Source organism: Cornus florida, unplaced genomic scaffold (genome assembly GCF_030987335.1).
Source record: "Cornus florida cultivar Cherokee Brave unplaced genomic scaffold, ASM3098733v1 CherokeeBrave_3.0.0_Hap2_Chr09, whole genome shotgun sequence".
Taxonomy (NCBI): Eukaryota; Viridiplantae; Streptophyta; class Magnoliopsida; order Cornales; family Cornaceae; genus Cornus; species Cornus florida.
In genome coordinates, this window is record NW_026775579.1 from 40,031,638 (window position 1) to 40,103,726 (window position 72,089).

The window sequence follows — 72,089 nt, forward strand, 5'->3', positions numbered from 1 at the left end:
TAAACTAAGAAATTGAAATGCATAAAACAATAAATTGTAATTAAATTAAAGGAAGTGAGATACAAGTAGAAAATACTAGGAAGATGAATCCACACTACACCCTAAGTACATGCTAGACTAAGGCTAAATTGGGGAGGTACAATGTATAAAATGGTCATGGAATATATAGCAACACTATGTTACCATACACTCTTGGAAAAGTTCATTGAATCATTAAACAAGAATAATCCCTCAAAAATTCATACATTTGAGCTACCTAAACTAAAGTGTAGCCCTCAACATATTCACTCAAGCAAGAACTATCAAGTTTATAACCAAATGATAAAGCACATGAGGTAGGAAACTAGCATAACCCATTAAAGGAAATTCCTAAGCAATGGACTATCCATTTTTCTAACAACATGCCTTGAAAACAAATCATAGTTTGATTCCCATTGTCACTATGAGAATGCAAGCAATAAGATTAATACAAAGATCATTAAGACAAGCAAAAGAAACTCACATTAATCATTTAAAAGTGTTAAAGTTCATTACATGAGATGATATGCTCTAACTATGAAAATGCCAAAAGTATACATCATAATCCCCAACATAGCCTAATCTAAAACATGAACAACAAGGGGAGGCTTCATCACCTCCCTAGGTGTGGTTTAGTTACCAATGACTACAAGGAATGAAGAAGAAGAAGAAGCCTCCATCTCCATTTTCGAGCTCCTACTGTAGCACTCAAGAACACCACCCTCTTTGCTCTCTTCTCTCTCCTATAATCTTGTAAAAAAATTATGTTTTTATAGATATGTGTGGCCTTTGGTTGCCTTATCTCCTCCCACAAAGCCCTCTCTCTCCTCCAAAAAAACATTCCCAACCACTTCATAAAAGAGGGAGATTCAAATTGAGGAAACCAATGAAGCAAGTGGCTGAAAATGAGGAGTCCCAAGCTGCATTCTAGTCAATTTTCGAGCACTCGAAGGGTGGCCTCAAGCACTCAAAATTAGTGTAATGTGCAACATGCTCTTCTTGCTCAGCACTGACCCACTGTGGAAGAATGACCATAACTTTGTGTTCCGAACTTCGAATGCCAAACCGTCTGAATATTTAGAAAGCTGATTTAGAGATTTAGAAACTTCATGTTTTGGTGGAGATCTAATTCTCAAGTCTAGTTGGTCGAAAATGGGGAGAAAGGCTGAACTTCAATGCTGCCAGGCATTTCTGCGCACCTCTGGTAACAAGGTCATATCTCTCTGCTCCAAGCTTTGAATGATGAACTGTTTAAAGATTTGGGAAGCTGATTCAGGGCTTTACAAACTTCATGTTTTGATGGGAGTCCAGTTCTCGAGTTTCCTAGGTCAAAAATGGCAAGGAAATCCAGGTTCTACTGCTGCCAAGCTTCAGCCTTGAGCACTTTGCATTCAAAATTTCAACAAAACATCATTCTTCCTTCTTTTAAGCCAATGAACCTAAAAATAAACAAAAATGCACAAATGAAGATAATCTACATAATAAAATTAAATAATGGACTTAACTAATGCAATTTAGGGCGCTTGAATATGCAATATTCGGCGCTTATCACACCCCCAAACTTACATTTTGCTAGTCCCTTAGCAAAACCAGAATGAAAAACTTGATAGAATGAAAAACATGGGAATGCTAAAACAAAAATATCAACCATGGCAAAAATAAATATATACAAAGCTCAAATACAACTTGAAACAGACAAAGAGCTGGAGACGGGGTCATTGGGAAAACTACCATGCATATATGAAGCATTGATACAAAAATTGACAAAAACCATTTCAACATGCATGCATCAACATCATCGTCCATATAAATAACTCAATTGTCATCTCTTAAATGGAAATCAACTCTACTTCAGTGAAAGTGAATTGGATTCTCAACATGCGGCTTTTACATCCTTTTCCAATTCCAAGGCACAAGTTTTCAAATCATTGAATTCCCCTTTAAATGAAGTCCCTAAGGCATGATTTTATTTACAAGACAACTTTTGTTACCTGCTGACAATTTATTAAAGCTCAAAAATGAAACATAGAATGGTTGTGCAGTGCTGAAATCCATTAAGTTTTCTAACCAACCTATGTAGCAAGCGTTAGGCCAACAACTCCCAAACCAGATGGCTTTAGGGTGCTAAGTGTAGAAACACTCCATAGGGCTTAATAGCTCAAGTTGGAAAGGCTACGAACTCCAACAAACCATGTTTATTACAAATTTTTTTTGAATGACCGTGCAATGTTTAAGTCCTTTAAGTTTTCTAACCAACCCATATAGCAAGCGTTAGGCCAACAACTCCCAAACTAGACGGCTTTAGGGTGATAAGTGTAGAGACACTCCATAGGGCTTAATAGCTCGAGTTGGAAAGGCTACGAACTTCAACTGGTCATTATTTTCTATCTTTCTCAATTTTTTTTATTTTTTTTTATTTTTTTTTTTATTTTTTTTTTATTTTTTTTTTTTGTAAGAATCATGCCAAAGATATTCATCCATTAGGTTCATCAAATCAGATTAACTAGGCCAAGATCAAGGTCAATCAAGTTGCATGCCTCACTGTTAAGTTTCCAATGTGCATCTGTGCATTGTGAAGCTTATAAAAGTGTAAAGTCCAGTAAGAATCTAATTGAGACATTTATACAGATTAATTTGAATCCACATGATCATTTCAACTCAAATTTTTCTTTATTTTCAAAAATTTCAATTACTTCTATACACAAAGTTTTAAACATATGCTTCATCTCCAACAAGTTCCAAGTTACACTATCATTGCTTTACAAAAATATGATACCAAAACTATGCCAAGAATGCAATAATGCACCCCCAAACTTGAACGACACAGTGTCCTCAATGTGGGACATGGATTAAAGTTAAAGACAAAAATGACAAAGAGTAAAAAGGAACAAAAATACCCAGGGGGAGGAAAAGGCATGGTGAGACAAAACCCCCAAACTTGAAATGGACTGCGCCACCTGGATAGTATGACGAAGTACAAAAAGAAACAACCACAAAAGGCATTAATAGCACAAGCACCTATACAGAAAAATACTGAACAAAAAAATAACAGAAAATAGAGAATTTGCATTCAAAAGGGAGTTTACATGATTACAAAAGAGCTGTACATAGATTATGTCTACTAGAGTAACCTATACATAGCAAATTCTAAAAGTTCAAAAGTAAAACAAAAGATACAAGAGAAATATTTACATATGAACAAAAAGATAAGGTCCAACACTCGCAACAAGCTACGGGCCAGAGGGTAAACGGGCGAGGATGGAATGGATGAGAGATTGAGTCTTACGTCGTTCGGCGGAAGCCAAACGACGTTCCTCAGCTGCGACACGGCGGTCTTCAGCAGCAAGACGACGATCTTCTTCAGCACGGGAAGAAGTTTCACACATAGTCCGAGTGTACGCGGACAAAGATTTCTCAAAACGATCCATCCGCTCATGAATACCGGCAATGCTAGCCCAGATGAAAGCCTGGTCCGGCTGAGAGTCGACCGGAGGCTCTAACCTTGCAGCGGCTGTTGCTATAGAAGCATCCTCAGAAGGAGGAGGAGGTGGAGCTTGGATGAACAGGGGGGCAACAGGCTGAGGGGTACTAGAATGGCTAAGAACATTGATCCACCGGCGCTTGGTAAAATTTTTAATCTTTTCGCCTTTTGGTTCATGGGGAGGAACAATGAAACCCTTGTGCTTTAGGAGCCGAGTGATGAAAAACGGCAAAGGCAATTTCCGATTTTCAACTCGCGGAACCCGTGCATTATGAGCGTAATACCAAAACTTCATAAATGTTGTCCAAATGAGCTCCGGGATGGAGAACCATTGGCCTTGGTCCATAGCATATAAGGCTTGCAAAAGGAGGCCCCTACGCTCGGTGCTATGCACTAAAGGGCAGACATTGTGCTTGAAAATAGTGTCAATGAACCAGAGGCATTCCGGAAGATTAGTTTTGCGGATAAAAGACCGGGGCCTATTAGGATCGTCGACATTGCCAATGGCGGCGACTACCTGCTCGACAGTCATATCATCGACCAGCTCATACAACGTATGGCCAGTAGGGTCCAAAAGGTCATCGGGGCACTCAATGGGGCAACCAGAAACCTGAATGATGTCAGTCATAGTGAAAGCATAGGTGGTGCCATCAATGGATGTAGTGAGAGAAATGGGCGGCTCTTCAGGGCATTGGAGATCTGGTAGAAGAGGCGCACTACACGGGGGTAGGCAATCCTAGCAAGGGGCGCGCAAATGTGCTGCAGACGCCGGTTAGTCAATTCGGCTACAGCCCACGAAGTGGTGGGTAGAATGTCAAAGGCATCCGTGAGCGGAAAAGAAAGCTCGTAGTTGAGTTGTTTGCGATCCCAAGGATCACGTGGTCGCTCACGATTGACAGCACGGGCACCCGCAGAGGGTCTAGGAGGGTGAGAAGGACTTGCACGAGACATTTAGAGAGGTGGACTTGGTTGAGGAATTTCAGCGAACACCTGGCGTGCACCACAAAAAGGAGAAGGTGAAAATGAGTGGGGTGGATGATGAAACCCAAAAATTTTTGGCCTTGCAATTGCAATAACTACTCCCAAACAATCACAAATCTCCATTACATGCAAGCCCATCCTCCATTTATACCAAAAATGTGAAAGAGAAAGAGAAGGAAGAAACTTACCCAACAATGGAGAACCAAGGGCCCTTGGTGCGTGGGATAAGTGGTGGTGATAGGTAGAAGGTGGGTGTTGGTGAGGATGGCCGAGAGGGTGAAGGTGAGGTCTTGATGCAGGTCATGGAATGTTGCATGCTGGTGGTTTAGAATTTGGTTGTGAGTGGGAGAGAGAGAAAAATTGGTGTGGTGTGTGAGAAGTTCGAGCAGGAGGGTGGTGAAGTTAGAGAAAGAGGTGAAGAGTGGTTGAGAGAGAGAGGTGAGGTGGTTGGCAATGTGGGTTGAGTTGATAGTGGAGGAGAGGGAGTTAAGGTGGGTAGTGTTGCAGCCGAGAAGGGGTGATGAGAGTGAGGTGTTGGTGTGGCTTCGAGGTTTAAAAGAGAGAGAGTGAGAGCTTGGTTCGAGCACTCGAAGTCCCACTTCAAGTGCTCGAAATGTTGGCAGAGAGTTGGGGGCCGAGGGTGAGAGGGGCTTGAGCACTCGGTGGTGAGTGAGAGAGCTTGAATGATGGGCTAGGGTGTGGTGAAATGGTTGATGCTGCAAGGGAGGGGTTTGGTGTTGAGCATGCTCGAGCAGAGAGTGAGGGATGAGTTTGGTTTTTCGAGCACTCGAAATTTGGCTTCGAGTGCTTCAAAAACAAGCAGAGCCTCGGAATTATTTTTTGTAGAAGTTTCGAGCACTCTGGATTGGCCTCCAAGTGCTCGAATGTGAGACAGTGTGCTTGGGATGTTTGGGATGGAGGTTCGAGCACTCGAAATTGGAATTCAAGTGCTCGAAATGGAGACAGTAGCTGCACATAAAGGGCTGAATTTTTGGAGCAATCCAAATGGAATTTAGAGTGCTCTAAATGAAGGCAGTGAGCTTGGGATTGATGGTTCACATTTAGAGCACTCTCGGAATGATGGTGGAGAAGTTTAGAGCAATCCAAATGGAAGCAAGAGCGCTCCAAACTTGGGCAGTGAGCATGCAAAATTGGTGTGGTAATTTGGAGCAATCCAAATGGAAGCTAGAGTGCTCCAAAAATGGGCAGTAGCTCATGGAATTTTGGTTAGATCATTCGAGCACTAGAATCTTGGCCCAGTGAGCATTTTGAATGGATGCAATTGCTGAAACAAATGTGTCAAACTTTGCAACATCTTGCTAATGCATGAATCAAATTGGAGAAATTTTCAAAATGCAACACATTTCCAATGCATGGATGAATGTAGGAAAATTTTTAAACCTTTGCAACATCACACAATGCATGAATTAAATTTCAGAAAAAATTTTAAACCTTGGAACATCTCTTCAATGCATGGATGGGATTTGGTCTCTTCAAATGCATGGATGAATGTAGGAAATTTTTTTTTAAACCTTGCACTTCATCTCCAATGTATGGAAAATTTTGGGGAACCATGATCCAACAATGCATTGAAACTGAGAGGTTGTGCACATGAGTTGCATGCTAAAGATCCTATGAAATTGCTAGAAAGCGATGGAAATTTCCAGGAATGAAAATTAGAGCTGAGAAGGTCTAAGAGGCCGGTCTAAAATTGCGGAATACAACTGAAGACCATTTCAGAAAAATCAAATTTTTGGCTTTTCTAAACCATTTCCTAGAAAATTTCAAGGCACGAGCAATTTGAGAAGGTAGGGAAGCTTGGAACATCGAAAGAATTTCTTCCCTTGCTTTGCTAAATTTAATGTCGATAGCTAGACGAACCAGGATCGGGATCCAATAGAGAGATGGATCCTTAACGCTCCGTACGCAACTTGCCTCCTTCATATGGTCTCAAACTTGGATCAATGAATGGTGAGGTATATTGATCCTTCCGAAGAGAAACAAGTCTGGCCTTAGAGGATTTGAGCATCGCTTTTAATCTCACTTTTTTTATTTTCAGATTTAAGCAAAGGTGTTGCTTATTCGAGGTTATGGAGGCTCGTTGAATGTCATTGTCTTGACTAACAATGGGAGGATCATGACCTTTCATATTTGCAATCTCCAAGTCATATACCTCATTGTACTCAAATAATTTGTTCACAGGTTGAGTATCATGGACAATGATTCTAGATTGGGCCGGAATGATTGGAAGAATTTCCAGCAACTTGTCAACATTCTCCTTACCTTTGTCCGGTGGTTCACCCTCAAAATGTTGAGGTAACTCCGGTGAAGAAATGGAAGGAGTTGGACATTCCCAAGATAGAGATGGGTTTAGTGCTACCCATAAAGGAGAGGAAAATGGTGATGGAATATCAAGTAAGGAGTTGACTTTCCGAATGGATTTTTCCTCATCAAAATCCTCAAAATCAGAGTGGACCAAGCAAGCTTGTAGGGGATCCTCCATTGAAGGAGGTGGAATTGGATTTTCAATGAGTTCATCAGCAATAGTGATTGCAAAACACTCACTCTCATCCAGAGAAAGAGGAACAGCATTGAAAATATTGAGCTTAACATTCATATTCCCAAAAGAGATATCCATCAATCCGGTTCTACAGTTAATAGAAGCATTAGCTGTAGCTAGAAAAGGACGTCCGAGAATTATGGGAATGTGTTTTCTTGGATCGTGGACTGGTTCCGTATCAAGAACCACGAAGTCTACCGGGAAGTAGAACCTATCCACCTTTATGATAACATCTTCAATGATTCCCCGTGGTTGCTTAATAGATCTATCAGCAAGTTGCAATACTACCGGAGTTGGTTTAAGATCTCCCAAACCAAGTTGTAGGTAAACCGAATATGGAATCAAATTCACACTAGCTCCTAAGTTAAGGAGGGCCCTCTCGATTTTGTTGTCACCAATGACACAAGAGATTGTGAGGGCACCCGGATCCTTATACTTCGGAGGAGTGCTGTGCTAAATGATCGCACTAACATTTTCGGTTAACCTCACTTTCTTTGGTAAATGACTTCTGGAAGTGCGCTTTTGAGTGCACAAATCCTTAAGGAATTTTGCATAGGGAGGAATTTGTTTGATAGCATCCAAGAGAGGAAGATTGATCTTTACTTGCCTAAAGACCTCCCACATGTCTTGAATTTTGCAATTCTTATTCCCAAAATGTGTCAACTCTTGAAGACGTTGAGGGAACGGAGCTTTTGGCTCATAAGTAGTTTCCACATTTGGGGTGACATGCGTGGTATTTCCGTGAATGGTATTTGGACAAGAAGAACTTGGATTTGGATTGGAAGAGCTTGAATTTGGATTTTTCAAAGGAGGATTTTGTTCACTTTTGTCTCCATCGACCTTGTTGTCAACCACTTTACCACTCCGAAGGGTGGTGATAGCTTGAACATGCTCAAGACTCGGCCCACTCGGAAGAGGGGTTTCATCAATTGCATGTATCCCTCTAGGATTTTCAAATGGTTGAGCAGGAAGCTTACCCTTGTCTTTTTGAAGAAGTTGGTTCACTTGGTTAGCTATTTGGCCCATTTGATTTTTGAGCCTAGCTATGGATTGAGTATAGGAGTGAACCATTTGGAGAGTAGGTTGCAAGGATGTCAAGAGATGCTTGTTGGAATCCATGATTTGCTTGTTTAATGATTCCATCATTTGCACATTTAATGATTCCATCATTTGCTTGTTTGCAGCCACTATCTCATCAATTGGATTCACAGGAGGTTGAGTGGAGACATTTGGATTGTATGGAGGTTGGTAGCTTGAAGAGGCTTGGAAAAGCCTACCTTGATATTGAGGAGAGGGCTGATTTTGAGGCCCTTGATTTTAAAGTTGGGAATTTTGTGGGGCTTGTTGCCTCCACGAAAAATTCGGATGGTCCCTCCAACCTGGATTATATGTATTGGAATACGGGTTATGCCCGGGCCTTGAGAACATGGCATTAGCTTGCTCTTGGTTGGGATTGGGAAATTGCTCCGGTGTGGGGCAATCTTCCGAGAGATGGAATGGATTAGTACATGAAGCACAAACCGAACTTGCCGAATTTTGAGACAATGAAGGGGGAAGATGTGGTGCCATCAATTGGTAGAATTTATGAGCAATGGCATCCACTTGAGATGATTCCTCCCTTATTGATTTTTGTTGACAAGGATTGGTGTTCTTTGGAGTGGTTGAGGTCGGAGCCCTATGAGAATTATGTTGAAGTGAATTTTCACTCAAATTCTCAAGTAAGGTCCAAGCCTCATCCGCATTCTTGGACATGAACATCCCACCACAAGAAGAGTCAACCATGAATCTATGGGTGTCGGTCAAGCCGGCATAGAAAGCTTGCATTAATTGCCATTTTGGGATCAAATGATGAGGACACTTCCGAAAAAGATCTTGTAACCTTTCCCAAGTCTCGTGGAGTTGTTCTCCATCAACTTGAGAAAAGCTTAGAATGGAACGCCTCATTTGGTTGGTTTTACTCACCGGATAATACTTCTTAAAAAATTCTTGTTGCAATTGAGCCCAAGAAGTAATAGAGTTGGGAGCGAGGGAGTTCAACCAATATTTTGCCCTATCCTTTAGGGAGAATGGGAAAAGATGTAAGTGGAGTGCATTTTCAGGAAATCCTCTCAACCGGATGGTCAAACAGATTTCAAGGAACTCATCGAGATGCTTATATGGATCTTCATTATCAAAACCATGAAAAGATGGAAGCATTTGGATGGTACTAGATTTGATCTCATATTGAGCTGCATCGATGTTTGGCATCACTATGCAAGATGGAGAAGCATAGGTGGTAGGGATGAAATGATCTCTAAGAGTCATTGGCTCGATATTAGGAATTTCAGCCCTTTCATTCCCCGGATTTCCTATATTATCCCCCATTGTATTAAATTCAGTTTCAAGATCCCGTGTAAGAGTAGGTTCCCTAGGGTTCCGTCTAAGAGTTCTTTCAAGAGAGTTAATATCAATGGGAGAATCGATTGTGGGTAAGGAAAGTGACCTACGACCGAACATCAACAAAAAAGCATATACTCAACAAAGCAATTCATCAACCACAACTCCACATACGATGTTCCCTTTCTCCTCAATTATCAAGACAGAAAATAAATGGCCACGACAAGGACCGATGCTTGAACAAGAAATTAAAACAATAATATAGCCTCAACAAGGGCTAGCAAATAAATTAACTACTTCTAAGCTTAACACATGCACAAAATATAACAATGTGAAACTAAAAGGTCAAGAAGATTACCTAGGGTCCTCTAGACTTACACTTTGCTAGCGTTCCCACGGCGAGAGTCGAGTCCCTAGAATCTTACAACATAAAAATGGTTAAACCACACGAGAAATGTGCACAAAACACAATATTAACAATCACACTAAGTTTAACCCTAAAACTTTGGTTACTAAACCGTATGCAAGTCCCCGGCAACGGCGCCAAAAATTGATCGGTTGAGTCGATTACAATTAACCTTCGCAATAGCACGAATCATTGTAAAATAGGGCTATTGGTCGGGTAAGTCGAACCACTGGGACTGCGCTAGTCTAATATAACCTAAATGTCTAGAATCATTCTAGAATGATGAGGGAAGTTTATAAAAGGTTTATGTGTTTGTCACTAAACTAAGAAATTGAAATGCATAAAACAATAAATTGCAATTAAATTAAAGGAAGTGAGATACAAGTAGAAAATACTAGGAAGATGAATCCACACTACACCCTAAGTACATGCTAGACTAAGGCTAAATTGGGGAGGTACAATGTATAAAATGGTCATGGAATATATAGCAACACTATGTTACCATACACTCTTAGAAAAGTTCATTGAATCATTAAACAAGAATAATCCCTCAAAAATTCATACATTTAAGCTACCTAAACTAAAGTGTAGCCCTCAACATATTCACTCAAGCAAGAACTATCAAGTTTATAACCAAATGATAAAGCACATGAGGTAGGAAACTAGCATAACCCATTAAAGGAAATTCCTAAGCAATGGATTATCCATTTTTCTAACAACATGCCTTGAAAACAAATCATAGTTTGATTCCCATTGTCACTATGAGAATGCAAGCAATAAGGTTAATACAAAGATCATTAAGACAAGCAAAAGAAACTCACATTAATCATTTAAAAGTGTTAGAGTTCATTATATGAGATGCTATGCTCTAACTATGAAAATGCCAAAAGTATACATCATAATCCCCAACATAGCCTAATCTAAAACATGAACAACAAGGGGAGGCTTCATCACCTCCCTAGGTGTGGTTTAGTTACCCATGACTACAAGGAATGAAGAAGAAGAAGAAGCCTCCATCTCCATTTTCGAGCTCCTACTGTAGCACTCAAGAACACCACACTCTTTGCTCTCTTCTCTCTCCTCTAATCTTGTAAAAAAATTATGTTTTTATAGATATGTGTGGCCTTTGGTTGCCTTATCTCCTCCAACAAAGCCCTCTCTCTCCTCCAAAAAAACATTCCCAACCACTTCATAAAAGAGGGAGATTCAAATTGAGGAAACCAATGAAGCAAGTGGCTGGAAATGAGGAGTCCCGAGCTTCATTCTGGTCAATTTTCAAGCACTCGAAGGGTGGCCTTGAGCACTCGAAATTAGTGTAATGTGCAACATGCTCTTCTTGCTCAGCACTGACCCACTGTGGAAGAATGACCATAACTTTGCGTTCCGAACTCCGAATTCCAAACCGTCTAAATATTTGGAAAGCTGATTCAGAGCTTTAGAAACTTCATGTTTTGGTGGAGATCCAATTCTCAATTCTACTTGGTCGAAAATGGGGAGAAAGGCTGTATTTCAATGCTGCCAGGCAGTTCTGCGCACCTCTGGTAACTAGGCCATATCTCTCTGCTCCAAGCTCCGAATGATGAACTGTTTGAAGATTTGGAAAGATGATTCAGGGCTTTACAAACTTCATGTTTTGATGGGAGTCCAGTTCTCGAGTTTCCTAGGTCAAAAATGGCAAGGAAATCCAGGTTCTACTGCTACCAAGCTTCAGCCTTGAGCACTTTGCATTCAAAATTTCAACAAAACATCATTCTTGCTTCTTTTAAGCCAATGAACCTGAAAATAAACAAAAATGCACAAATGAAGATAATCTACATAATAAAATCAAATAATGGACTTAACTAATGCAATTTAGGGCGCTTGAATATGCAATATTCGGCGCTTATCAACCACCGATAATTGATTTGATACTGCATCCATTTTTTGATTCATCCCATCCATGCGAGCATTAACTTTTTGACTCATCCCATCAATACGAGCTCCCAAATGGGCTTCCTGGTTTTCCATTCCCTGCCTAATGGATTCAAGTATTTGCATAAATGGAGCATTCGATGGGAAAGAAGCTCCTGCTGTATGAGATTCGGCTTGACCAGTTGGCTGGACTTCCTCGTCTTCTTTATCATTTGAATTCGTATTCTTTGTGTTCCTCTTGGGAGGCATCGTTGTTGTAAATAAATTAATCATCTAGTGGGTCCCACCGGGCGTGCCAAAAATGTTGACGCTAAAATCGACTCCTAAGATCTGATCTTAAATTGAGATGGAGCGGGCGTGCCAGAACCACTTGTGTGATTCAAGTATGAATTGTCAACTTTAGTCCCTTTGAGCAAGTTGACTTTCAGACGATTGCGAGGAAAAAAGGAACAGAAAAATTCCTCTTTGGGTTCAAAATTGGCTTAGTTAAAAGGACTTTTCCAGTGAACAATTTATAATAACGTATCAAGAGAATAGAAAGGGGAAGAAATAGATATAGAAAGTGATAGGGAGAAGAGATAGGGAGAAAGAGATATGGGGAGAGAAATAGAACGAGACTGAAATAGAGATATAGATAAAGATAGCAAGGATGCTATTTGAGGAAAGTGCTTGAGAAAGCAAACAAAATAATAAATTGATTCTGAGGGTACTGGACCTCTTTCACAGCAGGCCTTTTTCTTATTTATAGAAAAACATAAATTATCTTCCTAAATACAAGCATTCAAAATACATCAAACTCTATCACATAATTAACTACTAAATCCAAATCAAATTCATCGATAACCTAATTATTAAACAAAAACCAACTAAGTTACTGATAAACTACACTTAGCTAACCTTAACCAAAAGATAAAAACTACAAATTGCAATCCTTATCCATTTTAAAACTCAACCCAATCCTTGCACGCTAGTTATGCTCCATATGAACCTACATAACCGTTTCCTTTACAAACCCATTTTACAGTTGGCGCATTCACCAAACCAATTCCATATCATGCAATCAACAGCAATTTCGGTCTCAACCTAACTTCATTGTTTAGCCCAACAACGCATGCCTCCAGCCCAATATCTTTTACGGCCCAAATACCTTTATGGCCTAAATACCAAAATGGGTGTCAACAACATTACCACTTCTCCATTTTAGCGCGCTCTCTCTCTCTCTGTCTCTCTCTTTCTTATGTGCAGTGTGCACATGCTGAAATCATAAGTTCTTCCCCTAATTTTAATATAGCGAATATGATAACTCTGTGTGATGTAGTTACAATGAAGTTGTTCAATTCCCTTAACATTTTATTGATTCACACTGCAGTTCATGGAAGACTGCTACAGACCAGTGATGACTTTGTCTGGCCTGTTGATTCCACTTTTCTTGGTCGCTTCATCATTGACGTTGAGTTTCTGGATTTGAAGATCTACCACTGAATGTGAGCTACTTTAAATATTGTTAGGTGTTTTAAGATTTAGGATGCAAGATTATAAATTATTTTTGCATCTACACGAAATAAGATATGAAATGTTGGTTGGTATTTACCGAGAAAAAAAAAATTTGTTGGTTGGTGTTTCATTTTTTTAAAGCACATTATTCTTCAATGCACTAGAAACACATGATCAACTTGGGAAAAAAAATAAAAAACAATAATAATAAATAAAAGATAAAGTACAATCACACTCCTTGAGGTTTGGCAAAAGGACACTTACATGAAATTTACCTATTTTTTTTGGACAAAGACACCCCCTGAAGATTCAAAAATGGACAAAGACACTTATCTACATGAGAAATTGACCAAATTACCCTTTAACCGTTTAGGAGACTTTTTTAACTTTACAATTTAATAAATTGGACCAATTTACCCTCATGAACAATTTATGCATAAAAAAAAAAAAAAAAAAACTTTATATTGTTCACTTTTTTATTTTATTTTTTTGTTATTTACTTTATAAATGTCCCAACTTCCTAAAAATGTAAACATCTAAAATGATTTTTTGATCCAATACATAAATTTCAAATAAATTATATTTTGTTATTACTTTTTTTCTTTTTCTTTTTTATTTTTAAATTAAGATACTTAATTCTTTCATCTAAAAAAATTAAACCAATCTCTTTTCCTTAAAAATAAAAAATATGGTATTAGTATAACCTTATGCATCTTAAATTATATATCAAATATTATGCATTTCCCAACATAAAAAGGAAAAAATAATAATAAAACAAAGGGAAAAAAAATAATAAAGGCATGCATAAAGTTAAGATGCATAAAGTTATACTAGTACCTATTTTCTTTTATATTGGGAAATGCATAATATTAGATATATAATTGGTTAATTTCACTAACATCCCTTGAAATTTGGCCAAACATCAGTCTAAAACATCTTTCGAAAATAACTATCAATTAGGTCGAATTTCGTTTTTTAGTTACTCTCTCCGTTAAAAACGTGAGAAAAGACATGTTTGCCCTAAATTTTTAATCACATTTAATACAAAATACACAAGCACACTATTTTTCTCTCCTTTATTTCTATCTATGTCGGACGTTCTCTCTCCTCAAGGACGCTTCTGTCTATCTCTCTCTCTTTTGTCTTCTTCCATCAATTCTTAAAACCGGCTTTGGCTCATCATTCGCCAGATTCAGTCCATTTACATCAAGAAGGCATGAATTTTCTGGTGATGAGATGGGTAAAAGTTATTGAACTTTGTAGTGTTATGTATTGAACGCCTTCTCTGACCATGTTCGGACCTCCATTTCCAACCCTTATTGAAATATCTATCGTGGTTTTATACATTTTGAAAACTGTGTCTCGCCGGCATATGTAATACAGCTTGGCCTACCATGTATTCCTAGTTGCAGGACTAGCAAAACTATTTAGAGCCATCATTATTGTTGTCATTATCTGCTAATGTCTAATGTTGGTGAACTTTTTAGCTCCCACATAATACATATAGCACGTGTGCAAAATCTACACTATAAAAGCTCAGAACTGATTCTCCATCGTTGGGTGTCAATTGCTAGTTCATATGAATGGATGCACATCAATTGATTGGAAACAATTCAACTGAGAAACCATTTGTTGCCCTTTTTTGGGGTTTGCAGATCTCTGGTTCATAGGCGACTAGTCTGCGAGCGATTGGCGACTTGTAATTAGGGCTTTAACCACCATCCTCCCTGGTAATCCACCACCACCATCAACCACCATCCTCTCCGGCGATCCACCAAAGGTTTAGCTCAGAAAATTTTGATTGCTGGAATCGAAATCTAAATGTTTTTTTATTCAAACCCTCCATACATCTATCCAAATCAAGAGCAAGATGATGAGAATCTGAGGCTACCGACACTAGAGAGCACCATAGCAACACATCATACAAATCCAACAAAAACCCATTCGAAACCTCTATTATTTTCGGCTAACAACATATAACTACATCACCAACAGTTTCGGCATTACAAAACAAACCCACATCATTTTAGCAAGCTATATGACATTGAAAACAAGTCGTAAACAGGACAGTGTCTCGCCAGCATCGTGCAATTTTCTGGCAGTTATTCTCGTCGGATTTTCGCTGCCACGTCGTCGTCGTCAGAAGCGGAAACCCCACACCATCCTCAGATTTTCGTCGGCAAAGCCCCGTGCCTTCATCGTCGCCGGAATCTTCATCAATCTTCATCGTCGCCGAAATCTTCATCAGTCGTAGTCGTCATCGTTAACTCTGGCTGCCGATCATCGTCGTTCTCTCTAGTCGTCGTTGGAGTTCTGGCCTTCCCTGGGTGGGACGTGTCACTGTTTGGCCCCAAATAATAAGGTGAAATAAAAATAAAAAAAAAAAATTAAGGTCAGCAACCAATAGGATGTAGACACGTGGGTGAATTGAAATAATATGTGACGGTATAAATGGGTAAATATGTCATTTGAATCATTAAAGAAATAATTAAATGAGTCAAACAAAAATCAAAGGGTAAGAATGTCTTTTTACATATAAAAAGTGGTCTGACACACCTGTCAACTAACTTTTGCGTGTGAGTGAAAAACGGAGTAAACGTTTGTAATGTGACTGATAGTAATTTTTTAAAAATATTTTAGACTGATATTTGATCAAACTTCAGGGGGTGTCGATGAAATTATCCCATATATAATTTAAAATGCATAAAATTATACTAGTACCATATTTTTTATTTTTAAAGAAAAGAGATTGGTTTAATTTTTTTAGATGAAAGAATTATTTAAAAATAAAAAAGAAAAAGAAAAGAAGTAATAACAAAATATAATTTATTTGAAATATATGTATTAAATCAAAAAATCATTTTAGACGTCTACATTTTTAAGAAGTTTGGATATTTAAACAAAAAAAAAAAAATGAACAATATAAAGTTTTTTTTTTACGTTTTTTTTATGCATAAATTATTCATAAGGGTAGATTGGTCCAATTTATTAAATTGTAAAGTTAAAAAGTCTCCTAATCTTTCAAAGGGTAATTTGGTCAATTTTTCATGTAAAGGGGTGTCTTTGTCCAAAAAATGGGTAAATTTCCTCTGAATGTCCATTTGCCAAACCTCAAGGGGTATGGCTGTACTTTATCCTAAAAAAAAAACACATGACCGAGAAAACCCTCATCATTGACAAATATCTTTCTTTTGTTTTATTTTTTCTTCAGCCAAATATCATCTAGCAATGAAATAGGATTTAGATTAGCACAATGAAAACACCACATTTTTTTTCTTTTTTGGTTAAATTGCAGATAGTAGCTAAAAAACTCAGTTATGATTCACAGGGTGGGGAAGCCAATTCTATATGGCCCACTGATGGTACAATGCAATCTCCAGCAGCTCAAAGCGTTCTCCGATGCCTCGAGGAGAAGCAGCCAATTCTATATGTATCCATGCTGATGTCACCATTAAAAGATCACAAGATGATTCTTTTCGCAAGTTCCCCCATGTTCCAGGGCATGTTCCTTCGCAACCTCAAGGAGAAGGAGTCCTTTACAATCAACATAGAAGACATGTCAATGAAATCTTGCATGGTCCATCTAAGTTACTTGTATGGAACCATAAAACAAGATGATTTCTGGAAGCATAGGTTGTCTTTGCTGGGGGCGGCAAACAAGTACGACATTGCTGACCTGAAGGATTCTTGCGAGGAAAGCCTCTTGGAGGACATCAACTCGGGTAATGTCCTCGAGAGGCTGCAGGAGGCCTGGCGTTACCAACTGAGCAGGTTGAAGAAAGGATGCTTGATGTTTGATTTCGGCAAGATCTATGATGTCAGAGATGAAATTAGTAACTTTTTCAGGCAAGCAGATAGGGAACTGATGCTGGATATGTTTCAGGAGGTGCTAGTAGTGTAGAAACCAGCATAATTCAATTTTCTCCATCAATACTATCAAATGATGGATATATGGTGTGATGACCATGTGGGCGGGTGCAACAGACACTTACAGGCTACCACACATACGGAGAAGGAAATCTGAAGTGCTTATATGTAAGTGTGCCAGCCAATTGGTATGAGGCCTTTTGGGGTAAAACCCCAAGAGCAAAACCGTGCGGGCTTAGGCCCAAAGCGGACAATATCATACCATGTGGTGGAGTGGGTCACTACAAATGGTATTAGAGCCTGACCCAGCCAAAAGTGTGCCGACGGGGACGTCGGGCCTCCAAGGGGGGTGGATTGTGATGACCATGTGGGCGGGTGTGTGATAAACGCCGAATACTGTATATTCAAGCGCCCTAAATTATATTAACAAAGTCCATTAATTGATTATTTTATGTAGATTATCTCCATTTGTATGTTTTCGTACATTTTCAGGTTAAATTGCAAAAAGGAAGCAAAAATGATGCCTTGTGGAATTTTGAACAAAAAGGGTGCCAATTCTGAAATTCTGGCAGCAGTAGAACCTGACTTTTGTCACCATTTTCGACCTAGTAAACTCAAGAACTGGACTTCCATCATCACACTAAAGATTTAGATCTCTGAATCATCTTTCCAAATCTTCAAGCGGTTCATCATTCGGAGTTTGGAGCAGAGAGTTATGATCTTCTTACCAGAGGTGCGCAGAACTGCCTGGCAGCACTGAAGTGCTGCCTTTCTCCCCATTTTCGACCAACCAGACTTGAGAATTGGGTCTTAATCAAAACATGAAGTATTTAGATCTCTGAATCAGCTCTCTAAATCTTCAAACAGATCATCATTTGGAGTTTAGAACGCAAAGTTATGGTCATTCTTCCACAGTGGGTCAGAGATGGGCAAGAATTGCATGTTGCTCATTACACTAATTTCGAGTGCTCGGGACCACCCTTCGAGTGCTCAAAATTCTGGCAGATTGCACTCAGAAATGGCTCAATTTCAGCCACTTGCACATTGGTTTCCTCAATGCCATCTTCCTTCTTTATGAAGTGGTTGGAGGTGTTCCTTGGAGGAGAGAGAGCCTTGACTTGAGCTTGATAAGAGAGAGGGAGGACCACACATATCATTATCATTCATTCTTACAAGATTAGAGGGGAGAGAAGAGAGCAAGGAAGAGAGTGTTCTTGAGTGCTACAATAGAGCTCGAGAATGAAGTTGTATTCTTCTTCTTCTTCTTCCATTTTTGTATCAATGGAGAGCTAAACCTCCATCTAGGGAGGTGATGAAGCCTCCTCTTTTGATCATGTTCTAGATTAGGCTATACTTTTGGGGACTATAATGTATAATGTATGGTAGTTTCATAGTCTAAGAGCATTTTCCTTCTTGTAATGAATTTTAATGTGTAAATGGTTGATGTAAGTTCATTGTCATATCTTTGATGATTCTTGGATCAATCTTATTGCTTTTATTTTCATAGTGACAATGAAAATATAGACTATGAATGTTTTTCAAGGCATGTTGATTTTGAAACTTGATATTCCATTGCTTAGGTACCTCCCTTGATGGTTTATACTTGATTCCTACCTTCATGTGCTTCACCATTTGATTGAAAGTTTGATGGTCTTTTGCTTGAGATAGTGTATTTGATTCTATACCTTAGTTTAAGTAGTTCAACTATGGTAGCTTTTGATGGATCATTCTTGTTTTGATTAAGTGAACTTCTTGATGATTATTAAGTAACGGAGTTGCTTCATATTTCTTGACCATTGCATATATGCTATTTATCCCCAAATTTAGACCTAATCTAGCATGTACTTAGGGTGTAGTGTGGATTCATCTCCCTAGTCTTTTCTACTTGTATCTCACTTCTTCAATTTCATTGCAATCTATTGTTTTATGCATTTTAATTTCTTAGTTTAGTGGCAAACACACAAACCCTTTATAAACCCCTCATCACTCTAAAATGACTTTAGATACTTAGGTTGCCTTAAGACTAGCGCAGTCCCAGTGGTTCGACTTACCCGTCCAATAGCCCTATTTTACAATGATTCGTGCTATTGCGAAGATGGTTGATTTATAATTGATTTCGACCGTCGATCAATTTTTGGCGCCGTTGCCGGGGACTTGCAAACGGTTTAGCAACCAAAGTTTAGGGTTAAATTTAGTTTTATTGTGCATATTGTGTTTTGTGCATTTTTTTTTTTATTTTTTTTGTGTGGTTTAACCATTTTCGTGTTGTAAGATTCTAGGGACTCGAATCTCGCCGTGGGAACGCTAGCAAAGCGTAAGTCTAGAGGACCCCAGGTAAGTTTCTTGACCTTTTAGTTTCACATTGTAAGATATCGTGCATGTGTTAAGTTTAGAAGTAGTTAATTTATTTGCAAGCCCTTGTTGAGGCTATATTATTGTTTTAATTCTGTGTATAAGCATCAGTCCTTGTCGTGGCCATTTATTTTCTGTCTTGATAATTGAGGAGAAAGGGAACATCGTATGTGAAGTTGTGGATAATGAATTGCTTTGTTGATTATATGCTGTGCTGTTGATGTTCAGTCGTAAGTCACTCTCTCTACCCACACTTGACTCGCCTATTGATATAAATTCACTTAAAAAAACTCTTAGACGGAACCTTAGGGAACCCACTCTTACAAGGGATCTTAAAACTGAATTTAATACAATAGGGGATAACGTAGGAAATCCGGGGAATGAAAGGGCTGAAATTCCTAATGTAGAACCAATGACTCTTAGAGATCATTTCATCCCTACCACCTATGCTTCTCCTTCTTGCATAGTAATGCCAAACATCGATGCAGCTTAATATGAGATCAAATCAAGCACCATCCAAATGCTTCCATCATTTCATGGCTTTGATAATGAAAATCCATATAAGCATCTTGATGAGTTCCTTGAAATCTGTTCGACCATCCAGTTGAGAGGTTTTCCAGACAATGTACTCCATCTCCATCTTTTCCCATTCTCCCTAAAGGATAGGGCAAAATACTGGTTGAACTCCCTCGCTCCCAATTCCATTACTTCTTGGGCTCAATTGCAACAAGAATTCCTTAAGAAGTATTATCTAGTGAGTAAAACCAACCAAATGAGGCGTTCCATTCTAAGCTTTTCTCAAATTGATGGAGAACAACTCCATGAGACTTGGGAAAGGCTACAAGATCTTCTTCGGAAATGTCCTCATCATTTGATCCTAAAATGGCAATTAATGCAAGCTTTCTATGCCGGCTTGACCGAAACCCATAGATTCATGGTTGATTCTTCTTGTGGTGGGATGTTCATGTCCAAGAATGTGGATGAGGCTTGGACCCTACTTGAGAATTTAAGCGAAAATTCACTTCAACATAATTCTCGTAGGGCTCCGACCTCAACCATTGCAAAGAACACCAACCCTTGTCAACCAAAATCAATAAAGGAGGAATCATCTTAGGTCGATGCCATCGCTCATAAATTCTACCAATTGATGGCACCACATCTTCCTCCTTCATTGTCTCAAAATTCAGCAAGTTCTGTTTGTGCTTCATGTACTAGTCCATTCCATCTCTCGGAAGATTGCCCCACACCGGAGCAATTTCCCAATCCCAACCAAGAGCAAGCTAATGCCATGTTCTCAAGGCCCGGGCATAACCCGTATTCTAATACATATAATCCGGGTTGGAGGGACCATCCGAATTTTTCGTGGAGGCAACAAGCCCCACAAAATTCCCAATTTCAAAATCAAGGGCCTCAAAATCAGCCCTCTTCTCAATATCAAGGTAGGCCATTCCAAGCCTCTTCAAGCTACCGTCCTCCTTACAATCCAAATGTTTCCAATCAACCTCCTGTGTGTCCAACTAACGAGATAGTAGCTGCAAACAAGCAAATGATGGAATCATTGAACAAGCAAATCATGGATTCCAACAAGCAACTCTTGACATCCTTGCAGCCTATTCTCCAAATGGTTCACTCTCATACTCAATCCATAGCTAAGCTCGAAAATCAAGTTGGCCAAATAGTTAACTCGGTGAATCAATTGCTTCAAAAGGACAAGGGCAAGCTTCCCTCTCAACCTTTTGAAAATCCTAGAGGAATGCATGTGATTGATGAAACCCCTCCTCCGAGTAGGCCGACTCATGAACAAGTTTAAGCTATCACCACCCTTCGGAGTGGTAGAGTGGTTGACAACAAGGTTGATGGAGACACAAGTGAGAAAAACCCTCCTTTGAAAAATCCAAATTCAAGCTCTTCTAATCCAAATCTAAGCTCTTCTAATCCAAATTCTTGTCCAAATACCATTCACGGAAATCCCACACATGTCACCCCAAATGTGGAAATTACTTATGAGCCAAAAGCTCCGTTTCCTCAACGTCTTCAAGAGTCGACACATTTTGGGAACAAGAATTGTAAAATTTAAGACATGTGGGAAGTTTTCAAGCAAGTGAAGATTAACTTACCCCTCTTGGATGCTATCAAGCAAATCCCTCCCTATGCAAAATTTCTCAAAGATTTGTTCACTCAAAAGCGCACTTCTAAAAATCATTTGCCAAAAAAGGTGAGGTTGACTGAAAATGTTAGTGCTATCATTCAGCACAGCACTCCTCCGAAGTATAAGGATCCGGGTGCCCCCACAATCTCTTGCATCATTGGTGACAGGAAAATCGAGAGGGCCCTCCTTGACTTAGGAGCTAGTGTGAATTTAATTCCATATTCAGTCTACCTACAACTTGGTTTGGGAGATCTTAAGCCGACTTCCGTGGTTTTGCAACTTGCCGATAGATCGGTCAAGCATCCACGAGGTATTCTCGAGGACGTTATCATCAAAGTGGACAAATTCTACTTCCCGGTAGATTTTGTGGTTCTTGATACGGAACCGGTCCATAACCCAAAAAAGCACATTCCCGTGATCCTTGGTAGGCCATTTTTAGCCACGGCTAATGCATCAATTAATTGCCGAACCGGGGTGATGGACATTGCTTTTGGAAACATGCAAGTCAAACTCCACATCTTTCATGCAACTCAACATCCCTCCAATGAGGATGATTGTTTTCTTGTGGATGTCATTAATGAAATGGTCGAAGAATCTCTCCCCTTCATTCTAAGCAAAGATCCTCTTGAAACTTGCATGTCCCATTTTGACTTCTCAAACTTTGATGTTGATCAAGCCATTCAAGAAGTCAATTCCTTGCTTGATATTAATGCTATCATGGATGTACCTCCTTGGAAAATTCCAAAAGAACCACTTCCCCAACTTTCCACTACTCCTCCGGTCCCATCATTGTTATCTCCACCACAACTTGAGCTTAAGCTGCTCCCGGCCCATCTCAAGTATGTGTTCCTTGGTCCAAAGCAAACCCTTCCGGTCATCATTGCCTCGGACCTTCAAAAAGACCAAGAGACCAACCTTTTAGCGGTGCTCCAAGAGCATAAAGAAGCTATTGGTTGGACAGTGGCAAATTTGAAAGGAATTGACCCCTTTATTTGTATGCACCGCATTCATATGGAGGATGACGCAAAGCCTACTAGAGAGGTCCAGCGCCGGTTAAATCCAAATATAAAAGAAGTGGTCATAAAAGAGGTGATCAAATTGATAGATGCGGGAATCATCTACCCTATCTCTGATAGCAAGTGGGTGAGCCCCACACAAGTTGTCCCCAAGAAATCCGGTCTCACCGTTGTTGAAAATTCAGCGGGTAAGCTCGTGCCACAACGAACCACCACCGGGTGGCGTATATGCATTGACTACCGGAAACTCAATTCATCAACTAGGAAGGATCATTTCCCACTCCCATTTATTGATCAAATCTTAGAAAGGTTAGCAGGCCAAAGCTTCTATTGTTTTCTTTATGGTTATTCCGGCTATAACCAAGTGGCAATCGCCCCCCAAGATCAAGAGAAAACAACATTCACATGTCCCTTCGGTACTTTTGCCTATCGACGCATGCCTTTTGGTCTATGCAATGCGCCGGAAACGTTCCAAAGGTGTATGATGTCTATATTCTCGGATATGGTTGAAAAGTTCTTGGAAATTTTCATGGACGATTTTTTCGTATTTGGCTGCTCCTTTGACTCGTGTTTCAAAAATTTGTCTCTGGTGCTCCAAAGATGCAAAGAGACGAATCTCATTCTAAGTTGGGAGAAAAGCCACTTCATGGTCCAAGAAGGCATTGTTTTAGGACATATCATTTCTAAACGGGGAATCGAGGTAGACAAGGCAAAAGTTGAGTTGATCTCTAATCTTCCTCCTCCGAATTTCGTCCGTCAAATCCGTTCTTTTCTTGACCATGCCGGATTCTATCGTCGCTTCATCAAAGATTTTAGCAAAATCTCACGGCCCTTGTGTAATCTCTAAGCCAAGGATGTTCCGTTCAATTTTGATGACGCTTGCATGGAAGCTTTCATTAAACTTCGAACTCTTCTCTCATCCGCCGCAATCATGAAACCGCCTAATTGGTCTCTTCCCTTTGAGATCATGTGTGATGCATCCGACTATGCATTAGGGGCGGTTTTGGGCCAACGTGTGGATAAACTTCCGCATGTCATTTATTATGCCAGCAAGACTCTCTGCGATGCCCAATTGAACTACACCACCACTGAAAAAGAATTGCTAGCTGTGGTGTACGCCTTGGATAAATTTCACTCTTATCTTCTTGGTTCCAAGGTCATCGTCTTTTCGGATCATGCCGCTCTTAGGCTTTTAAATGTTAGCGAAAAAATAAACAAAACCCCGTTTAATTCGATGGATCCTCTTACTTCAAGAGTTTGACATTGACATCCGGGACAAAAAAAGGGACCAACAATGTTGTCGCTGATCATCTCTCTCGCTTGCTTATTGAAAAATCTTCCAAATTCGCAGCCATCCGTGATTCTTTTCCAGATGAGCAACTTCTTCAAGTTTCACATTCCAATCTTCCATGGTTTGCGGATATTGTCAACTATCTTGCGATTGGCAAAATTCCAATTCATTGGTCCAAACAAGAGAATGACCGGTTTTTCTCCCAAGTCAAGCATTTCTTTTGGGAAGATCCGAAACTATTCAAGTATTGCCCGGACCAAATCATCCGGCGATGCATTCCTGAAATCGAGGCCACAAGCATTCTAAATTTTTGCCATACTCTTGCTTGTGGAGGCCATTTCAGTGCCAAAAAGACCGCTAACAAAGTCCTTCAAAGCGGATTCTTTTGGCCTACCTTGTTTCGGGATGCATACAATTTTTGCAAATCGTGTGAACGATGTCAAAAACTTGGATCTATGTCCCAAAGAGACATGATGCCCCTCACTAACATTTTAATTGTTGAAATTTTTGATGTATGGGGGATTGATTTCATGGGACCATTTCCATCTTCTTATGGTTATGAGTACATCCTTGTAGCGGTGGATTATGTGTCTAAATGGGTTGAAGCCGAGGCTACCAAAACCGATGATCATAAAGTCGTGATCCAATTCATTCAGTCCCATATCTTTAGTCGTTTTGGTACGCCCCGAGCAATCATTAGTGATGGCGGATCTCATTTCCTAAATCGTTATCTCAAATCCGTCCTTACCAAGTATTCCGTCATTCATAAGGTTGCTACACCTTACCACCCTCAAACGAGTGGTCAAGTAGAGATTTCTAACCGGGGGATTAAGCACATTTTGGAAAAAACGGTTAGACCGGACCGCAAAGATTGGTCATTAAGGATAAACGATGCGCTTTGGGCTTACCGGAAAGCTTATAAGACACCCATTGGCATGTCACCATATCGACTTATCTTTGGCAAAGCATGTCATCTCCCGATAGAATTAGAGCACCGTGCTTATTGGGCCATAAAAAGGTTCAATTTTGATCTCAAACAAGCCGGCTCTAATCGTGCGTTGCAATTAAATGAACTTAAGGAATTGCGTAATGACGCGTATGAAAGCGCAAAAATCTACAAGGCAAAGACTAAAGCTTTTCATGACAAACACATCGTCAAGAAGTCTTTTGCACCCGGACAAAAGGTTTGGCTTTTCAATTCCCGCTTGAAACTCTTTCCCGGTAAACTCCAGTCAAGATGGGATGGTCCATACATTGTCACTACTATCTTTCCTCATGGAGTAATCGAACTTCATGATCCTGCAAAAGGATCACTCTTCAAGGTTAATGGCCAACGGCTTAAGCCTTGCATTGATGGCACAATCCCAACCCGAAAAGTTGAGGAAGTCCTCTTGACGGACCCAATTTATGAGGATTAGTGCCAACTCTAACTTCGTTTAGCTATCGACATAAAATTTAGCAAAGCAAGGGAAGCAATTCTTCCAATTTCCAAGCTTTCCCCCCCTCTTTCCATTGCCTGGGCCTTGACATTTTCTGGGAAATGGTTTCGAAAAGCCAAAAATTTAATTTTTCTGGAATGCTCTTTAGTTGTGTTCCACAATTTTAGACCGGCTTCTTAGACCTTCTCAACTCTTGTTTTCATTCCCGGAAGTTTCTGGCTCTATCGGGCAATTTTCTCGGACTTTCGACTTGGCCCTCACATGCATAGCCTCTTCTCTTCCTGCATTGTTGGATCATGATTCCTAAAAATCATCCATACATTACATTGATGTTGCAAAAAGTTGAAAAGTTTCTTAAATTCATTCATGCAGTAGAGAGTAGTTGCAAGGTCTCAAAATTTTCCCAAATTTCATTCATATATTCATTGGCGGAAAATTGCACAGTTTGAAAATTTTCTAATTTTTCCATGCATTGCAATGAGGTATAGAGTTGAATTTTTCAGCCTTGCATTCGAATGACATGATGTTACAAAGTTTAAATTTTGTTGCAATGTTTCAAGTTAAAAACATATATATTTTTATGCAAAAATTTTGCATTATTATTATTATTATTAACAATAATAATAATAATAAATTTTCATGAACTTGAAGCATTGTCTCAAAAAAAAAAAAAAAAAAAAAAAAAAGGGGGGGGGGGGGGATTTCATTCATTGAAATATTTAATTTTATTTTATCTTACTTTATTTTGTTATTATTTTTATTTTATTTTATTTTATTTATTTAATTTATTTATTTATTTATTATTTATTTTATTTATTTATTTATTATTTATTTTATCATGCATGCATAAGAATGATCAATCTATAGGTTACAATGTTGCATGCATGCATGCCTGCATTGCATTCATGCATTCTTTCATGAGTTCATGCATTCAGCTTTCATCACGTGATCCAACTTCAATATTGTATGGCACTACATTTGCATGCATGGAAACATTTTGAAACCGTGGCACAATCCATCAGCATCCTTGCATGCCTTCACAACTTGCTGCATTGCATGCATTGCCACCTTGCACTCGAAGCCACTGAAATTCTGCTTTCTAACATTGACACCTTGCATGCATATGTGTCAATGTTGCTTAAATCCTCATTTTTGGAGTGCACAAGCTCAGTCAATGTTGGTTAAATCCTCATGCAAGCTCCTTGCATTCAAGTTGGCTGCAACTCACAGGCATTGCACCAGCCATGCCAATCCATCAAATGCCTTCATCTCTCTCACTCCTTGCAAGCTCACTGCCATACTCTCGAGCAATCCCAACCCCATTCCGAGTGCCCAAGCTTCTTAACCCAACTCACTGCCCATACTTAGAGCACTCGAAGTCCAACTTTGAGTGCTCGAACCCCCCTTCAACCACAAACCCGAGCATCTCAACCTCATCTCGAGTACTCCAACTGCTAGCCAACCAACCTTCATCTCCCAACCTTCTCACTCGAGCCCACTGCTCAAATTTCAAGCACTCGAAGACCAAGCTTCGAGTGCTCGAACTCCATCTCAAAATACAAATCAAACCCAACAACCAACCAACCCTCCTGCACACCATCCCGACACCAACCTTCAACAAACCTAACAACCAACCAATCATACCAACCTAACCAATCTCTCTTTATCTCTCTACAACACCATCAAACCCCCATGCAAACCTCTCCCTCTCAGCTTCCCATGCAACCCTCTCAACCCCACCCTAGCACTCTTAAGCTCTCTGCATGCCACCACCTTCCTCTCCAACCCAAACCATCTTCCTTCTATATATCCAACTCCAAGCCCATGCATGCCTGCCCCTCAACCATGCACTAACCATACCAAAACTATGCCAATAATCCACAAACCAACTCTCTCATCTCTCGGTCCCTCTCTCATCACCCCCTCCCAACCTCACCAACTCCACAAACCAACTCCACAAACCAACTCTCTCACCTCTCGGTTCTCTCTCTTCAAGATCACCCACACAACCTCAACCTCCAACATCCAACTCCATGCCCTGCATGCATGCATGCAAGCCCATGCATGCATGCCCCTCAACCAGCCACCAATAAAACCAACCCACGACCAACCCCTCTCCAAAACTAACCCACTTCTATGCATGCTCCAAACTTCATTCCAACCCTGCATCCCAACGCACCATCCCAAAAACCAGCCTTCTTCCTCTTGGTTTCAACCTAATCCCTCAACCATGCAAACCCAACCACCATCAACCCAGAAACCACACAACCACCTCAACTCCAACCCACCAACCTTTCCCCATGCATGCAATCATGCCACCATCCCCACAACCCAACTCTCGGCTTCTCTCTCCCACATCATCACTACACCCTCACCACCATGCATGCCAACCCCACCATCAACTCTCTCTCATCCCAACTCTCTAACAACCCACTCCATGCCAACCCCAAGCCACCCCACAACCTACAATTTCACGCACAAAGCTCCCCTCACCTCTCTGCCATATTTCGAGCACTCGAAGCCAAGCTTCGAGTGCTAGCAATTGCTTGAGTTCTCACACAACAAACACCCGAGCCCACGGCCCCATTTTAGAGCACTCGAAGACATACTTCGAGTGCTTGAACCAAGCCACCTCTCTTTTAAACACAACCCAAACCAACCAACTCCCTCTCACTCGGCTCAACCAACCTTCCTCTCTCTCTCAACCCAACCACCCCACCCTGCATGCGCCTCCTGCAACCAACCCCAAAATAACAGCACCAACCAATATCACACACCCCTCCCCATCCACTCTTCACCTCTAGGCAAATTCCACCCATCCCCACCACTTATCCGACGCACAAAGGGCCTGTGGTTCTTCATTGTTAGGTGAGTTTCTTCCTTCTCTTCCTCTTTCACATTTTTGGTATAAATGGAGGATGGGCTTGCATGTAATGGATTTGTGATTGTTTGGGAGTAGTTATTACAATTACAGGGCCAAAAATTTTTGGGTTTCATCATCCATCCCACTCATTTTCATATTCTCCTTTTTGTGGTGCACGCCAGGTGTTCGCTGAAATTCCTCAACCAAGTTCACCTCTCTAAATGTCTCGTGCCGGTCCTTCTCGCCCTCCTAGACCCTCTGCGGGTGCCCGTGCTGTCAATCGTGAGCGACCACGTGATCCTTGGGTTGGCAAACAACTCAACTATGAGCTTTCTTTTCCGCTCACGGATGCCTTTAACATTCTACCCACTACTTCGTGGGCTGTAGCCGAATTGACTAACCGGCGTCTACAGCACATTTGCGCGCCCCTTGCCAGGGTTGCCTACCCCCGTGTAGTGCGCCTCTTCTACCAGAATCTCCAATGCCCTGAAGAGCCACCCATTTCTCTCACTACATCCATTGATGGCAACACCTATGCTTTCACTATGACTGACATCATTCAGGTTTCTAGTTGCCCCATTGAGTGCCCCGATGACATTGTCAATCGTGAGAATCTCCCTTTATATGAGGAGCCGGATACATTAACTGTGGAGCAGGTTGTCGCTGCCATTTGCAACGTGGATGACCCTCATAGGCCCCGGTCTTTTATCCGCAAAACCAATCTTCCGAAACACCTCTGGTTCATTGACACTGTTTTCAAGCACAATGTCTGCCCTTTGGTGTATAGCACTGAGCGTAGGGGCCTCCTTTTGCAAGCCTTATATGCCATGGACCAAGGCCAATGGTTCTCCATCCCAGAGCTCATTTGGACCACATTTATGAAGTTTTGGCATGACGCTCATAATGCACGGGCTCCACGAGTTGAAAATCGGAAATTGCCTTTGCCGTTTTTCATCACTCGGCTCCTAAAGCACAAAGGCTTCATTGTTCCTCCCCATGAACCAAAAGGCGAAAAGATTAAAAATTTTACCAAGCGCCGGTGGATCAATGTTCTTAGCCATTCTAGTACCCCTCAGCCTGCTGCCTCCCTGTTCATCCAAGCTCCACCTCCTCCTCTTTCTGAGGATGCTTCCCCAGCAGCAGCCGCTGCAAGGGTAGAGCCTCCGGTCGACTCTCAGCAGGACCAGGCTTTCATCCGGGCTAGCATTGCTGGTATTCATGAGCGGATGGATCGTTTTGAGAATTCGTTGTCCGCGTACACTCGGACTATGTGTGAGACTTCTTCACGTGCCGAAGAAGATCGTCGTCTTGCTGCTGAAGACAGCCGTGTCGCAGCTGAGGAACGTCGTTTGGCTTCCACCGAACGGCGTAAGACTCAATCTCTCCTCCATTCCATCCTCGCCCGTCTTCCCTCTGGACCATAGCTGCTGCGAGTGTTGGACCTTATCTTTTTGTTTCATATGTACATATTTCTCTTGTATCTGTTGTTTTACTTTTGCACTGTAAGAATTTGTTATGTATAGGTTGCTCTAGTAGACATGATCCCTGTACAGCTCTTTTTGTAATCATGTAAACTCTTTTTGAAATGCAAATTCTCTCTTTTCTGTTAACTTTATGTACATTATTTTTCTGTATTTATGCTTGTGCTATTAATGCTCTTTGTAGTTATCTCTTTTTGTTTTTCATGATGCTATCTAGGTTGCGCAGTCCAATTCAAGTTTGGGGGTTCTTCTCCCCATGCCTTTTCCTCCCCCTGGGTATTTTTGTTCCTTTTTATTTTTCTGTCATTTTTTGTCTTTAACTTCAACCCATGTCCACATTAAGGACACTGTGTAGTTTAAGTTTGGGGGTGCAATATTGCATTTTTGGCATAATTTTGGTATCACTATTTTGTAAAGCAATGATAGTATAGCTTGAAACTTGTCGGAGACAAATCATATTTTTAATACTTTGTGTATAGAAGCAATTGAGAATTTTTAAAAATAAAGAAATTTGAATTTGAAGTAATCATGCAAAATACAATGTAGTCTGTATAAATGCCTCAATTAGATTCTTGCTGGATTTACACTCTTATAAACTTCACAATGCACAGATGCACATTGGAAACTTAACTGTGAGGCATGCAACTTGATTGACCTTGACCTTGGCCTAGTTAATCTGATTTCATGAACCTGATAGATGAATATCTTTGGCATGATATAAGTTGTTAAAAAAAAAAAAAAAAAAAAAAAAAAAAAAAAAAAAATGAAGATGAGAAAGAAAGAAAATAATGACCAGTTGAAGTTTGTAGCCTTTCCAACTCGAGCTATTAAGCCCTATGGAGTGTCTCTACACTTAACACCCTAAAGCCGTCTGGTTTGGGAGTTCTTGGCCTAACGCTTGCTACATGGGTTGGTTAGAAAGCTTAAAGGACTTAAACATTGCACGGTCATTCAAAAAAATGTGTGTAATAAACATGGTTTGTTGGAATTCGTAACCTTTCCAACTTGAGCTATTAAGCCCTAGGAGTGTCTTTACACTTAGCACCCTAAAGCCGTCTGGTTTGGGAGTTGTTGGCCTAACGCTCGCTACATAGGTTGGTTAGAAAGCTTAAAGGATTTCAACACTGCACAACCATTTTATGTTTCACTTTTGAGTTATAATAAATTCTTAACAGGCAACAAAAGTTGTCTTGAAAATAAAATCATGCCTTAGGGACTTCATGTAAAGGGGAATTCATTGATTTGAAAACTTGTGCCTTGGAATTGGAAAAGAAAGTAAAAGTCACATGTTGAGAATTCAATTCACTTTCACTGGAGTTTGAGTTATTTCCATTTAAGATATGACAATTGAATTATTTATATGGACTATGATGTTGATGCATGCATGTTAAAATGGTTTTTGCCAATTTTTGTATCAATGCTTCATATATGCAAGGTAGTCTTCCCAATGATCCCGTCTCCAGCTCTTTATCTGTTTCAAGTTGTATTTGAGCTATGTTTATGTTTATTTTTGCCATGGTGGATATTTTTGTAATAGCATTCCCATGTTTTTCATTCCATTGAGCTTCGCATTTTGGTTTTGCTAAGGGACTAGCAAAATGTAAGTTTGGGGGTGTGATAAGCGCCGAATACTGTATATTCAAGCGCCCTAAATTATATTAACAAAGTCCATTAATTGATTATTTTATGTAGGTTATCTCCATTTGTATGTTTTCGTACATTTTCAGGTTAAATTGCAAAAAGGAAGCAAAAATGATGCCTTGTGGAATTTTGAACAAAAAGGGTGCCAATTTTGAAATTCTGGCAGCAGTAGAACCTGACTTTTGTCATCATTTTTGACCTAGCAAACTCAAGAACTGGACTTCTATCATAACATGAAATATTTAGATCTCTGAATCAGCTTTCCAAATCTTCAAGTGGTTTGTCATTCGGAGTTCGGAGCAGAGAGTTATGATCTTCTTACCAGAGGTGCGCAGAACTGCCTGGCAGCACTGAAGTGCTGCCTTTCTCCCCATTTTCGACCAACCAAACTTGAGAATTGGGTCTTCATCAAAACATGAAGTATTTAGAGATCTGAATCAGCTCTCTAAATCTTCAAACAGATCATCATTCGGAGTTTGGACCACAAAGTTATGGTCATTCTTCCACAGTGGGTCAGAGATGGGCAAGAATTGCATGTTGCTCATTACACTAATTTTGAGTGCTCGGGACCACCCTTCGAGTGCTCGAAATTCTGGCAGATTGCACTCAGAAATGGCTCAATTTCAGCCACTTGCACATTGGTTTCCTCAATGCCATCTTCCTTCTTTATGAAGTGGTTGGAGGTGTTCCTTGGAGGAGAGAGAGCCTTGACTTGAGCTTGATAAGAGAGAGGGAGGACCACACATATCATTATCATTCATTCTTACCAGATTAGAGGGGAGAGAAGAGAGCAAGGAAGAGAGTGTTCTTGAGTGCTACAGTAGAGCTCGAGAATGAAGTTGTATTCTTCTTCTTCTTCTTCCATTTTTGTATCAATGGAGAGCTAAACCTCCATCTAGGGAGGTGATGAAGCCTCCTCTTTTGATCATGTTCTAGATTAGGCTATACTTTTGGGGACTATAATGTATAATGTATGGTAGTTTCATAGTCTAAGAGCATTTTCCTTCTTGTAATGAATTTTAATGTGTAAATGGTTGATGTAAGTTCATTGTCATATCTTTGATGATTCTTAGATCAATCTTATTGCTTTTATTTTCATAGTGACAATGAAAATATAGACTATGAATGTTTTTCAAGACATGTTGATTTTGAAACTTGATATTCCATTGCTTAGGTACCTCCTTTGATGGTTTATACTTGATTCCTACCTTCATGTGCTTCACCATTTGATTGAAAGCTTGATGGTCTTTTGCTTGAGATAGTGTATTTGATTCTATACCTTAGTTTAAGTAGTTCAACTATGGTAGCTTTTGATGGATCATTCTTGTTTTGATTAAGTGAACTTCTTGATGATTATTAAGGAACGGAGTTGCTTCATATTTCTTGACCATTACATATATGCTATTTATCCCCAAATTTAGACCTAATCTAGCATGTACTTAGGGTGTAGTGTGGATTCATCTCCCTAATCTTTTCTACTTGTATCTCACTTCTTCAATTTCATTGCAATCTATTGTTTTATGTATTTTAATTTCTTAGTTTAGTGACAAACACACAAACCCTTTATAAACCCCTCATCACTCTAAAATGACTTTAGATACTTAGGTTGCCTTAAGACTAGCGCAGTCCCAGTGGTTCGACTTACCCGTCCAATAGTCCTATTTTACAATGATTCGTGCTATTGCGAAGAGGGTTGATTTATAATTGATTTCGATCGTCGATCAGTGTGCCGTGGGCGGGTGCAAAAGACACTGATAGGCTACCACACTGGTGAGCTACGGGTGCACAGTCCCATATCGCCTGGATAGAGGAAAGGTGAAGTGCTTATATGTAAACGTGTCATTTCCAATTGGTCTGAAACCTTTTAGGGTAAAGCCCAAGAGCAAAACCGTGCAGGCTAAGGCCCAAAGCGGACAATATCATACCATGTGGTGGAGTGGGTCATTACAAATGGGATTGTGATGACCCTGTGCGCAAGTGCGAGAGACACTGACAGGTTACGACACTGGCGAGCTACGGAGAAGGAAATGTGAAGTGCTTAAATGTAAGTGTGTTAGCCAATTGGTATGAGGCCTTTTGGAGTAAAAGCCCAAGAGCAAAACCGTGAGGGCTCAGGCCCAAAGCGGACAATATCATACCATATTGTGGAGTGGGTCATTATAAATGGTATCAGAGCCTGACCCAGCCGGAAGTGTGCCGACGGGGACGTCGGGCCTCCAAGGGGGGTGGATTGTGATGACCCTGTTGGCAAGTGTGCCGTGGGCGGGTGCAAGAGACACTGATAAGCTACCGCACTGGTGAGCTACAGGTGCATAGTCCCATATCGCCTGGGTAGAGGAAAGGTGAAGTGCTTATATATAAGTGTGTCATCTCCAATTGGTATGAGGCCTTTTGGGGTAAAGCTCAAGAGCAAAACCGTGCAAGCTAAGGCCCAAAGCAAACAATATCATACAATGTGGTGGAGTGGGTCATTACAAATGGGATTGTGATGACCCTGTGGGCGGGTGTGCTGTGGGTGGGTGCGAGAGACACTAACAGGCTACCACACTGGTGAGCTACGGGTGCACAGTCCCACATCGCCTGGGTAGAGGAAAGGTGAAGTGCTTATATGTAAGTGTGTCATCTCCAATTGGTATGAAACCTTTTGGGGTAAAGCTCAAAAGCAAAACCATGCGGGCGAAGGCCCAAAGCGGCCAATATCATATTATGTGGTGGAGTGGGTCATTACAAATGGTATCAGAGCCTGACCCAGCTGGAAGTGTACCGACGGGGACGTCGGGCCTCCAAGGGGGTGGATTTTGATGACCTTGTGAGCGGGTGTGTTGTGGGCGGGTGCGAGAGACACTGTTAGGCTACCACAATGGCGAGTTACGAGTACACAAGTCCTACATCGCCTGAATAGAGGAAAGATGAAGTGCTTATATGTAAGTGTGTCATCTCCAATTGGTATGAGACCTTTTGGAGTAAAGCCCAAGAGCAAAATCGTGCGGGCTTATGTTCAAAGCAGACAATATCATACTATATGGGGTGCGCGCGCATGTGCATTAGTGATAGGTACATATGAGGCTTATGGTTGTACAATGTAGAAACCTGTAGTTTTCGAAAGAAGACATTGAACACCAGCTATGGGTGTACTTTAGTTTGTGAATCTAACACTTTGTTCTGTGTTTAACAATCTAATCAGGGTTGAGTGCTCTATATGAATTTGTATTTTGTAGCTTTAAAGTGTGGTGGTTCTGCTTGCAACTATTCAACCTCTAATCTCTGTGTGTAAATCAATGGACACATTGGATGTCTTGGCTTTTATTGACCACCTTTGACCCATTGGATGGAGGAGTTTTTCTAAAATAATTATTTTGGATAAATTTTACATAACTCCCATGTACTTATAAATTTTTTTCTCTAGCCTCTTTTCATTATTATTATTATTATTTAGTCTTTTATTTCTCTATTACATGCTATTTTTCAAAGAAACTATGGACGTTTCATTGTATTTTTTTATTCTAATTTTAATTATATAAAAATAATGTTTTTATTTAGTTGGAATAATCATAAAGAGAAGGTAGTTACTCGCATTCCAAAATAGAAAGTGGATGCTATAAGTGTTAGAAAATACAACTTGCTTGGGAAAAATGCGTCTAAGAAGCCGAGAAGAACAAAGAAGACATTGTCGAGAAGTGTTTTGAGGTGGCTGCATCAACACTTGTCGTCAGCTCAATTTGAGCATAAGTCAACCGAGAAGGGTTTGGAATAGCGAATTTCTGAAGGTCTTAATTAATTTTGTAGTTTTACTTTTGATGATGAATTTTTTTTTTTGGGGGGGGGGGGGGGGGGGGAGGGGGGGGGGATGAGGAATTTATTGAGCTTTTATTAGGAAGATATAGACTAACAAAATGGGGTTTCAGAGAAAAATTAGAAGTGAATACGAAATCCTTGAAAGTCTATACCATGACATTGATTTTTTTTTTTTTTTGGCTGAATGAATGATTGAAGTTTGAGGATCTCTGTGTGTGTTTTGTTTTTTCCTTTCAAAATCCTCTATTGATAGTGTAAAAAGAAGCAATAGTCTTATACTTTGTTACTTATGCAGATGAATAGATGAAATGAGATACTGAATATGAAACATTTTTTGGGGGTATAGAATTGATTTTTTTTTTTTTAGTTAAAGGTATAAAATTGATTATTGCTCTTATATGAATATGCATAATATATTGTTAGAAGGGGAATTCTTAATCTTGCTTGGTGATAGATATTTATCAAAAAGGTTCGTAATTTCCTTGATGAGGTCCTGCAATTGGAAACATTTTTTATCTTTGAATTTAAATGTTTAAAGTTATTAGTAATATTAATGAGCAATGCCAATAACAAGTGTCTACATCTAAATCTACCTTGATGGGCTCGGTTCATGTTTGACCAACTAAAAAACAAAAAATTCTATTTTCAAGAAGTCTATGGTTCACACTCAAACTTAGAGAAATATTTCAAATTTCTAATTATAACTACTTGGCCTAATGGGACTTATGAGTGATGAGAGTGACATCTTTTCTTGGATGTTCATTTTCTTTCTTCATGATTTTGTAATTAATTTTGTGTAAAATAAATATGTTGATTAATTCAGAAAATAATTTTCAAATACAATCCAGCAGATTTATGAATTTTTATTGTCCTAAATTCAGATTTTCAACTTGAAAAAATAGAAAATTGTTTTCTATTTTGATTCTCTGATTTTTTACAGTTGCAATCCAAGCAGCACCCAAGTTCCAAAAAAATAAATAAATAAATTCTTACTTGGACTAAATGAAAGATATTATCAATAAATAAAAATTAAAATCACCTCGAATAATTTTGATGAAAAAAGAGGAGTTGATCCAAATAATCTTGGTTCAAATTTCTGTAAAAAGTTTTAAAAATTATCGGGTCGGGTTCTTTTCCTACTCGTATTTATCAGAACATGCCAATTGGCCCTCGAACTCTTCAGAGAAGTTCCAATTTATCCTTAAACCCCTTCTCTTTCATAAAACCCTCAAACCTCCCCAATGTAGCATATACTATATAAAACAGCTCAAATCATCAACCAAACAGAAAAATTGAAAGAAACAGCGAGAAAAGAAAAGAAAAAACAAAGGGAGAGAGAAAGAGGAAAGGAAAGGAAAATGTTCTTCTTCTTCGTGGGAGGGGTAGAGCAACAGGTGCGACAGGTGCTGAAGAGTGGAGCAGGAAGGTGCATACGCTGTGGGTCACGTGCCGATCTCGGGGAATACGAGAAGGTCCTCAAGCTCTTCTTCATCGCCGTATGGAAGTGGCGAGGCAAAGAGCCTCTCATGCGATGCAACAACTGCAATCTCTTCTTCCCACCCTCCTTCTCTTTGCCGCCTCCCACAAACTCATCTCCGCCGCGTACGGCGGTCCCCAATGTTCTCCGGTGCCAATTCTATTCTCGGGAGGTTGATCCCTACCCTCCTCAAAATAGGATAGAAAAGTTGGGACAACGGCATAAAACACTCCAAAAAGTAAAAAGTGTGCAAAACACACCCTTATAATCTTTTCATATTGTGCAAAAATATCACTTAATAAAAAATCTAACATAAATTAATGTTGAAATGCCCATTTTATCTTTTTACTCTTCCGAACATACATATATATATATATGCTATTAATCTTATAGAATAGGAATGTTATATGCAGATTAATAGCATATATATATATATATATATTAAAAAATTTTCTTGATATATATCTCTAATTTTTTTATAAAAAAAAAAACTTGGAGAATTTGTAAAATAAGGATTTGAATTTTTTGAGATTTTAGTTTACTGTTTTCTATATTTTTTTTTTTTTTCCCCGTACCAACAATATCAATATACACTGATTTTCGAAGTTTGAAGCAGATTTGTTTTAAAATTTGAATATCAGTGTACTGGTTTTCGGAGTTTAGAACAGATTTGTTTTTCTTTAGTTTGCACTTTATTTTTGTTTTTTATTTTTTATTTATTTTTCTTTCTTTTTCTTTTTTATCTTTACTTGTCCATTATCAGCGTCCTTCAATACTATTCTTTTGGATTATTTTACAAAATTATTTTATTTTTATATATTTTAGGGTTCAATGCAAAAAAAGCCCCTAAACTATGGGGAAATCTGCAACTAACCCCCTAAACTACCAAAAATGCAAGAAACCTCCTGAACTATGCAAAGAAAGTTACAGATCACCCCATCCGACCAAAGTTCGGTGAGAATTAGCCGTTAAAATATGTTAAATTATTTTAAAAGACCATACTACCCTTAAAGGCATGAAAGGACAAGAGTGCCCTTGCCAAACATGGCTTTCCGAAAAAAAAACATTGCTTTTACTTTTCGAAAAAACGGCTTTTGCTTTCCCAAAAAAAAAAATAGCCAAACCAAATTTCCTCAAATCACGAACTCTACAACTTGTAGGGTTTTTTGCTACCAATGAACACAGATATCAACAACCAGGAGACTATCACCGTTTGAGCCATCGACAAAACTGGGATGTCAGATCTTCTCTCACCGTCTGCCGCCATCAACAACACCGGGATGCAAGGCCGGTATGACTGTTGCTCGCCGGACTGAACTAGGTTTGGTCGAAGAGGACGGTGGAGTTACGATAAGAGTTAGTGACGTAGAAAGAGTCGTCGTCGTCGGAGCTTCCTGTCGTGTTGCCTTGCCATCACCGGTTTTCGGATCGAGGAGGTGCAGCCACGGCCGACACGGATTCTTATCACAACCGCCGTCCTCCATTACGAGCTTCGTATTCAGCAATCAATTCCTTTATAGGTACCAATTGAAGCGAAAATCACTACTTTAAAAGCTCGATTCGGAGCTTCAATGGCTAAAAGAAATAAATTTGCAATTATAGATGTAGAGAATGATGAATTCAATTGATGTTAATTACCTCCGTTGCCGGCCGATCCAGTGAACCGCATAAGAAATCCAAATGTTTGTACAGTGGTGACGCCATCGACCACTTGATCACTACAGATTTCAAAAACTAAACAAATTGCTCCAGATTCAATTTTGAATCATTTAATCCAAAACTTGATTGAGATGAATTGCTCTGATGTATTTTCAAAATCCCTTGAATTAATAAAGCCATTAAAGTGAAATACACAAATAGATTGGTGAGTGGTCGAACAAAGGCTATGAAATTGCAAATGGAAGCAAAATCATTCGTCCAGAAATAGGTGAATTTGTCACCGAGCGAACGGAACCACCGAAATCTGACACCTTTATCGTCACCATCGTATGGTCCTCCAAACCCTAATTCAGAGTAATCATTTCTAGATAATAACCTTTCTTTACTCCTCTCTGCAAAAATGTCTCAGTGATCCAATGTTTGCTACCATTTAAGGTAAGGACAAGAGGCAGAGCATACAAATTTTATTTTTAGAGAGAGAGAGAATATCTAAAGAGAAAGAGTTCTATCTGTGCATCCCAAGCTCTTTAGATGTTCGTTTGATGAACTTCATAGGGCTTGGGCAGTTTCGTCTTTTTTCTTTTCTGGTGGCCTGAGTTGACAAATTGCAACAAAATGAAAGTTCAAAGGATTTCTTGTAGTTTAGGGGGTTAGTTGCAAAACCCCCATAGTTTAGGGGGTTTTTTGCATTTAGCCCTATATTTTATAAAGTAGTTCAGTAAGAGTAATTTAGTCAATGCAGGGTTTAAATTTGTCAGAGGGACCTATGTGCACCAAATTGAAACTTTAGTAGTATTTTGACGTTCTCTAATAGTGTTCTTTTCAGTTATTTTACAAAATTATTTATTTTATATACTTATAAAATAGTTTAGTATGGGTAATTTAGTCAATTTAAGGTTTAAATTTGTCAGATGGACCTATTTGTACCAAATTGAAACTTTAAGAATGTTTTTTACATGTGAGTAGTGTGATATGTACCCTAAACATACTTTAGGGTATTTTCTACACTTTAACCAAAAAAAAAAAAAAAAAGGTATACTATCAATTTGCTAATGCCCCATTTGTATTTAACTTTGTAAATTCAATTAACATCATCCAATGATATTTTTGCAAGCATTTCTAATAAATGGGTGTATCTAATATGCAAATAAGTTATGGAGACATCCATGGCATGAATGTTGTTATTTTCTACATTGAGAATTCCGACTTCACACCAATAAAATTCTAAACATCCATCTTTCATATGATTGTTTTTTAATTTCTGTTTTCAGATTGCCATTGTATTTATGTGTATTTAAAATTATGAGAGATAAGAAGATACACAAAAATTTATACATTCTGCATTGGATTTCAAAGGAGAAAAATTCCCAGTCCCAAGAATAATTAAAAAAAAAAAAAAAAAAATTCCCGTGTTTAAAGTTGTGATTTTAATAATTAAATCAAACAGTTAATACGCCTGCATCATTGATTTTTTTATCATTGATTTTTTTACCTGTTTAATCAGAAGACACGATTGAAGATTGAAGGTTGAGATAAGATTTTAAAGAAATCAATGACTTTGACCGACCAAAAGTGCATGTATTTTTACTTGTTTAATCAGAGGGCACAGCTTTTGAGCCCTCAAATTAGAAGCAATTATTGTTTCAAACCAAAATTATTACTATCTTGATACTAAGCAACCCCAATATATTGCATTACTAATAAAGTCTTCATGGTTACAAAATAAAAATTTTGACCTGTGAAATCTGAACGACTTGTCCAAAATTTTGAAGTTTAAAAAATAAAATTTTTTTAAAAATTTTGATATTTACAAATATGAAAAAATAAAATATAATTTGCATATTTGAAAAAAATAATAATAAAATTTGATCCGTGAAACTCGACCGATCCGTCCAAAATTTTGATGTTTAAAAAATAAAATTTTCTTAAAAAAATTGATGTTTACCAACATGGAAAAGCGGTCGTCCAAAATTTTGATATTTAAAAATAAAATATTCTTTAAAAATTTGATGTTTACACAAACATGGAAAAGAAAACGTAATTTGTAAAAAAAAAAAAAAAAAAAAAAAAAAAAAAAAAAAAAAAAAAAAAAAGACCTGTGAAACCCGATTGACCAGCCCAAAATATTGATGTTTAAAGATAAAAGTTTCTTAAAAATTTTGATGTTTACAAACATGAAAAAAGAAAATGTAATTTGCATATTTAGAAATAAATAAATAAATAAATAAAAATAACCCGTGAAACCCGACCCACTCGCCCAAAATTTTGATGTTTAAAAAATAAAATTTTCTTCAAAAATTTGATGTCTACAAATAAGGAAAAGGAAAATGTAATTTGTATATTTGTTAAATATAATAAAATAAAATAAAATAAAGAAAAAAGAACCAGTGAAACCCGCACGACCTGCCCAAAATATGGACTGGGACTGGACTAGGTTGGGCCAGCCCAACTTACAGCCCTTCGTGAGATAAATGAGTTGAGTGTAATATAGAATAAATACGTGTTGTATGTCTATTATGTGATGAGTGAAATATGGGTAACCATATCTAATCCATCTTAACCATCAAATTAAGTGGTTAAAAATTACCCAACCCATTTTTGACCCATCTTAAATATGATTCACCTATAACTATTAAAAAACTGAACTGATATGGACAGGTTGATAGTTTCTAACTTATTTTACCACCCCTGCACACCATCAACATAAAAACAAAAAGGCATATGAAATGAATGTTTTATTCATTTTTTTAATTATTATAATTTAGAGGAGTGTGTATATATAGTCTGAAAAATCTCAACAAAGTTATAAAAAGTTTTGTAGTGAATGGTGAGAAATTGTAGTATACCAAAAATTATAGATTATTATCATTCTATCTCTACTTAGTTGGTTTAATGGATGAAAACAGAGGGAATAGGAAAGATATATCACGAGAAATTGATAAGATTATCACACAAGCTAAACTACGCTTACGAAAGATTTGACAATAATCCTCTTGATAATAATAACTCCTGATTCAGGGATATGTATTTTTTAAATCAATTTGAAAGTTTAAAAAAAAAACATTCATATTACCATTTGACAGCACTACATTACTATTGATGAAATCACAATTTAATGTTTAGTAAAATACATTATAAACAGTAGAAGATTCAAATTTCAATTCCTCATAAAACTTACTTCTTTTTTTTTTGTTCGTTTTTGTTTGATTGATTGCATGGGTGAATATAATCAAGATTAAAATCGATAATAAAGCAACCTTCTATTATCTCTCGGAAGTGAATATTTATATTTGCATATGCTCACACGAATAAGTCACTATCGAAATTTTTAATTTTTAATTTTTTTTTTTCAAGTTTTTGTGGAGCAACCTAACTTGTGAATTACAAAGACATTTGCGAATTTTAAAAATAGTTAAGAAAATATCATCCCGGCCAATACACTCCACACTATATCTTTAAATGTGACTACTCTTTTTTTATATAGGGATGGATCTTTTTGATATTTTGCAGTGATTGGTTTTGTAAAGTTGAATTTTTTTAGTTATGGGTTTGTTAAGGCCTCTATTGAAATCATTACATTGTCAAAACCAAAGTCAAGAAAATTGGCTGTGTAAAATTTACTCATCAATTTTTTTGTTTGGCCTTTCGAAAACAATTTAAACCATTGTGATTAAAAGCTCTGCATAATTCACACAAATTTTGCTTAATTATTTTTAAAAAAAAATTTCTCACTAGTTATCATCTCTTTTTTACCGACTTTGCTTAATTAGAAAAAGGAGGAGTGCTAAACACAGTCGCACGGTCGCACTTCCTATTGGATAGCTATAAATGAATTCAACTTTCTATCTTTTTACAGTTGGGTTTTAAATGGATTTGACTTCTTCATTTTTTACGTTTGTATTTTAAATTCACGCACATCTAATTGGTTAAAAAATAAGTTGTAATTAATGTGTCGTTCCTATTTTTTTTTTGGAATTATAAAACTTCAACTTTATGACCAAATTACCCTTTTAAATTATTTTCGCTTTCTTTATACCTAATAACCTTCCTTCTTTTCTTTGTTACATATATTTAACTTTATTTATTTATTTTTTTTTAAACAATTGTCTTCTTTTTTTTTGTCTCTCTTTCTTGGATATATATGGCTATACTTTATTCTTTACTTTCTTTCTTTCTTTTTTGTTCACTTGTCTTTTATATATATATATATATATATATATATATATATATATATATATATATATATATATGTTCCACTTTGATGGATTTTTTATTGGATTTTTTGTATTTTAATTAAAATAATTGTATGATATTGAGGAGATTGAGTTTTGATTGAAGTAATATTATAAAATTTGAGTTTAAGTTAATATATGAGATAAGAGAAGTATCGTTTTCCAACTACTACATATATATATGTATATATATATATATATAATAAAAAATAAATAAAAAAAAAAAGAGAAAAGAAGCAATTAATTTACAAAAATTTATAATTTTTTTTTTTCTCTCTTTATCTAAAGAAGATGAAACAGTGAGAAACCATTCACACAGTGAGCATATATATATAGTTAAAAACAATTGAAAAAGAGAGAGAAAAATAAGATAGGTAAACAAAGAAGAATGAAGGTTATATATACACACAGTAGGACAGAAAAAAAAAATTAAATAAATAATAAAAAAGGATAATTTGGTTTTAAAAGTTAAAGTTTTATAGTTTCAAAAAATAGAAAAGATGAATTAATTACAATTTCTATAATTGGGTTTTTCAACCAATTAGATATGTCACAGTCGCTTCCATTTAAAACACAACCGTAAAAAACAAAGAAGTCAAATCCATTAAAAACCCAACTGTAAGAAGATAGAAAGTTGAATTCATTTAAAGCTATTCAGTAAGAAGTGTGACTGTGGATCCACAGTCGCAGCGACTGTGTTTAGCAGTCCTCTAAACACAGTCCTCTAAAAAAAGTTCATAAATCACTAAGTACGTTTTTTTCTTCGGATAGGACAAACTCACACACATTATACACATACTTATATTTTGCATAAATAATTAATAAAAAATAATTTAGTTAGACAGTTCACTACAAATTTTCAATTAAATACAAATGAGGCATTAATAAACATCATAGATTAATGGCTCATTTGTAGATTAAATTTTTATTATTGGCTCATTTGTATTTAACTTTTTTAATTCAATTAACATCATAGAGTGATATGCAAATAAGTTACGGAGACATCCATGACATGAACCGTTGTTATTTTCTGCATTGAGCGGTTCTAATTTCACACCAATAATATTCTAAACATCATATCTTCATATGATTGTTTTTTAATTTCTGTTTTCAGATTGCCCTTATGTTTTGTGTATTTAAAATTATGAGAGATTGGAAAATACTAAAAATTTATATATTCTGCATTGGATTTCAAAGGAGAAAAATGTCCAGTACCAAAAAAAAAAAAAAAAAAAAACCTACCGTGTTTAAAGTTGTGATTTTAATAATTAAATCAAATAGTTAATATATTGATTTATTTACTTGTTTAATCAGAATACATTATTGAAGATTGAGATTAGATTTTAAAAAGGAAAACGATACTAGAACTGAACCAAACACACGAATCATAGGCTGAATTTAACGTGGTTTATCTCTCTCCTCTATTACTCTTCGTTTCTCTCTCCTCTTTTCTCGCTTCCCTTCCCGGGTCTTCCCTCTCTATATTCTGGTTCTATTACGGTTTGAATTTCTCAAAATTGAAGGTTAAAAAAATAAAACCATTAAATTTTCTTCCAAAACAACATGTACGTACAAAAAAAAAAAAAAAAACAAAACGAACGAAAGGGAAAAACAAGCCAAATGAAGGATTTTCGTACAAAGAAAACAAAAGATTACAACTGTACCTAAAGATGGAACATTAATTCCGTAAGGGACTAGCTTGTAAACTATAATTATTTGTGCAAACCATTAATCACAAATAAACATGAATCCCAATATCTTAGAAGTTCATTATTTTCACATAGTCTGTAATGTATAAATAAATAGCTAGATATAAATACCTCGATCTGTAATTGCAAATATCGTAGATATCAAGGCAAACTTCGAGATCCTTTCTGCGGAACGAAACAACGTGATAAACTGCAAGTCAAAGTGTGGAAACTGATTTCTCTCTCTTGACATTTTGCACACATAAACAGTATACGTGTTATTTCATTAGCGTACATAACTGATGGAAATATGCACTTTTATAAAGGCAGAGAGAGGACCAGTTTTCCTTTTAGTAACTTTTAATTCAACTTTCCATCAAAATAAGGAATAAATAGGAAAACACTTCTCCAATAATTAATTACCAAAAATGTTATTTATAAGTTGATCAAATAATATAATATTAATCTGATATTATTTTATTTAACCAACAAATAATACAAATTAATCACGTGTCCAAATCATGTAGGCCACAAATATAAGAAAATATCTTACAGTCTCTCACTTAGCCCATATGATAACTTCTGTAGTGATTTAGTAAAATAGTCATTAGTGTGCACCATAAATCAGATTGACTCATTAAGTTGGTTATCATAAATACCATGGTAAATAAACTACCAATGCGAGTCATGGCGGTTATATGTCACTAAATGACATAGTCCCTTCCATGTACCACAACACTAGTAACATATTTATAAATGAGAAGTATCGATAATAGTCTAACAATAATGTATTTTCTAAGACTATTCCTGTTATCATTCATTCAAAATAATGTGTACATGTACATACATAAATTAACAGGAAATATCATAAACACATTTAACGAAATCAAAATATCAAATATATATATAAGCACTGTAAAGCAATCAATTAAAAATAATAATTCATTAACTACATTCAAGATCCATTCTTCCAATATGTCTCATAAATGTCTTAGGTGGTAGTCCATTCGTTAATGGATTGCAATCATAAGTTGTGTGATTATATGTTCAATAGATACTCGTTATTTCTAAATATCTTCTTTAATGATAAAATATTTCAACTTTAGAATACCTATCATTTTTCATACAAGAAGATCAACAATTGCAATATAAATTTTGAGCAATCTAAAAAATGGTACCTATAACTCCAAGTCTCTGCAATCATAAATTGTAGCCTCAAAGTATATTACAAATTAAAAATTTATAATAGACAAAGTAATAATAAATTACTTTTCACTTTTTCATAATATTATTCATTTAGTCAAAAGGAACAAAGAACCAATTGTGGATTAAATTTTATCCACATATTCATAAAAAAAGTCTTCCTAAGTATCAGCATATAATTTTTTTATCCCTTACCAACTTGTATATACATCAAACTGCACAATATATGCATAAGGAATATTTTTTGTTTCTTTACCTTCTAGCTAACCCATTCTTTGGGATTGCATTAGGCTGAATTTATCCCCTTTTCTATATGGAACAATACTAGTTGAACAATGTTCCATATCAAATCTTTCTAGAACTCCTTCAATATATGCTTTCTAAGATAATCTTAAAAATTCACGTGAACTATAATGAAATATTTTATTCCTATCACGTAGGATACCTCATTCATATATTTCATTTCAAAGTTCTTAGAGATAACTTTTAGTTTCATATAATAAACTAAGATCACCACTAGCAAACAAAATATCATCAATATATAGAATCAGAAATGTAAACTTACTCCTACTAACCTTCTAATATATACACTGATCAACAGTGTTTTCCTTAAAACCAAAATAAATAATGGTATCATTGAACTTCATATACTATTATCAGGAAGCTTATTTAAATCCATATATTGACATCTTAAATTTATACACCATATATTCTTTACCCTCTAATGTGAAGCCTTCAGGTTGTTTCATATGGACTTCCTCTTCTAAACTCCCATTCATAAAAGTTATATTCACATCCATTTGATATAACTCTAAATCATAATAAAGTACTAATGCCAAAATAATTTTAAAAGAACCTTCTTAGATACTAGAGATAAGGTTTCTTTATAATCTGTTCATTCATGGCACTAATCCATTTAGTAAAATCATTATTGTTAATAGCTTGTGAATATGTAACTGGATCCTTATATATCTCACTATCAAAAACAGATTCTTGCAGATATATCACATAGTCATCTGGAATAGCAGATCTCTTTTCTCTTTGAGATCTTCTTAATATTATTTCTCTGTGATTATTCTACAATTTATTCATTGGTGACAATCTCATCATGGAGTTGTTGATCATTCAATTATTCTTTGTTGTTATATGATTCAACAACTGAAGGAATAATTATTTCCTTAGAAGTTATTGGTAAAGGAATTTGTACCATAACTTCTTGAATGATCACATTCTTATTTTTATCACTCCCACTGACTTCACCATTCTCAATGAATCTGACATTTCTGGTTTCAACAATTCTCATACTATGTTTAGGATAGTAAAGTTTGTACCCTTTAGATTATAGGTAATAAGAAATTACTTAACATACTCCTAAACATATTCATAAGAGTACGATTGCATCTTTCAGCTACACGCTTCTGTTGTGGCATGCTTAGCATAGTATGTATTGAGCACAAATGTCATACATTTCAAGGAGTTTAGCAAATGGTCCAAGGCATTGGCCCGTTTCATCATACTTTCCATAATATTTACCACCTCTATATGACCTTATGATTTTTACCTTTCTATCTAGTTATTTTTTAACCTCATTTATGTATACTTCAAGAGTACCCACTGGTTGAGATTTTTCATGCAAAAAATAGATATATCCATAACGTGAAAAAATCAACTATAAAGGTAATAAATATTTTTCTCTACCAAAAGATGGAACATCAGAAGGTCTACAAATGTCTATATGAATAATTTCAAGAAGCTATGTACTTATTGTGGCTCATTTCTTTGTGTGTTTGGTTTATTAACCCTTAATACAATTCACACATACATTAAAATTAGTAAAGTTCAGAAGAATCACATCATTTACTAATTTTCTTAACCTTTCACTAAATATTGACCTAGTCTTTTATGCCACAAGAAAGATAAATTTTCTATTAATTGAGTTACGCTTAGTTCTAACATTATGATGCAAGATTAAAAGGTTTTTAATAAATAAACTATTAAGTTTGAATTTACAGAAATCATTAACAATAATACCATAACTCACAAATTAAAATTTCTTGAATAAATATCATTATCAAATTTAAATGAAAAACCATTAATATAAAGTTTTGAAATAAAATCAAATTATGGGACATTGAAGAAATATAAAGAGTTTAAAAAAATTTAAATAAAATTCATTATCTAAGACCAAACAAAATGTCTCAATGGTTTTAACAAAACTTTTTTTCAATTCTTGTAAATAAGAAATTCTCATTTGAATTTGTGATTTAGGCTATAAATAATTCTTACATCTATTAGAAATATAAACATTAGTACTTAAGTCAACCTAATATGTATTAGAAGGAATATCAATAAGTGATTTGAAATATACAAAAGTCAAAAGACTTACCTTTCTTTTCAAATCATTCTTTATGTTTCATATAATTTTTCTAAAAGTGTTTAATACATAAATGACACTTTTGCATTATTACATTCCTTTCTTTTAGTAGATTGTCCTAAATCTTTTAATTTTGGATGTTGCTCACTTAATGCCTTTACGGGCTTATTTCCAAATTTCTTTCTAACTTATTGAGTCATCAGATGAACATAATGATTACCATACTGCTTAAGCCTAGTCTATTCCTAAATTAACATAATAGTCAATTATTTCACTTTTCAATTGTCTTAATAGTATTAATTCGAAGTGACCCATATTGAGTAGACAATAAATTGAACGAGAAAATTATAATCTAGAATCATCCCTAAGGTTCTCAATTTTGTAGCAACATTAGTCATCTCAAAATTATGTTCATACATAGTACGAGTACCAACAAAAAAAAAAAAAATGCACAGTAGTGATATCAATCAATAATTTTTGTTTTAGATATTTATCTATAATACGAAAACATTCTTATAATCAAAATTTTTTAGCATTGTCACTATGGAGAACAATTATTCGCATAACCATAATGCTTAACTTACTCATTCGATTATGAGAAGTTAGTCCTATTGAGAATCAAAACAGATGTAGCATACGAATTAAAGGATGTAATAAAGAAACATAATAAGATAAAATATGCTCACAACAATAATGCTTTGAGTTAACAACACGTATGTATAACTTAAAAATATAAATACAACGTATAACTATAGTACCCCTTTGGGTGACAACTATAAAATACTAATAATGATGCTTACGTGTATTTATATGTATATCTCCTTTGGTAACATTATTTAATTAAACAGATAAGTTACCTTAGGATATCTTATATCTATCTAATTAAAAAATACATACAACCCCTTAATTTTTATTTAATCACTTGAAAATCAATTCCCTTTGGAAAATTATTTCTCATAATTAAATAAACTCAATATTCATGAATACCATAAAAAATCATAAGTATCATAATTCATAAAATATTGCAATTATGTTTACCACTAAAATTAATATTCATCAACCATTATGGTTGGACTACTTTGGTAGTTACCAACCTTTACATAATATGAATATTAAATTAGCTAGTAAATAATTTATCATTAATTATGTCTACTACAAAAATTAATATTCATCAATCATTATGATTGGGGCACTTTAGTAGCTACCAATCTTCACATAATATGAATATTAAATTAGACAATAAGTAATTCATCATTAAGTTACCCATTTAAAATTATACACACATACTCATAATTGTCGATTGAAGTTTAAGCAACTTCGATCTCAAAAACTTAATAGTCTGAAATTTCAAAGAAAATATCTTTTTATTTTATATACATAATAAAACATATTATTTTATTTCCGGACTTGAAGATCATAATTGAATCAATTTAAAATTGATTCTCCAATATGTATATGTATATTTGGATATAAAATACAATAATTTATTTGCATGTCTAATAAAATTAAATTTCTAATTACACGTATTATTCTAGAAATTCAAAAATAAATCAAGATACAAATTTTATGTATTTAATTAATGGGACAATAACTACATAACAATGAGTTTCTTCAGGTAGTAAAATAATCAGAAGCAAAAGCAAGAAGTCTTCTTGAAGGAATCTTTCTATAATGCATCAAGTCATTTATTGATGCACAGTACACCCAAAACATTATAACTCATCTTGTAATCAAGTAGTACTTAATCTGTTTTTCCAGATGCCATTTAAAACATGCATAGAAACCAAGAAACAAACATATGTATGATGTATCTTCTTGTTTAGCCAACCATGTCAAAACTGTGAATTTCTAAAGCATCAATTATAAAGCCTTATGCTAGCAACTTCAATCTGTCATCGACATTCATATGCACAATATAATACAAAACTGATCTAAATAATTCGTGAACAGTCCCACAGATCGATCCATCAAAATAAATATTGTGTGTATATAATATTGATTTCAAAGGAAAATTAAATTATACAATTATTTAAATTTTACTTTACATTTATATATTATTTATGCAACACTAATGGAAAACAATAAGTTCTTAAACCATAAGCTCTGATACCACATGTAAACTATAATTATTCGTGAAAACCATTAATCACAAATAAACATGAATCCTAATATTTTAGAACTTTATTATTTTCACATAGTATGTAATGCATAAATAAATAGTTAGATATAAATATCTCGATCTGTAATTACAAATATCGTAGATATCAAAGAAAACGTCGAGATCCTTTCTGAGAACGAAACAACGTGATAAACTGCAAGTTAAAGTGTGGAAACTAATTTTTCTCTATTGACCTTTTGCACACATAAACATTATACGTGTTATTTCATTAGCGTACATAACTGATAGGAATATGCACTTTTATAAAGGCAGAGAGATGACTAGTTTTCCTTTTAGTAACTTTTAATTCCACTTTCCATCAAAGTAAGAAATAAATAGGAAAATACTTCTCCAATAATTAATTACCAAAAAGGTAATTTATAAGTTGACCAAATAATATAATATTAATCTAATATCTATTTTATTTGACTACCAAATAATAGAAGTATCACGTGTCAAAATCATGTGGCCACAAATATAAGAAAATATCTTACATAGCTCTCATGGAAGGAACGAGTTGGCTTGTGGTGCCCTACGCTAGGGAAGTTGTCTAACTGCTCTAAAGGCATCAGACATAGTTCAGAGCTGCTGGGATGAAAGAGTGTTGCGTAAGAGCATGGGTGAATGCTTTTTCATCACGAATATGGATTTACAGCGTTAGACCTGCCTTTCAAAGATGAGCACAAGGGAAGATATGGAAACTTTGGATTTTGTATCCAAAAACTTTAAGAAGATTCATTCGTTTCTCTTCTCTTAGTTAGTTTTTTTTTTGAAAAAAAAAAAAAGTAAACAAATTGGTTTTTTCTTTTCAAGTATATTTTCATTCTGTAAGAGAATAAATGTCTCTTGTAATGAAAACTCAGATTTGAGAGAGAGAGGAAAGGTGAGAAGAATTTGATGAAGCAAATAAACAACCAGATGATCCAAATTGAGAGATGAGAGAGAAACAAAGAGATAAGAGAGAGAAAAGGAAAGTGCGAAGATAAAGTAAGATAGATGATAAGTAATTATTTCATGTAATGAGTCTGACGTGGCAAGTTCGGTATTTTTTTCCGATAGAAAGTTTCGATTTCTCTATCACTACTCTTTTAAAAAAAATCAATGATTTTGATTAACCGAAAGTACATGTATTTTTTATGTGACAACTTTTAGGTATTACCCAAGTTCTAAGACACCATCAACATGAAAACAGAAAGCATATGAAATGAATGTTCTATTATTTTTTAAATATTTATTATTTGGTGGAATGTATATATAGTGACCTAGATGTTAAACACTAACATACACTGTAGTCTAAGAAATATCAACAAAGTTTAGAAAGTTTTGTAATTCAGATTGATAATAGGGAAAATTACATATAAATGGAGTCAAAGTTTCATATTTACTTAGAGGCTGAGTCAAAGTTCCATATTTCTCTAAAATGGATTGCTGAGGTGGCACATGGTTTTTTACTGTTTAGAAATTGTGGTGCCTAAAATACCCTTCCGCGAAGGTACTACTTTTTCTTCGAAGGTACTACTTTTTTGAACTGAAGATACTACTTTTTGGTGTCCAGGTACCATGTTTTTTAAACACCCGCGAAGGTACTACTTTTTCTTCGAAGGTACTACTTTTTTGAACTGAAGGTACTACTTTTTTGAACTGAAGGTACTACTTTTTTATTAGGTAAGGGCATTTTAGGTACCACAATTTTCTAAACAGTAAAAAACCATGTGCCACATCAGCAATCCATTTTAGAGAAATATGGAACTTTGACTCAGTCTCTAAGTAAATATGAAACTTTAAGTCCATTTATATGTAATTTTCCCTTGATAATATGCTATCATAGTTTTTAGTAGTGAGTCGTGAGAAATTGGAGGATACCAAAATTTATAGATTATTCTCATTCTATCTTTACAGGTATCACGAGACAACAGAACTCCAAAATTCATAAACCTCTATACAATTGCGGTTATCAACACCCAACTCCATTTGAATCAGATAATTAAAGAATACTAAAAAGTGTTTTGCAATTAATTAAAATTAGATACCTTACCACTTCGTATCAGATAATTAAAAAATACTAAAAAAAATTATTTTGGAATGAAGATTAGATACGGATATATATATTTGAAATCAATTTGAAGGTTAAAAAAAACATCAACCTTGTTGTTTGACATCCAAGCGTTACTACTATTGATGAGATGAGACTTTAACTAGATTTAATTTTAAGAAACAAACCTATGATAAACACATTTGACAGATATTCCAATCTCAGTTCTTCATCAAACTTATCAAACTTGTTTTATTATTTTTATTTAGACAAATTATACTCACCTCCCCTGAGATTTCGTTAATATACAGAGATCTCCGCTCATGTTTGTCAAATAATAATGACCTCCCCTGTTAGAGGTGTTGAATGAACGGCGTTAACAGATGGAGTGAAATTCTGAAATTGCCCACATTATATTTATTGGTATTTTATTACAAAAATGACAAATTTTAAAAAGACAAAAATTGCCCACATTACATTTATTGGCTTAATGTGGTGATGGTTAATCGCCGGAGAAGATGGTGGTTGAGGATGGTGGAGGTGTGGTGGCAGGAGGAAATGGAGAGGAGGAGGGAATACGTATGTAATATGTATATGTGTATGTGTGGGTAAGTTGTTGAGATTATTATTTTTTATTTCCTTAAAATTATTTGTTATATATATATATAGATAGATAGATAGATAGATCTGTATGTGTGCGGCTTTGTGCGGTGGAAAATTGGAGTTCTGGAAAGAAAATTAAAGCTTTGGTCAAGGGGAATGGGCTTTCGGAGAGAGTAAGGGAGAGTTTAGAGAGAGAGAGAGAGAGAGGAGATTTTAGACATTTTAGTTAATTTATTACATATCTTTGAGGGGTAAAATGAGAATTTAAAAATAAAAATTTGATGACATCATCATTTTTTGTTAACAGTATTTTCTGTTAACAGAGAGCGGTCCGTGTTATACGTATACAAACTTCAAGGGAAGTCATTGTTATTTAGCAAACAAGAGGAGAGGTCAATGTAACTTGACGAAACTTCAGAGGAGGTTAGTGTAATTTACCCTTCAATTATGGAATTACTCTTCAATTTTTTTTTTTGAAAATTGACTTAGATTATTGTGATTTTGTAAATATATTAAGTAAGTTACATTTATCCCTAGGAAGTGAAATTTGAGAATTTATTTACTACGTATTATTTATTATTATTAATTTTTTTTTCAGATCAAGAATATTAAATTAAAAGTTAAAACTGTAAAGAGAATGTTAATACATTCTCCACAGTTCACACTTGTGCGGACAGTGCGATGTGTCTTTGAATGTGACTACTTTATAATCTTAAAAAAATTTGAACCCACTACTAAAATGAAAACAAAAATCTACCAAGATGAATGCTGTAGTTGATTTTATTTTTTTATAGCTAGGAACACATACATCATGAACCAACAATTGGTTTTAAATACTTATATACATTATAGTTTTAGTATTGTATTTGAGGGATCACATTGATAATATCTTTAACCACGTCCCTCCATGTAGTTGTATCTTTTCATTTCATTTAAAATTTTGAGAAGTTGGGGGATATTAAAATTTATATATGGTGCGTATGAAAGAATAGAGGAGCAATCTTTTCCAAAGAAAAAAAAAATGAAATGGACAGTGGTGTTAGTTTCTTGAATGGTTTTCTCATAATTGTTCAGTATTTCACAAAATGGTTATTTTTTCTCTTTCTTTTTAATAGATATATTTTTATAAAAAAAATAAAAATCATTTGATACTTCTATGATTAGCTTTGTCATGGAAGAGAATAAATTTTATTTCTTTGCACAATAAGAAGCGAAATAATATCTGCTGTTATGTATACTATTATTACTAAGGGTAAAGCAAATATTATTGATAGCGGAAATTATAAAGGATGGGCCAAAGAGAAGGCCAGAACCATACAGCAAAGCCAGTCCAAATATCAACACAAGGCCTAAGCCCAGAGCTTAACTATCTCACAAATCAACTGTATATTATTTTGTTTTTGTTAATATATATATATATATATATATATATATATATTTGTATTATGGAATTACTCTTCAATTTTGTTACACTTCAGTTTGTTAATGAAATTCGAGTCTTCTTTTTGCTTTTCAATTTTTTTCCCTATTGGGTGTCTTTGTATTCCCTTCCACCCTTTTTTTATTTGGTGTAAAATCTTTTCTACCCACCTTTGGTAACAACTTAGAAAATCATAAATCAGCTGAATTAAAGCCTCATCGGATTTTTGGGTAGAAAAGAAATATTAACAAAAAAAAAATCCATATTTAAAGTAGCGATTTTAATAATTAAATCAAATAGTTAATAAGCATGTATCATTGATTTATTTACTTGTTTAATCAGAAGACATGATTGAAAATTAAAAGTTGAGGTAAGATTTTAAAGAAATTAATGGTTTTGACCAACCAAGAGTGCATGTATTTTTTATGGGACAAATTTTAGGTATTACCGAAGTTCTAACACACCATAAACATGAAAATAAAAAGACATGAAATTAATGTTCTATTCATTTTTTAATTATTATTATTTAGAGGAGTGTATATGCATTGTGTTGACAATTTTTTGGTAAATTTTGTATTAATGACATGGCAATCAATTTGGGTATAAATTGACATGTAGAAAAGGTAAGCTGTATGCAAAGGTGGAAGATTGGAGAAGTTTTGAATTAACTAATGGATATGGATCAAATGTTAGAATTTATTTGTTAGTTGGTTTTAATTAAATATTTATGTTTATCTCTAGGAGTAGTTTAATTTAAATTAATAGTTGATTAAGTGTGATGACCCTGTAGGTGTGTGTGTGTCGTGAATGGGTGCGAGACACTGGCAGGCTACCACATTGGCGAGTTACGGGTGCACAGTCCCATATCGCTTGGGTAAAGAAAAATTAAAGTGTTTATATGTAAGTGTGTCATTCCAATTGATATGAGGCCTTTTGGGATAAGCCCAAGAGCAAAACTGTGCGGGCTCAGGCCCAAAGCGGACAATATCGTACCATGTGGTGGAGTGGGCCGTTACAAATGGTATCAGAGCCCTCTGTATTGATTTTATTAAGATTTTTAGAGTTCAATCTGTTAAAAAAATAATGTATTATAATAATCTATATATATATATTTATATAGTTTAATATCAAGAAAATAAAACTATAAAAGAACCTGATAAAGTCGAGGCTAGAATTTAATTCTATAGCCTTAAGACAGATACGCCCCGCTACGGTGCTAACGGACTCTTCGGCGTCTATCTCCCAGGATACAACGACTTTTCTTCCTTTGGTAGTAGCACTTCAAACCAATGGAATAGGCGAACCGGCTCGGTGTAGTACTCTCTGATGAACTCAGACTCGGAGACCAGGATTGAACCCTAACTCGGAGACCAAGATTGAACCTAAACTTGGAAACCAAGGTTCGAACCCAATCCAAACCAATTTAGGTTGAACCCAAACCAGTAGCTGAACCGAACAAAGAAGAATTAGAAGAAGAAATTCAGAAGAAGAGAAGAGATTTCTGAAATTGGTGTGAATTGAAATGAACCCAATGATGGGTATTTATAGGCTTGTTGGTGCCTATTCTGAATGGGTGCACCCATAGTCCGAATGGGTGCAACCATTATTGACCAATCAGAATTAAAAAATCTGTTGGTGGTTTTTAAATTGTAAAGGGTGCAACTCTTGGTTCAAAATTAAAACTGAATCCTTTTAATTCTGATCCAGCCCAGCCCTTTAATTTCGTCCAGTCCAGCAAGCAAATAATCCAACTCGGCCATTAATTCAGCCCAGTAAACAGGCCCATTTTGATAAGTCCAGCAACAAAATAAAATTACAACCACACTGGCCCATCCCAACTTTGGGTAAAAAGTTAAACCCATTTCACAATCAAGCCCCGCCTCGCCCTAGCCCGGACCGGACCGGGTCGGGTCGGGCGGGCGGGTGGTAGTTGGTTCGGATCCAGGCTAGCCTAGGTCCTCCCCCTCTTAAAAACTTAGGTGCCCTTGGGCCCAAACCCAAATCCCATACTAGACATATATATACTCAAGGTTGCTTTGCTACTTTTTCGATGTGGGACAAGCATTTCCCACTTTATTCACACCCATTTAGGCTTTATAAATCACTTACTTTGGAGCCAATTTCTCATTCACTCGGAAACGGATTTGAGAAAATAAATATACCACGTTCATCTCCTCGCAGAGAGGAACGCGCTCGTCAATAGATTCGCAAAAAATTCTTAGCTTAATCTTTTTAAAAATCCTTCCAAAGTTTGCGTTTTCTATCGCCGTTTCCAACAATCCCCCACATGAATGAAAATTTGCGCAGATTACAAAAGGAGAAGATACAGACACTATAGAGAGTACTATTGGAAAGTTACTGCATCGGGATAGGTAGCTTTTGGCCTTGAACCTTCCCTAGTGTATTACTATCGGATTTACTGGCTAACCAGTGAACATTATGTCTTGAACTGTTCAGCCGTTGATGTAAATCAAGACAATAGCAAACACACAATTCCTTCCCACACAAAGTCGGTTCTCACGGTTGTGTTCATATGGCCCTGAACAACGCCTGGTATTTCATGAGTGCTCCAGAAAACTTAGCCTTAGAAGTTCTCATGAAGCGGCCCCACTTCACACTCATATAGGTGACTTCTTATTAAGAGTATCCTACCATACCCCACTTGAATTTTCAAGGTATAAGAGTCATTAAAAGCATAGCTTATCCTACTCATCGCTGTAGGTAACACTGTCTCATCATAGAAATGGGTAGAAGATTGAATCTTCCCAGTGCTTCTGGTGAGCCATTCAGAATTTCTGTTGTCCCTTTGAACCTAGATCTTGGGATCTCCAGTCAACTAGGTTGGGTTTCCATTAAGATGACTCGTTAGCTTTCGGCTTTAATCCCATTCCCCTCGATAAACTATATACTTGCTCTCTTGTCAAACCTTTTGTAAACGGATCCGCTAAATTATCTTTTGATCTGATATAATCTATTGAGATTATCCCACTTGAGAGCAATTGTCTAACGGTATTATGTCGTCGACGTATATGTCGAGACTTACCGTTGTACATATTACTTTGTGCCCTTCCAATTGCTGATTGACTATCACAATGTATACATATAGCGGGCACCGGATTAGGCCAATTTGGAATATCTTCTAAGAAATTACGAAGCCACTCAGCTTCTTCACCTGCTTTATCCAAAGCAATAAATTCAGATTCCATAGTGGATCTGGCAATACAAGTTTGTTTTGAAGATTTCCAAGATATGGCACCTCCTCCAATAGTAAAGACATAGCCACTTGTGGATTTAGAATCCTTTGTATCTGATATCCAATTAGCATTACTGTATCCTTCAAGTACTGCTGGATATCTAGAATAATGTAATCCATAACTTATAGTATATTTTAAATACCTTAGAACCCTAATTATTGCATTCCAATGGTTCTTTCCTGGATTACTAGTATATCTACTCAATTTATTAACTGAGTATGCTATGTCTGGTCGTGTGCAATTCGTCAAATACATTAAGCTTCCTATAATGCGAGAATACTCAAGTTGTGATATGCTAGGACCAGTATTTTTCGATAAGTGAAGATTTACATCAACAGGAGTCTTTACAAGACTACTATCCCCTTTATTAAACTTTTCTAATATTTTCTCAATATAGTGAGATTGAGATAATACTAGACCATCTGATGTTCTAGAAATCTTAATTCCTAGTATGACATCAGCTATGCCTAAATCTTTCATATCAAAATTTTTGGTCAACATCTTTTTAGTAGTTTTGATTATTGCATCATTACTACCCATTATTAGCATATCATCCACATATAGGCACACAATGACATATCCATTTTGAATGTTTTTCACATACACACATTTATCACACTCATTAATTTTAAAACCATTTGACAACATCACTTTGTCAAATTTTTCATGCCATTGTTTAGGTGCTTGTTTTAATCCATATAAGGATTTTACAAGTTTGCACACCTTCTTTTCTTTCCCTGGAACTATAAACCCTTCAGGTTGTTCCATATAGATTTCCTCCTCTAATTCACCATTTAAGAAGGCAGTCTTAACATCCATTTGATGTATTTCTAAGTTTTGTAGTGCTGCAATAGCTAGTAACAATCTAATGGATGTTATTCTTGTGACTGGTGAATATGTATCAAAATAATCCAAGCCTTCTTTTTGCCTATATCCCTTAGCAACAAGTCGGGCTTTATATTTTTCAATTGAACCATCAGGCTTCATCTTCCTCTTGAAAATCCACTTATACCCTAAAGGTTTAGTACCAGGAGGAAGATCCACCAGCTCCCAAGTATGATTTTGCATGATGGATTCAATTTCACTGTTTATGGCTTCTTTCCATAAATTAGCTTCAGGAGAAGACATAGCTTCCTTGTAGCTTTGTGGCTCATTCTCCAATATATATGTCAGAAAGTCGGGACCAAATGACTTAAACGTTCTAGCTCTTTTGCTACGTCTAGGTTCTTCCTCATTTTCATCATCTATAGACTCTTGGTCTATATTCTCTTGTATACTGCTATTAGCAGTATCATAATTTCTTTTAAGAGGATTTTTGCATGGAAATATATCCTCAAAGAAATAAGCATTCCTTGACTCAATAATTGTATTGCCATGGATATCATGAATGTCTGATTTATGCACAAGAAAACGATATGCACTACTATTCTGTGCATAGCCTATGAAAATACCATCAAAGGTTTTTGGTCCTAACTTAACTTTCTTAGGAGTAGGAACCGCAACCTTAGCTAAACACCCCCACACTTTTAAGAATTTATAGGAAGGTTTTTGACCTTTCCATAATTCATAAGGTGTCACATTTGATTTCTTTTGAGGTACTTTGTTGAGAACGTAATTAGCAGAGAGCAAAGCTTCACCCCACAAATTCTGGGTTAAACCAGAACTTATCAACATAGCATTCATCATCTCTTTTAAGGTACGGTTTTTGCGTTCAGCAACACCATTCTGTTGAGGTGAATAAGGAGCGGTAGTTTGGTGAATAATACCATGTTCTGAACAAATGTCAGCGAATGGTATTTCGTATTCACCACCTCTATCACTTGTAAACATCTTTATCTTTTTTCCAAGTTGATTCTCAACCTCATTCTTGTAATGTTTAAACATTTCCAAGGCTTCATCTTTACTTCTTAACAAGTATACATAACAATATCTTGTGCAGTCATCAATAAAAGTAACAAAATACTTTTTCCCACCTTTAGTTGGCACAGATTTAAAGTCACAGATATCACTGTGAATTAATACTAGAGGTTCATTACTTCGCTCTATGGAGTGAAAAGAGGTTCTAGTCAATTTTGCTTCTACGCATGTTTGGCATTTTTGATTTAAATCAATATTAAATTTAGGTATAGATTCCATGTTAATTAATCTACGAATAGTATCATAATTAACATGTCCTAACCTACTATGCCATACATCAGATGAGTCAATAATATAAGCAGAAGAAGCACTAGCTTTATTATTATCATTAATAGCTTTGGGTACAACAGTCATTACATTGAACTTAAATAGTCCATTACTTAGATACCCTTTGCCCACATACACCCCATTCTTAGTCAGCACAAACTTATCAGATACAAAGACCAGCTTGAACCCATTCTTGCTTAGTAGTGACCCAGAGACCAAGTTCTTCCTGATGTCTGGTACATGCAGCACATTATTAAGAGTGAGCTCTTTCCCTGAGGTCATTAGTAGCTTGATCTTTCCTTGTCCTTCAACCTTTGCAGTAGAAGAATTCCCCATGTAGAGTTGTTCTTCATTATTTATAGTTTCATAGGTAGTGAACATCCTCTTTTCAGAGCAAACATGACGAGTAGCTCCTGTGTCCACCCACCATTCTCTGTTGTTGCTTACCAGGTTGATTTCAGAAACCACAGCTGAAAGATTTAACTCTGATACATCAGCTGTCAACTTATCTTCTTCAGCTATGTGCACCTCAGTGGTCTTCTTCTTGGGGTTATGATGTGTTTTGTGGCTACGACAATCTTTAGCTCGGTGTCCTAGCTTGCCGCATATGAAACACTTCCCAGTGAACTTCTTGTAGTTTCCTTGGCTAGGACCTTCTCCAGAGTGCTTCCTCTTCTTATTTTTCTGTCCTGCTTCCACTACATTTGCCTTTGACACCATTGAAGAATTTCCGGCTCTCTTTTCAGATGTACGGTTATCTTCTTCAATTCTCAGCCTGACAATTAAGTCTTCGAGCCCCATTTCCTTGTGCTTATGCTTTAAGTAATTTTTGAAATCTTTCCAAGTAGGTGGCAGCTTTTCAATGATTGAAGCTACTTGAAAGGATTCACTCAATGTCATCTTCTCAGCATGTATCTCATGTAGGATCAGCTGGAGCTCCTGCACTTGGCTCACGACTGTCTTGGAGTCTATCATTTTGAAGTCCAGAAATCGTCCAACCACGAATTTCTTCAATCCAGCATCCTCTGTTTTATACTTTTTGTCTAACGACTCCCAAAGCTCTTTAGCAGTATTTATTGGACTGTACACATTATATAAGGTGTTGTCCAATCCATTGAGGATGTAGTTCTTGCATAGGAAGTCTCCATGCTTCCATGTATCAACAGCTCCAAGCTTGGTAATGTCTGTATCACCCTCATCTAACACTGGAGCAGTCTCAGTCAGATACTTGCTTAGATTCAGAGTTGTAAGGTAGAACATCATTTTCTGTTGCCACCTTTTAAACTCTGTCCCGTTGAATTTTTCGGGCTTCTCCCCATGACTGACGGGAACATTAGGCACGGTAATACTCGTACTTGCCATTTGTCTGATATATATTGATATACAGACCACGAGTCAAATTATAATTAATTATAACAAGAATAATAATTAAATAATTATTACTATAGTATAAAGGTATCTGTCTTAAGATTGTTAAAAAAAATAATGTATCATATACTATAGTATAATTTATTTAAATATTATTTGTAAATATAATATTTATTATAATAATCTATATATATATATATATTTATATAGTTTAATATCAAGAAAATAAAACTATAAAAGAACCTGATAAAGTCGAGGCTAGAATTTAATTCTATAGCCTTAAGACAGATACGCCCCGCTACGGTGCTAACGGACTCTTCGGCGTCTATCTCCCAGGATACAACGACTTTTCTTCCTTTGGTAGTAGCACTTCAAACCAATGGAATAGGCGAACCGGCTCGGTGTAGTACTCTCTGATGAACTCAGACTCGGAGACCAGGATTGAACCCTAACTCGGAGACCAAGATTGAACCTAAACTTGGAAACCAAGGTTCGAACCCAATCCAAACCAATTTAGGTTGAACCCAAACCAGTGGCTGAACCGAACAAAGAAGAATTAGAAGAAGAAATTCAGAAGAAGAGAAGAGATTTCTGAAATTGTTGTGAATTGAAATGAACCCAATGATGGGTATTTATAGGCTTGTTGGTGCCTATTCTGAATGGGTGCACCCATAGTCCGAATGGGTGCAACCATTGTTGACCAATCAGAATTAAAAAATCTGTTGGTGGTTTTTAAATTGTAAAGGGTGCAACTCTTGGTTCAAAATTAAAACTGAATCCTTTTAATTCTGATCCAGCCCAGCCCTTTAATTTCGTCCAGTCCAGCAAGCAAATAATCCAACTCGGCCATTAATTCAGCCCAGTAAACAGGCCCATTTTGATAAGTCCAGCAACAAAATAAAATTACAACCACACTGGCCCATCCCAACTTTGGGTAAAAAGTTAAACCCATTTCACAATCAAGCCCCGCCCCGCCCTAGCCCGGACCGGACCGGACCGGGTCGGGTCGGGCGGGCGAGTGGTAGTTGGTTCGGATCCAGGCTAGCCTAGGTCCTCCCCCTCTTAAAAACTTGGGTGCCCTTGGACCCAAACCCAAATCCCATACTAGACATATATATACTCAAGGTTGCTTTGCTACTTTTTCGATGTGGGACAAGCATTTCCCACTTTATTCACACCCATTTAGGCTTTATAAATCACTTACTTTGGAGCCAATTTCTCATTCACTCGGAAACGGATTTGAGAAAATAAATATACCACGTTCATCTCCTCGCAGACAGGAACGCGCTCGTCAATAGATTCGCAAAAAATTCTTAGCTTAATCTTTTTAAAAATCCTTCCAAAGTTTGCGTTTTCTATTGCCGTTTCCAACACAATCTAAGTCCCAAATAAACTGTTTGAATTAACATGCATAAAACATCCGAGACTATATAGCATGCACAGAACACATGTCTAAGGAAAAAAGTTAGAATAGGAATTTGCCTTAGATTTCAATTTGAAATCATAAACCTTCGTCACTGATAAATCCGATGACCTTAGTTGCTTTCACAGACCCACCGTTGCTCTTGGTTCAACCCACGAGCAAGGTTAATTATTCCTCCTTAGTCCAGCCTTTGTCCCTGGCCAAAACTCTTACTCTCCCTCTCTCAGTTTTCTGTAGCCTCTCTGTTCTTTCTCAGGGTTCTAAAACCCTTGCAGACACATAACGATATATATATATATATAAGTTTCTTTAAAACCTAATTCTAATTCCAACCCACTTATAAGTCAGTTTACTACCACAATGTGATAACCTAAAAGAAAATAAAACCCTATACTAATAACTATACATATAAAAACTAATGACACGAATTTAAAACATTTAATCACAATTTACAATTTGTTAAATTTCCACATAAGCACATAATAATAAAAGAAAATAATTCAATTAAATAATTACACAATTAACCAAATAAGCAAATAATTTAATTAATTAAATAAATAATTAAACAAATAAACAAATAATTCAATTAAATAAAAGCAATAATTTAAACAAAGAGGCAAATAAAAAAAATAAAATGCAATAAAACCATTAATTAAAATGCTGAGACTATCCTTTTAAAATTAGGGGTATTATAGGCAGGACAGGGTCAGCCACAAGCTAACCGACGGAGGAGACCATTTGACACTTTCTAAGGTAGTTGTTACACTTGTGGAGAGGTTGGTTACACGTCCAAATAGTGTCCTAAAGCAGGATAGGGACAGCATGTGCAGCAGGGACAAAGGGCACCGATACCTTTACCCGCTCCACAAATTCTACGGATTCAGGGACAGACATATCCGGGGTTACCAGCACTGCCACAGCCTCAAGTACAGGCACCTCAGCAGTTGCATTATGACAAGTTGTACCACCCCATGCCATAGGATATGCAAGCACCTCAGGCTGTTGAGAGTAAGTTTCATATTCATGGTTTATAAGGACTTGTTTTATTTTATACGGGTGCTACACACTCATTTGTAGCTAGATTTTTTGTTGTTTTTTCTGGAATGACGACGCAGGCATGCGCTAGACCTCAGGGTATTTCTACACCTTTGGGCAATACTGTCATTTTACATGAGAATGGTGGGCCTGTGACACTAGATATTGGTAGACTCAGATTTCTAGCCAATCTATTGGTCCTGGACATGCACACTTATGATGTGATACTTGGGATGGATTGGTTATCTCACTACCATACCCAAGTTAATTGTTATAATAGGTCTATTATTTTTACCATACCTAGTCAGGATTTGTACGTCGTTGCTATGCCACATTCTAACAGGGTTACACGCACTTATTTGTTCCATATGGAGGAAGAAATGGAGGAAGAGATTACTGTGTCATTGGATAGCATACCAATTGTATAAGAATTTATGAATGTTTTTTAGGAGATTTCAAAGTTGCCACCTAATCGAGAGATAGACTTTGTGATTGATTTAGCCCCTGGCACTACGCCTATTACTAGGGCACCATACAGGATCGCACCAGTGGAGATGCGAGAGCTGAGGGATCAGATTCAGCAATTGCTTAGCCATGGTTTTATTCGTAGGAGTACTTCACCCTAGGGAGCACCAGTTCTGTTTGTTAAGAAGAATGATGATTCACTTCGTCTGTGTATAGATTACAGGGAGTTGAACAAGGTAACTATACGGAACAAGTATCCTTTACCCAGGATTGATGATCTTTTTGATCAGTTGAAGGGAGCTACATATTTCTCTAAAATTGATCTGTGTTCTGGATATCATAAACTTCGGGTTAGGGAGCAAGATGTTCCCAAGACTGCGTTTCTCACTAGTTATGGTTTTTATAAGTTTCGTGTCATGCCGTTTAGATTGACTAATGCACCAGCAGTTTTCATTGATCTAATGAATGGAGTCTTTAGGGCTTATGTGGATCAGTTTGTCATTGTCTTCATTGATGATATCTTGATCTATTCTAAGTCAGAAGATGATCATACTAGACATCTTCGCATAGTGTTACAGACGCTTCGTGAACACCAGTTATTTGCCAATTTCGAGAAGTGTGAATTTTGGCAGCAAGACGTGAAGTTTCTGGGTCACGTGGTGTCAGAAAGGGGAATAACGGTAGATCCAGCCAAGGTTTCAGCAGTGGTCGAGTAGGGACAGCCTACATCACCTACCGAGATTCGAAGTTTCCTCGGATTGGCAGGATATTATTGTCGGTTCATACAGGGGTTCTCCAAGATAGCAGGACCACTCACTTATTTGACTAAGAAGTATGTACATGGCATTCCGTTATCTATTATATCGGATAGGGATTCAAGCTTTGTGTCAGGATTTTAGAAGAGTTTTCAGCAGGCTTTGGGTACAGAGTTGTATCTTAGCACTACTTATCATCCTCAAACAGATGGTCAGACCGAGCGGGTTAATCAGATCATGGAGGATATGTTTTGTTCGTGTGTTCTTGATTTCAAGGGCCATAGGGAGGATTATTTGCCACTTGTAAAGTTTGCATATAACAATAGTTTCGAAAAGATTATTGGCATGGCACCGTTTGAGGCATTGTATGGCCTGCCGTGTCGATCTCCTGCTTGTTGGATGGAGGTTGGCGAGAGCAGATTCTTGGTCCTGAGTTTATTAAGGATATTTCTGAGAAGATCGCTCTTATTCAGGATCGCATGCGTACTACCCAGAGTAGGCAGAAGAGTTATGCGAATCGTCGTACTCGTGCATTGGAGTTTCAGGTTGGAGATCAGGTTCTGCTTAAAGTGTCTCCTATGAAAGGAGTCATGCGCTTTGGGAAGAAAGGGAAGTTGTTACCGCGGTTTGTCGGTCCATTCATGATTACGGATCGAGTTGGAGCTGTTGCTTATTGGTTGGCACTTCCGGATCATTTGGAGCGTGTACATAATGTATTTTATGTTTCCATGTTGCGGAAATTTATGCGAGATGAGGATCGGTATCAGCATATCGATGTTAGAGAGATTGAGTTGCAGCCGGATGCAACATATTTGGAGCCACCGTGTCATATTGTCGACCGTCGGGATCAAATTCTTCATAATAGGGTTATCCCTTTAGTGCGTATCTAGTGGAGTCACCATAATGAGGCTGAGTCTACTTGGGAACGGGAGGATCTCATTTGCTCGCAGTTTACTGAAATCATGGAAGAAGGCAAAGGAGAATTCCGAGGACGGAATTTCTTTTATTAGGGGGGAAGAATGTAATACCCCTAATTTTAAAAGGATAGCCTCGGCATTTTAAATAATGGTTTATTTCATTTTTATTTGATTAATTGCCTTATTTACTTAATTGTTTAATTGTTTAATTATTTAATTGATTTATGTGTTTTTTTTTATGTAATTATTTTGTTTAATTATTTAATTGTTTTATTTAATTAGGTTATGTGTTTTACTTATTTGTTTTTCATTAATGTATGTTTGTGTGGAAATTTGATTGGTTGTTTTCAATAAGTGTTTAATTAGGGTTTTGTATTCATTTAGGTAGTCACGTTTGGTATAGCCGACTTGGTTATAGACTTAGTTGTTTTCTTTCTCCTTCTCTCAATATAATTCGTATTAGGATTTGTGTTTTCTTAAGCCTATAAATATAACCGTATATGTCTGTCTAGGGCTGGGAAAACCTTATTCACGTAATAGTGACTTGAGAGGAAAACAGAGAGAGACTTGAGAGAAAAACAGAGAGGCTCAAGGAGGAAGTAAGGGATTACTTCTAGATTGAACCAAGAGCAACGGAGGTGTTGAACAGCAGTCTAGGAATTTGTCAGAAACCTCAAAGACGGTGGTTTAAGGTTTCAAAATTGAAACCGAAGGCAAGCTCCTATTCTAACTCCTTCCCTTAAACCTGTGTTCTATGCATGCTATATAGTCTTCAGGAGTTAAATTAAACTTTAAAACGGATGTTTTATGCATGTTTAATTAAACTGTAAACTATTGTATGTTTTGCTTAACTAAAATTGTTTTATTGCATAAACTATTTTCGATATTGTTTTAAATTTTTGTTAGCAATTCGTACAGGGATTTGATGAGTTTCTAGAGTCTTTAGGACTTAGATTGAACCCTAAAATTTTTAATAAAATCAATATAAAGAACTCTGAACTTCGCCGGAGGCGAAGAAGATGAACAGGAAGCGCGTAACACGGCTCTCAGGAAGAGAGCCGGCTCCCTAATAGAGGGAGCCGGCTCCCTAGGTGAGAGAGCCGGCTGTCCATGAGGGAGAGTCGGCTCTAGAGGTGTGGGAGCTGGCTCCCTTGCTGGAACACCCTACGAGTGTATATTTTTGGTATTTTTCAGACTGCAGGGGCTAAAGTGTAATTCTAAAATTTAACTGGGGGGGTTTTTAAATGATGTATATAACATATTAAGGACCTAGGATTATTGGTTTATGCTATGGTAGAGGATGTCATGAAATTTAAATACTAAATTGCATTCTATCAGGAATTGTAGAAGCTTTAAATTGCTAGTTTTGTTTTAACAAATTAAATGGACTAGTATGAAAGTATTTTTGGAATTTCAGTATAATGTGCTCAGTTTATATTTCTGATTATCATTATATCATGCTCTGGATTTATAAATTGATGATTAAATTTAGCATTTATTGCATCAATTATTTGGTTTGTGGATTATATGCACCGGTATGGGACGATGGCATACCAGGGATGAATTAGTTCAAAACACTAATTCCTACCTATTCTAGATTGAAGTATGGACTAACTATAAAGGTTAAGTCCTACTCATATTTGTGTCAAGTCAATAAACAATTGAATAACATACTTTGGTTTTGGATGGATTGTTTTATTTATGTCAGGCCTAAAGCGGACAATATCATACCATGTGGTGGAGTGAGTTGTTACAAATGGTATCAGAGCCTGACCCAGCCGGAAGTGTGCCACGAGGACGTCTGGCCTCCAAGGGGGGTGGATTGTGATGACCCTATGGGCGGGTGTGTATCGTAAGCGGGTGCGAGACATTGGCAGGCTACCACACAGGCGAGCTATGGGTACACAGTCCCACATCGCCTGGGTAAAGAAAAAGTGAAGTGCTTATATGTAGGTGTGTCACTCCAATTGGTATGAGGCCTTCTAGGATAAAGCCCAAGAACAAACCCGTGCAGGCTCAGACCCAAAGCGGACAATATTATACCTACATGTGAATTAATTTCTAGCCAAGCATTAATTCAACTGCTGCGGTGCCTGTCCCTAAGGCGGTGGTGGTGCTGGTAAAGTCAGATATGTCTGTTACTGAATCCGTGGAACCTGTGGAGTGGGTAAAGGTACCGGTGCCCTCTGTCCCTACTGCACATGCTGTCTCTATCCATGTCTTACTTTAGGACACTGCCTGGAAGTATGACCAAACTCTCCACACGTGTAGCAACTACCCTGGAAAATGTCAAACGACCTCCTCTGTCGGTTAGCCTATGGCTGATCCTGTCTTGCCTATGGTCCCCCATCCTGCTGACTATGAACAGGTACCCCATTCTTGTGAATATTAGAACCACCCTTATGCTTCTTCTAAGACTGTTGTCCCTGCAATTTGCCCTTGTCATTCTATCGGTGTCCATTGCCATTTCCTTTCTCAGCTTACTGATTAGCAGAGTCTCTGTCACCCCGCTTCTTACCCTTAGCCTGTCTGAAGTCCACGGTCAACTGATACTGCTGTAAAGCGGCGTCTACCACCTGAGCATAAGTAGTGTAGGCTGAACTACCTGTAATAGCTCGCTTAATAGACCACATCAGTCCCTTAACGAAACTATTACGTTTCTTTTTCTCTATATCTACCTCCTCTGGTGCAAAAAGAGACAAACGCGTGAACTGCTGCTCATACTTTGCCACCGTCATGTTCCCCTGCTATAGATTAAAGAACTCTGTCTTCATAGCTATCCTAACTGCATAAGGAAAGTACTTCTCATTGAAGCGAGCACTCAACTGATCATAAGTTAATGAAGTCCTCTCCTCTGTGGTGGTAACTGACTCCCACCACTGTAATGCATCTCCGATTATCTTGAATATAGCAAGCATTTGCTTCTGAACCTCCGTGCACTAAACCATACGAAGATGTCGCTCGATATCCTTCTTCCACTGAGGAGCTGCTTTCGCATCGTTGGAGCTGTGAACTCAAATGGGCTCCCCTTTGTGAAAGAACTCCTAGCCTTTTCCCAAGGATCAGTCAGAACCACTGGTGCTAGTACAGGTGCCTGTTGAACCTGTGGTTGATTCCAAAGTGCAGTTGTCACACCTGCTTCTATAGCCCGAGCAATAAGGTCATTGATATGAGGAGGATACTCTAGATCTTTTCCCTAATCCTGAGTCCGCTAAACTTCCTCCTACTTTTTGTAAAACTGACCATCATCATCCTGAAACCCAAGCATTTGCTGCTCTTCCTCCATTTGCTGACGCCATAGGAGATCTTGCTGCCTACGTGTCGCTTCCCTTCACCACTGATTATTCTGTCTGGTTTTAACGTTAGCCATTCTGTTAACACAGAAAGACAAACATTAGTACGACTTAAACGGACCGTAAAGGAATACAACAAATCCTAAACTTAAGCTCTAAACAAGAGAATACGTTACGCAGAAGTCTTAATTCGAAATACCCTAGAGACACTGAACCTGGAATGCTCTGATACCAACTGTGATACCAGACAATTAATATGTAAACAAGTAGGAATACAAAAAGAATTAAGAAATAAATTAAAGACCGAAAAGAATTCTAATTATTAAATCCTCAAAAATCATAATATAATCCAAACTTTCCAAAACCTTCAATACGTACAACTCGGGAATCCATCTAGTGGACCTCTAATAAAATCCCAAAATAAAGTAAAGTCCGGAAATAAAATCCAAAACTAAAACATGAAAGGAAATCCTACGTAGTTGGAAGAGTGAGTAATTGTCTCTGCTCAACACGATCAAGCTCTAAGCTTGGAACTGACAAACACCTGAAAAAAATATAAGAGTGGGTTAGGCCCACTAGCAAGTTCTACTCTACTACAATCCATGCAGAAAACCGATGCGCAGATACATCCTAGATATCTCAGCAATAACTAAAGTAGTCCATATATGTATAAATACACACTATAGGACGCCCACTAACCCACAGGTCTGTCTCAACCTGAGTAGAAAGTAACATGCAAATCGCACATAACATGGGCATGAATACCTAGACCTACCAGGGAACAGGAACTAGGTCCAGTTATCCATCTTAGGCGATATACGCACCCTAACCATGATCCTGAAACTCAAACTTATATCACGTTACCATAAGTATATATATAAATAATTTATCAACAGTACGATATGTCATTCAACTGTTTATTGACCTAACATAAATTTAAGTAGGACTTAACTTTTATAATTAATCCAACTTATTTCAGAATAGGTAGGACTTAATGTTTTGAACTAATCCATCCCCAGAAGTACTTAGTGTTTTGAACTAATCCATCCCTAATATGCCACCGTTCCATACTCGTACATATGCATATTTATAAGTAGGATTTAACTTTTATAGTTAATCCAACTTATTTCAGAATAGGTAGGACTTAGTGTTTTGAACTAATCTATTTCTAATATGCCACCATCCCATACCGGTGCATATAAACAATCAAACAGACCAAATAATTGATGCGATAATTAATAAAGTAAAACATCAATTAATCCAAACTAAGCATATTAATATTCAGATAATCAACTACGCTTATAACACCACTGAAACATGATTAAACAATATTAAATCATGTCAAGAAACAATTGCTAAAATTTCAGAAAGCAATTAAATCACTATTCGATATTCAACATGTAGGTTTTCCATTTAACTTCATGTGTGTCTATTCCTTAACATATTAATGTAATAATGCTTCCAAGTATTTTTATATGTCCGAAACAATTATTCAGACCATTAGTCGCGATTTAAACAACTCCAGAATACCCAAACGGCCAAACGGAACCTTAAAAACCAACTTCTACACGTTCCAGCGCAAGAGTAGGCTCTCAACCTTTGAGAGCCAGCTCTGTTCTCATGGGAGCCGGCTCCCCACAAGTGGGAGCGGGCTCTGTAAGGCTAGGAGCCGGCTCCCTCCATGTGCGAGTCGGCTCTATCCATAAGGGAGTCGATTCCCTCCCTCAGAGAGCCAGCTCTCTCTCCCTGAGAGCCGTATCCTTCCTCATGTTCATCTTCTTCGTCTCCGGCAATGTTTAGAGCCTGACCCAGCCAAAAATGTGCCAACGGGGACGTCGGGCCTCCAAGGGGGGTGGATTCTGATGAACCTTTGGGTGGGTGTGTGTCGTAAGCGAGTGCAAGACACTGACAAGCTACCACACTGGCGAGCTATGGGTGCACATTCCCACATCGCCTGAGTAAAGGAAAGGTGAAGTGCTTATATGTAGGTGTGTCACTCTAATTGGTATGAGGCCTTTTGGGGTAAAGCCCAAGAGCAAAACCGTGAGGGCTCAGGCCTAAAAAGGACAATATTATACCATGTGGTGGAGTGGGTCGTTACATTAAGTGATAGAGTTATAATGCAAGTAAAATACTTGCATATAGGAGTTTGTTTCTATGTTTTATTCTATAAATAATCAAGGAGGCATGATGTGATAGAGGTCCAGCACCCTCAGAATCCTTTAATTTATTTGTTTGTTTTCTCAAGCACTTTCCCCAAATAAAATCCTAGCTATCTCTATCTCTCCCCCTATCTATTTCAGTTTCATTCTATTTTTTTCCCTATATCTCTGTCGCTCTATCTCTTCTCCCTGTCACTTTCTATATCTATATTTTCTCCCCTTTCTATTCTTATATTATTACTATATATTATTCACTGATAAAGTCCTTTTAATTGAGGCAATTAGAACTCAAAGAGGAGTTATATTTGTTCTTTTTCTCCTCGAATCGCCTGATAGTTAATATTTTCAAAGAGACTAGCGTTGACAACTCACACTCGAACCATATAATTGGTTCTGGCATGCCTGCATTATATCAATTCCGAATCGGATCTTAGGAGCTGATTTTAGCGTCAACATTCTTGGCACTCCCGGTGGGACCCCACTAGGTGAGTGATTTATAGTAAAAATATGCAGTCAGCTTCTCAACCGACATACAAATATTCTGATCAATCAAATCAGCCGATGTACCAGTATTCTAATCAGCCATATGGTTGGCTAGACAATTATCAGCAATCAGTCACCAATTATCGGCATCTTCCAGCAATTGATTATCAGCATGTTCCAACAGTCGATTATCGGCATGTTCCAGCAACTGATTATCGGCATGTTTCAGAAGTCGCTGATTATCGGCATGTTCCAACAGAAGCCGATTATCGGCAGACGCCAACAACCGCTGATTATCGGCATGTTCCAGAAGTCGTTAATTATCGGTAGACGCCAACAGTCGATTATCCGCAAGTTCTGCTAATTATCGGCAATTGGTAAATCAACAAATGGAAGAAATAAGATCCCAACTAAATCTCCAAATGGGAGAATTTAAGGAGGCACTTGCCGATTATCGCTAGGTGGTAAATCAACAAATACCGGAGGAGCCAACAGTCGCTGATTATCGGCAAGTTTCAGCATCAGATTATTGGCAAGCTTCAGTATTAGATTATCGGTAAGTTTCAGCAGCTGATTATTAGCAGGAAAGTTGGCCAGAATTTAAGCAGAGGATGAAAACACTAATGGCTCAAATACAGGAGGAGTCAACAGTCGCTGATTATCGGCAAGTTTCAGCATCAGAATATCGGCAAGTTTCAATAGCCGATTATCAGTAAGAAAGTTAGCCAGAATTTAAGCAGATGATGAAAACACTAATGGCTCAAATACGGGAGGAGCCAACAG

General features: G+C 36.9%; 1 protein-coding gene and 1 pseudogene across 1 annotated transcript; both read left to right on the top strand.

The window, feature by feature from the left end:
* The first annotated feature begins 13,029 nt into the window (after window positions 1–13,029).
* Window positions 13,030–17,140, top strand: LOC132272520 (BTB/POZ domain-containing protein At1g21780-like; annotated as a pseudogene).
* A 19,077-nt stretch (window positions 17,141–36,217) lies between these two features.
* Window positions 36,218–36,866, top strand: LOC132272521 (uncharacterized). The gene has a single exon (XM_059773652.1). The coding sequence runs from the start codon at window positions 36,480–36,482 to the stop codon at window positions 36,864–36,866; it is 387 nt and encodes a 128-aa protein (XP_059629635.1). The 5' UTR covers window positions 36,218–36,479.
* Window positions 36,867–72,089: the final 35,223 nt, after the last annotated feature.

Coding starts and splice junctions, on each gene's coding strand:
- LOC132272521 (XM_059773652.1), top strand. CDS start 36,480: ATGTTCTTCTTCTTCGTGGGAGGGGTAGAGCAACAGGTGCGACAGGTG.